General features: G+C 48.8%; 2 protein-coding genes and 1 long non-coding RNA gene across 13 annotated transcripts in view; 2 read left to right on the top strand and 1 right to left on the bottom strand.

Annotated features, from left to right (window-relative positions):
• The window catches only part of TFRC (transferrin receptor), a 23,869-nt gene extending 22,628 nt beyond the window's left edge, over positions 1 to 1,241 (top strand). For all 3 annotated transcript variants that reach the window (XM_061193208.1, XM_061193205.1, XM_061193207.1), the window contains one exon: positions 61 to 1,241. In XM_061193208.1, coding sequence (XP_061049191.1) covers positions 61 to 303 — 243 coding nt within the window. In that variant the 3' untranslated portion in view covers positions 304 to 1,241. The remainder of the gene's footprint in view (positions 1 to 60) is intronic.
• Positions 1,242 to 22,652: 21,411 nt separating this feature from the next.
• On the bottom strand, positions 22,653 to 27,107 carry LOC133093392 (uncharacterized). Its single transcript, XR_009701268.1, has 3 exons — positions 27,024 to 27,107; positions 23,745 to 23,853; positions 22,653 to 22,814 (listed from the first exon to the last, which is right to left on the bottom strand). It is a non-coding gene; the product is annotated as an uncharacterized LOC133093392 (long non-coding RNA).
• Positions 27,108 to 28,424: 1,317 nt separating this feature from the next.
• Positions 28,425 to 69,884, top strand: TNK2 (tyrosine kinase non receptor 2). Of its 9 annotated transcripts, XM_061194304.1 has the most exons (16): positions 46,688 to 47,092; positions 50,292 to 50,472; positions 51,510 to 51,580; positions 53,489 to 53,710; positions 54,861 to 55,013; positions 55,516 to 55,793; positions 57,260 to 57,386; positions 57,791 to 57,937; positions 58,021 to 58,115; positions 63,143 to 63,337; positions 64,733 to 64,824; positions 66,200 to 66,615; positions 66,730 to 67,545; positions 67,646 to 67,741; positions 67,911 to 68,038; positions 69,078 to 69,884. In XM_061194304.1, the coding sequence occupies exons 1-16, from the start codon at positions 47,015 to 47,017 to the stop codon at positions 69,082 to 69,084; spliced, it is 3,102 nt and encodes a 1,033-aa protein (XP_061050287.1). In that variant the 5' UTR covers positions 46,688 to 47,014; the 3' UTR covers positions 69,085 to 69,884. The 9 variants fall into 9 exon arrangements, with proteins under 9 accessions (XP_061050285.1, XP_061050286.1, XP_061050292.1 ...); XM_061194302.1 differs by lacking the exon at positions 46,688 to 47,092 and adding an exon at positions 28,425 to 28,563 and having other exon boundaries at positions 66,200 to 67,545; XM_061194303.1 differs by lacking the exon at positions 46,688 to 47,092 and adding an exon at positions 43,847 to 43,881 and having other exon boundaries at positions 66,200 to 67,545.
• The last annotated feature ends 216 nt before the right edge of the window (positions 69,885 to 70,100 follow it).

Raw genomic sequence — 70,100 nt, 5'->3', positions numbered from 1 at the left:
TTTCCTCACAACAAAAGTCACAGCACTGTGTAAGCTCCCTTGTATGTTTTGTTTTCGTAGGTGGAATATCACTTCCTGTCACCCTACGTATCTCCAAGAGAGTCTCCTTTCCGACATATCTTCTGGGGCTCTGGCTCTCACACTCTGTCAGCTTTACTAGAGCACTTGAAGCTGCGGCAGAAAAATAACGGTGCTTTTAATCAAACACTGTTGAAAAACCAGTTGGCTCTAGCAACTTGGACTATTCAGGGAGCTGCAAATGCCCTCTCTGGTGACATCTGGGACATTGACAATGAATTTTAAATGTGATACCTATAACTTATATAAGAACATCAGGGTAGTGTGGTTCCTAGACTTGTGTTGGTTGTGCTAAATTTTCAGTAGGGCTACAAAACCTAATATTGTTAAAATTCTACCCAATCTTGGTACTACTAGATGTCTTTAGGCAGCAGCTTTTAATACAAGGTAGGTACCTGCACTTCAAGTTAAAGTGACTAACCACTTAAAAAAATGTTCACGATAGAATATTTTCTCTGATTCTCTCTAGAGTTTTAAGTGCTTTGTAATGGTAACTGCCTCTTTCCTGTTACAGTTATGAAAAAGTCAGAACCAGTTACGTGAACTATTGCTCTAAATCCTAAGTACGTGAACTGGTACCTTTTGAATTGGAGGCGGAAGGTGATACCTGCTGAAGGTGGAAAGTGGCAGCTTAGCGTGATCCTCCACCTTCACTGGATGCCAGATGGGAGATCCCAGGCTGTAAGGCTTTACTCTCCATGTGAGATCTCTGCCTTCTTTAAGGATTTAGCTGGTTTCCACATCTGAAAGTGAAACAGTTCACTTTCAGAAGAGATGGGACTTGTTTTCTTGCCAGTGAGGTCTGAAATAGAGGTCCTTCAGCTGCATAAAAGGAGGTTCAACTGTTTATCACAGGAGTAAGGCCTTAATGTGTTAACCTCAAGATTATGTATGAAAAGAGGAGACCAGAAGCCAAAGACCTAGTCTATTTCCTCTTCCTCTGTCCCTTGTCTCATAAACCTTTGTTAGTTTTTTGTTTTCGTTTTTTCCAAGGTATTTTGAAAGAGAACCAAGTTTTAGGTGTTTAATTTCAAACTCAGTTCGTCAGACTTTAAAGAACACACTGCCAAATTTTGGCCAAAGTGTTAATTTTTTGGAAAAGCTTCCTGTCATTTTGGCACTGAGATATTTATTGTTTATTTATCAGTGACAGAGTTCACTATAAATGGTGTTTTTTTTATAGAAGATAATTATCGGAAGCAGTGCCTTCCATAATTATGACAGTTATACTGTCGTTTTTTTTTTAAATAATAGCAGCATCTGCTAATAAAACCCAACAGATACTGGAAGTTTTGCATTTGTGGTCGACACTTACGGGTGTTAGAAAACAACCGCAAGCCAAATAAAATTATAAAGCTAAGTCTTGGAGAAGAATTAAATTTAATTAGTGGTTGCTAATCAAGTTAAATTTCTATTTAGCTAACCAGATAAAAACAGCAGTTCCCCTAAATGCAGTGAATTGTGACCAAGTTATAAATTAATGTCACTTAAAAGCTGTGATCGTACTCATACATGCAAAATTTTACAGCTCAATTTATCCAAGGTGTAACTTTAATTCGAATTTTGCAAAATTTCCAGTACCTTTTTCACAAACCTAACTCACATTATCGGGAGCAGTGTCTTCCATAATGTATAAAGAACAAGGTAGTTTTTGCCTACCACAGTGTCTATATCGGAGACAGTGATCTCCATATGTTACACTAAGGGTGTACGTAATTATCGGGAACAGTGTTTCCCATAATTTTCTTCATGCAATGACGTCTTCAAAGCTTGAAGATCGTTAGTATCTAACATGTATTCCCAGCTCCCTCTAATTCTCTTTTAGTTTTAGTTGCAGAAACATGGAGGTCATTAAGCATTTGGTGGATAACTTCAACCACTGTAAAATAAAATTACTTCCTTCAAGAGTCTTTGTTTTTAAACCTAACGTTGTGTTTTGTTATATTTGTGGTTTCCCCAGGTCTTCTGTTTAGCGGGATAGTAGCATACATTTATAATGTTTGCTGTTGTCAAACGAATTTAACTTTATCCCCTTATTTGCATGTTATCTCCTATAAACTTAGTTCATACAAGTTTGAATCCAGAATTGACCTTTTAGCTTAGAGCAGGGGAAACTTATATAGGAGTTTGGGGGGAGGGGGGAGTGGAGGGTGTGGGGAGATGAAGCTTGCAGAGAGGTATTTGATCATGTCTCCCCAACCATTAGGATTTGGTGGTTATAAGTTAAACATAGATGTGAACAAATAAGTTTGAGGCTACATCAGTTAGGACTTTATTTTCTACTCAGCCATCATTATAAACCTGATAATCAGCTGTTTGTTCTGAGGCAGTTCAATACTGTCGCCTAAGAAAAAGTCCATAGGGTCTCTTCAGATTCTTAAACTTAGTGTCATTTATGTAAGTTAAAATAGATGTAGATTAATACAGTCTCACTGATTTGACCATTCGCAGTCTATTTTAGTCTTTACAGTGTTTTATCTTGAACTGATATTTAGTGAAATATCACTAAAGTGAAAAGGTCATAGCTGGGATTCCTGGTTTGAGTATCATGCTTTATTGTATTTTAATGAAAGTTCAGTGACTTCAAGGCATATTATGAACAATGGGCATACATTATACAACAGTCAATCTCTTCAAAAAATCTTTTCTGTAGTTAGGACTAAGTTATTTACAATCAAACAAGTCAGTAAGTGGTAAGGGGCTTAATATTCCTGAATGAAATGTGTATCTGACTAGTGACAACCAACTGGTCTTCAGATTTTTTCTGGTTTTAGATGTCATGTGCATTTTGAAGGTAAAGCATAAAATGAGTGAGCTTTGTCATGATTCACTATTCTAGAACTTGCATGACCTTTATTGTGTTTCCTTTTGAATGTTCTTGAAATTTTAGTTGGCTACACATGGTTTATTAGACTTGTCAACTTACTGCTCAGCTGTGTCTTCACAGCTTGTAAAGCTTGTAAACAAGTGATATGCCCTTATAATTGTATACAATCTGGTATGTGCAACAATGTGGAGATTCCTCATCTGATTTAATAAAATGCTTGAACACTGTTGTCATTTTTAATAGACTTTTTAGATCAGTTTTAGGTTCCCAGGAAAACTGAGCAGAAAGTACAGAGAGGTCCCATATACTCCCTGTCTGCACACTGCTCCCACCCCAGTTTCCCCCACTATCGACATCCTGAGAGCCCCACCCCCAAGAAGTACCTTTGTCACAATCAATGAATCTAACTTGACACATCATTATCGTCCATAGTTGACATTATGATTCACTCTTGGTGGTGTACATCCTATGGGTTTGGACAAATGTATAATGACATTTTTACCATTATGGTACAATACAGAATAATTTTACTGCCCTGAAAATCCTCTGTGTTCTGCCTCTTCATCTTCCCTTCCCAGGAACCCCTGGCAACCCTTGATATTTTTACTGTCTCCATAGTTTTGCCTTTTCCAGAATGTCATATAGTTAGAATCATACAATTCATTCAATCTAGCTTTTTCAGATTGGCTTTTTTCACTTAGTAATATGCATTTAAGATTCCTCTGTGTCTTTTCATGGCTTGATAGCTCATTTCTTTTTAGTGCTGAATAATATTCCATTGTCTGGATATAACAGTTTATTTCTCCATTCACCTACCAAAGAACATCTTTGTTGCTTCCAAATTTTGGCAATTACAAGTAAAGCTACTATAAACGTGTACAGGTTTTTTGTGGACATAAGTTTTAGTTCATTTGGGTAAATACCAAGGAGTGCAATTGCTGGATTATATGGTAAGAGTATCTTTAGTTTTGTAAGAAACTTCCAAACTGTCTTCCAAGGTAACTATACCATTTCGCATTCCCACTAGCAGTGAATGAGAGTTCCTGTTGCTCCACGTCCTTGTCAGCATTTGGTGGAGTCGGTGTTTTGGATTTTGGCCATTCTAGTAGGTGTGTAGTGGTATCTCATTTTAATTTGCATTTCCCTAATGACAAGATGTTTCATATTCTTATTTACCAAGTGTATATCTTTGGTGAAGTGTCTGTTCAGATCTTTTGCTCCTATTTTAGGCAGGTTGTTTGTTTTCTTATTGTTGAGTTTTAAGAATTTTTTTTGTATATTTTAGATAACAGTCCTTTATTAGATATGTGTTTTACAAGTATTTTTTCCCAGTTTGTGGTTTGTCTTCTCATTCTCTTGAAAGTGTCTTTTGCAGAGCAGAATTTTTTAATTTTAAAGAAGTCCAGCTTATCAATTATTTCTTTCATGTATCACCAAACCCATCTAGATTTTCCCCTGTGTCATCTTCTAGGAGTTTTATTTTTCCATTTAACATTTAGGTCTGAGCTATTTTCAGGTAATTTTTGTAAAGGGTATATGGTTCATTTTTTTTGCATGTGGATGTCCAATTGGTCATTGGTTTTCAGTAAGAATACTCTAGCAGGTCACATCATTTGCAAATATTTTCTCCCATTCTGTAGGTTGTCTTTTTGTTTTGGATTAATTTCCAAAATAGACAAACAGCTCATACAGCTCAGTATCAAAAAAACAACCCAATAAAGAAATGGGCAGAAGATCTAAATAGATGTTTCTCCAAAGAAGACATTCAGATGGCCAAAAGGCACATGAAAAGATGCTCAACATTGCTAATTATTAGAGAAATGCCAATCAAAATGACAATGAGGTACCACCTCACACCAGTCAGAATGGCCATCATCAAAAAATCTACAAACAATAAATGCTGGAGAGGGTGTGTAGAAATGGGAATCCTCCTACACTGTTGGTGGGAATGTAAATTGGTGCAGCTACTATGGAAAACAGTATGGAGGTTCATTAAAAAACTAAAAATAGAGCTATCACATGACCTAGCAATCCCACTCCTGGGCATATATCCAGAGAAAACCATAATTTGAAAAGATACATGTACCCCAATGTTCATAGCCAGCACTATCTACAATAGCTGAGACAGAAGCAACCTAAATGCCCATGGACAGATGAATGGATAAAGAAGATGTGGTATATATATACAATGGAATACTACTCAGTCATACAAAAGAATGAAATAATGCCATTTGCAGCAACATGGATGGACCTAGAGATTATCACGGTAAGTGAAGTAAGCCAGACAGAGAAAGACAAATATATATCACTTATATGTGGAATCTAAAAAAAAACCCAAAAACAAAAGATACAAATGAGCCTATGTACAAAACATAAACAGACCCACAGACATGGAAGACAAACGTATGGTTAACAAAGGGGAAAGGGGGGAGGGAAAAGGATAAATTAGGAGTTTGGGATTAACATAAACACAATAGTATATATAAAATAGATAACCAACAAGGACCTACTGTATAGCACAGGGAACTATACTCAATATTTTATAATAACTTATAAGGAAAGAGAATCTGAAAAAATATATATATAAAACTGAATCACTCTGCTGTACACCTGAAACTAACAACATTGTAAATCAACTATACTTCAATTAAAAAAAAAGAAAATTCTAACAGGACCTATTTTGTCTCCCCTCCCCCTCCAAAATAGGTGAGTTACCTATCTAATTTTAATTTTTAGTCACATTAAAAACCTAAAAAGAAACATGAAATTTTAGTATATTTGAAATCAATATATTCAAAATGCTATTATTTTAACATGTACACATTAAAAATTATTGCCAAGATATTTTACATTCCTTTTTCCATAATAAGTCTTCAAAATCCATTGTGCTTATCACATCACAATTTGGGCTACCCCTATTCCGAGTGCTCAATAGCTAATGGTTAGTGGACACTGCTGCTCTATAGTAAAATGCATAACTGGTAAGGGTTTTATTTTACAGGCTTTCTACTAAGCAATTACCAAAAAAACCATTACACAACTGAATCTCGTAGCTACAAGTGCCAGCCAGAATTCTTCAGTACGCTTGCAGGAATTGCAGCCACTAGAATTGGGAAGCCTTTTAATTGCCTCACCTATGTCCAAGCTTTCCCCTGTCAGAATTAGTAGCCACGTGCACAGCCTGGAAAAAAATCAAGACAATAGATGACTGTATTCTAAGGAAAATGTGCCTTGTGAAAGGTGATGGGCCAGGAGGCAGCCCTAAATAAATATTTGAAGAGACATATGGTTGGTTATCTGCAACATATACCTTCGCTTGGAATTTAACACATCAGATACCGTTATCTTCCTTGTAGCTGTCAATGGGCTTACCTTCTTAGATGCTTGAGTTAAAGCCTTTGTAGTTTGCTACATCTGTCCTTTAAACTACCTAATGTTTAATCCATCCCAAATTGATTATTTTGACTAGTTGTTAATGCCTTTTTTGAAAAATGTTTACATACTAATGGTCAAAGTGCAGAAGGATCTGTATTGAAAAGTAAGTTTTTCCTCTTGGTCCCCACAATTTCTCCCTCTAAATATCCACAATCACCAATTTCTTGCATATGCTTTCAAAGTAGTCTATGCGTAAGTGAGAATAGCTGTGAAACCTTCATGAAAGGAGTTTTGGTTCCAGTATCACAATGTAAGCCCCTACAACCCATCCCTCCACTGCTTACGATGATAAACTCTGAGTAAAATAGAAAAAAAAGAAAGGAAAAGAAAACCACCTGAGGACTTAAAAAGTAAACACAGGCAAACAGACTGTGGATGGGAGTAAAGCTTGGAGAAGTGACCTTAAAAAAAAAAAGCGTGAGAGTTGGTAAGGACAAAAAGAGAGGACAAACAAAAAACTAATAAAATATGCCAAGGTCCAACTATATCAATAATTATATTAGTGACACGTTAACATTCTAATCAAAAAGTTCATTTAAGTGCTGCCTACAGGGCTTCCCTGGTGTCGCAGTGGTTGAGAATCTGCCTGCCAATGCAGGGGACACGGGTTCGAGCCCTGGTCTGGGAAGATCCCACATGCCGCGGAGCAACTGGGCCCGTGAGCCACAATTACTGAGCCTGCGCATCTGGAGCCTGTGCTCCACAACAAGAGAGGCCGCGATAGTGAGAGGCCCGCGCACCGCGATGAAGAGCGGCCCCCGCTTGCCACAACTAGAGAAAGCCCTCGCACAGAAACGAAGACCCAACACAGCCATAAATAAAAATAAATAAATTTTTAAAAATAAATAAATAAATAAATAAATAAATAAATGCTGCCTACAAGAAACACTTTAAAAACACAGATAAGTTGGAAGTTAAAGGATGGAAAACAAAGAACATGCAAATTAGCATAATAAGACTAGAGTGGCTATATAAACACCAGATAAAAATAGACTTTAAGACAAAGATTATCATAGATAAAAATAGGAACATTTCATGATAAACAGGACAACTCATTGGGAAGATAGTACAATTATAAATATGTATGTAGGATGCCTGATAGCCTTAAATACATGAATTAAAAGTTTATAGCATTGTGGGGAGAAACATAATTCTGCCATAGTAGATTTTAACAACCACTTCTTAGCAGTCATTAGAACAATTAGACAAATCAGGACAAAAGATCTGAACCACTTTATCAGCCACCTCAATCTAATTGATGTTTATAGGACACTACATCCAACAAGTGCAAAATACTATTTTTTTTGAGGTATGCATGGTAAATTCAAGATAGACCATATGTTGGGCTCTACAAGGCTCAGATTAAAAAGTATTGAAATTATACATGGTGTGTTCTCTGATCACAAAGGAATTAAATTAAAAATTTAAAATCAGTAACAACATATCCAGAAACCCCCAAAACCTCAGGAAATTAAACAGCACATTTGTAAATAATTTATTCATCAAAAAGATGAAATCACAAGGGAACTTAGAAAATATTTTAAATTTAATGATAATTACAACATAAAATTTGTGGATGCAGGTAAAGCAGTGCTTGGAGATGCACTGCTCATTACAGAAGCCACTGGATACATGTGACTAAATTTAAATTAATACAAAAGTTCAATTCCTCAGACACACTGGCCACATATCAAGTGCTCAATAGTTACATATGGCTAGTGGCTACTGTACTTGGACAGCAGAAAACAGAATACTTCCATCACTGCAGAAAGTGCTATTGAATAGTCATGGCTTAGAGGAAAACTTATCGTTTTAAATAATTATATTAGAAAAACATCTAAAATCTATGACTTAAGTTTCCATCTTAATAAGTTAGAGAAAGAAAAGCAAAGTAAGCTCACGTGAAATAGAAGAAAGGAAATACAATAAAGAACAAAAATCAATGACATGAAAATCATACAATAGATAAAATTAACAAAGCCAAAATCTGATTCTTTGGAATGAAAAATGAAATAGAAAAACCCCTAGCTAGAGCAATCAAGAAAAAAAAAATGATGGAAAACAATTACCAATATCAAGAATGAAAAAGGTTATCACTACAGATCCTATGACATTAAAGGATAATAAAGGTATATCACGAACAATTTTATGCCAACAAATTAGACCACTTACATAAAGTAGACAAAAGTATTGATAAATTTAATTATCAAAATTAATACAAGAAAAAATCAGGAAATCTGAATGGCCCTGTATCAAATAAACAGAATTTATCATAACTTTCCATAAAGAAAACTCTAGACTCAGTTTCACTGGTGAAGTCTATCAAACATTCAAGGAAGGACTATCACTAACCTCACACAAACTTTTTCAGAAAATAGAGGCAGAGGAAACTATTGATGTCAGTATAACATACCAAAACCTGACAAAGACATTACAAAAACAAAATTTACAGACCAATATTATCATGAACATAGATGCAAACACTCTTAACAAAAGACTAGCAAATTGAATCCAACAATATATAAAAGGATAATATATTATGACCATGTAGGGTTTATTCTAGGAATGCAAGGTTAATAATAGTAATCATTGTTAATAATGGCAATCATTACACCCAGATATTTCATGCCTATGTATACACCCAAGAGAAATAAAAACACAAGTCCACACAAAAATTTATAAGCGATTGTTCATAGAAGCATTATTCATAATAGTTAAAAATTGAAAACAACCCAAATGTCCATTACCTGATGAATGAATAAACAAAATGTGGTATAAGCCTACAATGTGATATTATTTGGCAATAAAAAGAAATGGAATGATGTCAGGGAAGGAAGCCATTTCTCCACCTAAACAACTACTGAGCTGGCAAGAACTGTCTAAAGCAACTATTCTGGAATTCTGGAGTCTAGTTAAATACTTGCAATGTTCAGGGTAGAGCTTGATGAAGAGACTGGTAAATCAGTAAATTCTTGGGAATGTTGGTCTTTCACATGGTGGCTACCATTCCTCCACTACCATCCTCTGAAGCAGGGAGCAGAAAGGAGAGATGGTGGCCCATATTCCTGGTGCAGCTTCCTGGACAATAAGAAACTTGTCCTCCAAATATTACGATTGTGTGTTTTGATTGATAATTGCTGCTTTTGATCACTGAGGGGCCAGCACAAAGGTTGGCCATTGTTTCAACCCCCATGAACTAAAGTGGTTTACAGGGGATTAGAGACAGTATTTCCCTTTGGGAGCCAGACATTTGAGGAAATATTTGTCAGCTTACTGGCTGACTGTAGAGATATCAGATAGAAACTTCAGTGACCACACAAAACAAGGAATACACACTTTGCAAAAATAGTTTGGAGAAGTCACAAACAATGGCTCCGGCCCTCAACTAGCAAGATTTACCAATTCCTGAGGAGAGGGAGAACTAGATTTCTGAGTTAAGACAACATAATGCTCAATGTATCTGGTTCTCAATAAAAGAGTTACAGGAAACAGAAACAGGAAAGTATAGCCCAATCACGGGGGAAAAAAGATTTCAACAGAAACCATCCCTGAGGAAGCCCAGACACTGGAATTATTAAAGATATTTAAGACAGTTGACTTAACGTGCTCAATGAGCTAAAGGAAGCCATGGGCAAAGAAGTAAAGGAAATCAGGAAAACTATGTAGAACAAATGAGAATATCAGTAAAAAAATAGAAAATATAAAAAGGACCAAATAAATGTTGGAGCTTAAAAGTGAAATAACAGAAATGAGAAACTCACTAGAGTTATTCAACAGCAAATTTGAGCAGACAGAAGAAAGTATTAGTGAACTTAAAGGTAAAGCAATTGAAATTTCCAGTCTGAGGAGCAGAAAGAAAAAAGAATGAAGAGGAGAGCAGCCAAGATGGGAGAGTAGAAAGAGCTGAGCTTACCTCCTCTCACAAGCACACCAAAATCACAACAATCTGCAGAACAACCATCAGTGAAAAAGACTGGAACCTACAAGAAAAGACTTTCTACAACTAAAGACATAAAGAAGGAACCACAATGAGACAGGTAGAAAGAGCAGACTTGCAATATAATCAAATTTCATATGCCCTAGGTGGGTGGCCAACAAATTATAAAATAAATATACTGCAGAGGTTCTCCCACAGGAGTGAGAGTTCTGACCTCCACATCAGGCTCCCCAGCCCAGGGGTCCAGCACAGAGAAGACAAGCCCCCAGAGCACTTGGCTTTAAGGCCAGCAGGGTTAATTACAGGAGCCCCATCAGATTGGGGAAAATAGAGACTTCACTCTTAAAGGGCACACATAAAATCTCATGTGCACCAGGACACATGGCAAAAAGAGGAATTTGCTAGGAGCCTGGGCCAGACTTACCTGCTGGTCTTAGAGAGCCTCCTGGAGAGGCAGCAGGGGTTGGGGGGAGATGGCTGCAACTCACTCTGGGGACATGGACACTGGCTGCAGACATTTTGGGGGGCATTCAGCTGCATGAGCACTGCTACTGGTGGCTGCTGGACCCACCCAACAGTCTGTAGGTGCCAGTGCTGGGACACCTCAGGCCAAACAACTAACTGTGCAGGGAGACAGCCCCACCCATCAGCAAACAGAATGCCTAAAGACTTCCTGAGCCCACAGCCACCTCTAGATATGCCTCTAGACATGGCCCTGCCCACCAGAGGGCCAAGACCCAGCTCCACCCACCAGTGGGCAGGTGCCAGAAGCAAGAAAACTATGATCCCGTACCCTGCAGACCACCAACAGCAGGTCAGACCCTATCCTGGGACCAGATGGGCCCTGGCCCTGCCCACTAGCAGGCCAACGTAACCTGTGGGACACCCTGGCCCCCATGCCCAACAGTGTCAAGAACCCATCTGCCCCAAATGATCTGAAACAAGCTCTGGGATCCCTGGGCCCTGCAGCCAGACTCCAGGAACCAGCTCTGCCTGCCACTAGTACAACATTAACCCCAGGATCTGGCTTCACCTGCCAGTGGGTGGGCAACAGACCCAGAGTCTTCAGGACCCTGACACTGCCCACCAGTGAGCTAGCACTAGCTCTGGGGTCCCCTAGGCTTCTACAAATAGCCACCTTGTGACCAAGCCCTGCTAAACAGCAGCAAGCAGCATCCACACATGGAAGGGTCAGGCAACCAACAAGACTAGGGGCCAAAAAGCCTACCACACTGCCCACAGAGTCAGCCCACCACAACAGAAGAACCCATGCAGCCCTCTTAGGGGGGATTCCCTAAAGCATATAGCTTAGGTGATGAGAGGGGAGTGCACTGCTGGGATGCATACGACGTCTTCTACAGAAGGTCACTTTTCCAAGGTCGAGAAACTTAACTAACATACCACATACATAAAAATACAAATAGAAGCTTAGACAAAATGAGGCAGCAGAGGAATATGTTCCAGATGAAGGAACAAAATAAAACCCAAGAAGAACTAAGTGAAGTAGAGATAGGCAATCTCCCTGAGAAACAGTTCAGAGCAATGTTGTAAAGATGATCAAAGCATTCAGGAGAAGAATGGATGCACAGAGCAAGAAGTTATAAGTTTTTAACAAAGAGTTAGAAAATATAAAGAAAAACCAAACAAAGATGAAGAATACAAAAATTGAAATGAAAAATACACAAGAAGGAATCAATAGTAGACTAAATGATACAGAGGAACAGATCAGTGAGCTGGAAGACAGAGTAGTGGAAATCACTGCTGCTGAATAGAAAAAAGAAAAAAGAATGAAAAAAAATGAGGACAGTTTGAGACTTCTGGGACAACATCAAATGCACTAGTATTCGTATTATAGGAATCCCAAGAGAAGAGAGCCTGAGGGCTGAGAAAATATAATATTTGAAGAGATAATAGATGAAAACGTCCTTAACATGGTAAAGGAAGCAGTCACCCAAGTCCAGGAAGTGCAGGGAGTCCCATACAGCATTAACCCAAAGACACGTTGTAATAAAAATGACAAAAATTAAAGATAGAGAATATTAAAAGCAGCAAGGGAAAAGCAACAAATAACATACAAGGGAACTCCCATAAGGCTATCAGCTGATTTTTCTGCAGAAATTCTGCAGACCAGAAAGAAGTGGCACAATATGTTTAAAGTGATGAAAGGGAAGAACCTACAACCAAGAATCCTCTACCCAGGGAGGCTCTCATTCAGATTTGATGGAGAAATCAAAAGCTTTACAGACAAGCAAAAGCTAAAAGAATTCCAAACCAGTTTTACAATAAATGCTAAAGGAACTTCTCTAGGTGAAAAAGAAAAGGCCACAACTAGAAACAAGAAAATTATGAAATGAAAGAGCTCATCAGTAAGAGAAAACATACAGTAAAGACAGGAATTAATCTGTACACAAAGCTAGTAGGGAGGTTAAAAACAAAAGTAGCAAAATCATCTGTATCCGCACTAAGTAGTTAAGGGATAAACAAAACAACTAGATGTAAAACATGATATCAAAAACAGTAATTGTGAGGGGAGAGAGTACAAATGGAAGGTATCTAAAATGTATTTGAAATTAAGGGATCGGCAACTTAAAACAAGTATGTGTATATGTGTGTGTGTGTATGTGTGTATATATATATATATATACACACACACATATATAAAATATATTGCTATACAAAAATCTCAAGGTAACCACAAATCAAAAATCTATAACAGATATACACAAAAAAAAGAAAAAGGAATCTAAACACAAAACTAAAGATAGTCATCAAATCACAAGAGGAGAGAACAAAAGAAGAAAGGGGAAAAAAGACCTACAAAAACAAATCCAAAACAATTAACAAAATGTCAATAGGAACACACATATCAATAATTACCTTAAACGTAAATGGACTAAATGCTCCAGCCAAAAGACATAGACTGGCTGAATGGATACAAAAACAAGACCCATGTATATGCTGCCTACAAGAGACTCACTTCAGAACTAGAGACACATACAGACTGAAAGTGAGGGGATGAAAAAAAGGTATTCCATGTAAATGGAAATCAAAAGAAAGCTGGAGTAGCAATACTTATACCAGACAAAGTAGACTTTAAAATAAAGACTGTTACAAGAGACAAAGAAGGACACTACATAATGATCAAGAGATCAATCCAAGAAGATATAACAATTGTAAACATATATGCCCCCAACATAGGAGCACCTCAATATATAAGGCAAATGTTAACTCAATAATAGTAGGGGACTTTAACAGCCCACTTACATCAATGAATAGATCATCCAGACAGAAAAATCAGTAAAGAAACACAGGCTTAAATAAGACATTAGACCAAAGGGGACTTCATTGATATTTATAGAACATTCCATCTGAAAGCAGCAGAATACACATTCTTTTCAAGTGCACATGGAACATTCTCCAGGATAGATCACATGCTGGGCCATAAAGCAAGCCTCAGTAAATTTAAGAAAATTGAAATCATATCAAGCACCTTTTCTGACCATACTATGAGATTAGAAATCAACTACAAGAAAAAAACTGTAAAGGCTAAACAATATGTTATTAAACAACCAATAGATCACTGAAGAAATCAAAGAGGAAAGCAAAATATACCTAGAGACAAATGAAAACAAAAACACGACAATCCAAAGCCTTTGGGACACAGCAAAAGCAGTTCTAAGAGGTATGTTTATAGTGATACAAGCTTACCTCAGGAAACAAGAAAAATCTCAAATAAACAACCTAACCTTACACCTAAAGCAACTAAAAAAGAAGAACAAACAAAACACAAAGTTAGTAGAAGGAAAGAAATCAAAGATCAGAGCAGAAATAAGTGAAATAGAGATGAAGAAAACAATAGAAAAGATCAATGAAACTAAAAGTTGGGTCTTTGAAAAAATAAACAAAATTGGGAATTCCCTGCTGGTCCAGTGGTCAGGACTGGGCGCTTTCACTGCCGAGGCCTGGGTTCAGTCCCTGGTCAGGGAGCTAAGATCCCACAAGCTATGCAGTGCTGCCAAAAAAAAAGAAAGAAAAGATAAAATTGATAAACCTTTAGCCAGACTCATCAAGAAAAATAGGGAGAGGGCCCAAATCAATAAAATTAGAAATGAGAAAGAAATTACAACTGATGCCACAGAAATACAAAGCACCATAAGAGCCTACTACAGGCAACTACATGCCAATAAAATGGACAACCTAAAAGAAATGGACAATTTCTTAGGAAGGTGTAATCTTCCAAGATTGAACCAGGAAGAAATACAAAAAATGAACAGACCAATCACAAGTCCTGGAATTGAATTTGTGATTAAAAAACTTCCCAACATACAAAAGTCCAGGACCAGACAGCGTCACAGGTGAAATCTATCAAACATTTAGAGAAGAGTTAACACCTATCCTTCTGAAATTATTCCCAAAAATTGCAGAAGAAGGAACACTCCCAAACTCATTCTGAGGCCACCATCACCCTGATACCAAAACCCAACAAGGATACCACAAAAAAAGAAAGTTACAGGCCAATAACACGGATGAACATAGATGCAAAAATCCTTGACAAAATACTAGCAAACTGAATCAAACAATACATTAAAAGGATCATACACCATGATCAAGTGGGATTTATCCCAGGTTTGTAAGGATTCTTCAATACCCACAAATCAATCAGTGTGATACACCACACAGCAAATTGAAGAATAAAAACCAAATGATCATTTTAATAAATGCAGAAAAACTTTTGATAAAATTCAACTTCCATTTATGATAAAAACTCTCCAGAAAGTGGGCATAGAGGAAACATACCTCAACATAATAAAAGCCATATATGACAAACCCACAGCTAACATCATACTCAACGGTGAACAATTCTTCTAAGATCAGGAACAAGACAAGGATGTCCACTCTTGCCACTTTTATTCAACATAGTCTTGGAAGTTCTAGCCACAGCAATTTGAGAAGAAAAAGAAATAAAAGGGATCCAAATTGGAAAAGAAGTAAAACTGCCACCGTTTGCAGATGACATGATGCTCTACATAGAAAATCCTAAAGATGCTACCAGAAAACAACCAGAGCTCAATGAATTCAGTAAAGTTGCAGGATACAAAATTAATATACAGAAACCTGTTGCATTTCTATACACTTATAACAAGAGATCAGAAAGGGAAATTATAGGAAACAATCCCATTTACCACCACATCAGAAAGAATAAAATACCTAGGAATAAACCTACCTAAGGAGACAAAAGACCTGTTCTCTGAAAAACTATAAGATGCTGATGAAAGAAATCAAAGATGACACAAACAAATGGAAAGATATACCATGTTTTTGGATTGGAAGAATCAATACTGTCAGATGACTATACTACCAAAGTAATTTACAGACTCAATGCAATCCCTATCAAATTACCAATAGCATTTTTCACAGAATTAGAACAAAAAAAGTTACAATTTGTATGGAAACACAAAAGACCCCAAATAACCAAAGCAATCTTGAGAAAGAAAAATGGAGCTGGAGGAATCAGGTTCCCAGACTTCAGACTATACTACAAAGCTACAGTAATCAAAACAGTATGGTACTGACACAAAAACAGAAATATAGATCAACGGAACAGGATGGGAATTCCAGAGATAAACCCACGCACCTATGGTCACCTAAGCTATGACAAAGGAGGCAAGAATATACAATGGAGAAAAGACAGTCTCTTCAATAAGTGGTGCTGGGAAAACTGGACAGCTACATGTAAAAGAATAAAACTAGAACATTCTCTAACACCATACACACAAGTAAACTCAAAATGGACTAACACCCTAAATGTAAGACCGGATACTATAAAACTCTTAGAGGACAGCATAGGCAGAACACTCTCTGACATACTGCAGCAATATCTTTTTGGATCCACCTCCTAGAGTAATGAAAATAAAAACAAAAATAAATGGGACCTAATTAAACTTAAAAGCTTTTGCACTGCAAAGGAAACCATAAACAAAATGAAAAGACAACCCACAGAATGGGAGAAAATATTTGCAAATGAAGCAACCAACGAGGGATTAATCTCCAAAATACACAAACAGCTCATGCAGTTCAATATCAAAAAATACAAACAACCCAACCAAAAAATGGGAAGATCTAAATAGACATTTCTCCAAAGAAGACATACAGATGGCCAAGAGGCACATGAAAAGATGCTCAACGTCACTAATTATTAGAGAAACGCAAATGAAAAGTACAATGAGGGGACTTCCCTGGTGGCACAGAGGTTAAGAATCCACCTGCCAAAGCAGGGGACACGGGTTCGATCCCTGGTCCGGGAAGATCCCACATGCCACGGAGCAACTAAGGCCATGCGCCACAACTACTGAAGCCCATGCACCTAGAGCCTGTGCTCCGCAACAGGAGAAGCCACTGCAGTGAGAAACCCGCGCACCACAACGAAGAGTAGCCTCCGCAACTAGAGAAAGCCCGTGTGCAGCAACAAAGACCCAACGTTCCCAAAAATAAATAAATAAATAAATAAAATAAATTAAAAAAAAAAAGTACAATGAGGTACCACCTCACACTGGTCAGAACAGCCATCATCAAAATGTCTACAAACAGTAAATGCTGGAGAGAGTGTGAAGAAAAGAGAACCCTCCTACACTGTTCATGGGAATGTAAACTGGTACAACCATTACGGAGAACAGTATGGAGGTTCCTGAAAAAACTAAAAATAGAAGTACCATATGATCCAGCAATTCCTCTCCTGGGCATATATCCAGAGAAAACCATAATTCGAAAAGATACATGCACCCCAATGTTCATAGCAGCACTACTTACAATTGCCAAGACATGGAAGCAACCTAAATGTCCATTGACAGAGGAATGGATAAGGAAGATGTGGTACATATATATGTTGGACTATTACTCAGCCATTAAAAAAGAATGAAATAATGTCATTTGCAGCGACATGTATGGACCTGGAGATCATCATACCAAGTGAAGTAAGTCAGACAGAGAAAGACAAATATCATGTGATATCACTTATATGTGGAATCTAAAAAAATATGATACAAATGAACTTATTTACAAAACAGAAACGGACTCACAGACTTCAAAAACAAACTTACGGTTACCAAAGGGGAAAAGTGAGGGAAAGAGATAAATCAGGAGTTTGGGATTAACATATACACACTACTATATATAAAATAATCAACAAGGACCTACTGCATAGCACAGGAAACTCTACTCAATAGTCTGTAATAACCTATATGGGAAAAGAATCTGAAAAAGAATGGATATATGTATATGTATAACTGAATCACTTTGCTGTACACCTGAAACTAGCACAACATTGTAAATCAACTATACTCTAATATAAAATAAAAATTAAATTAAAAGAAACCCAAGTGCCATGTGGGAAAAGATTGATAAACTGATTTCATACAAATTGTTGCACTGCAAAAAAAAAAAAAAATAGCATAAACCAAATCATAAGATAATTGACAAACTAATAAAAAATGTCTTCTCCATACATAAAAGCCTTCCTTAATACCTAAAGAGATCCTATAACACCTTTTTGATGTAGCATCATTCCTGCGGCCCCTTCTCTTTTCTGTATTTTTTGCCGTTTCCTGCTCCTCTCCCTGCTGAAAGTCTATCCTATGTAAGTGCTCACACCAAGGACCAGGAACTTCGTCAGCTCAAAGTGTGTTTGACTACTATCCATGCAGGCTACCAGTGTTTAGGAAAAAACTATGTGTGGGTGCATTCATGCATGTATGAACTGGAAGGTAAGGAGGCCTGATGGTCTAACCTGTTCCCATGCTAGAACTCAGCCCCAGCCTTCCTTGATATCCAGCTATTCCCCTCAACTAATTCCATAAGGTGTTTTCTCATCACCCCCAACCAAGCATATAGAGACTGGCCCATATATAATTTCTATATGTAAATCATCAGAACTCACTAAGATATTCTTACTCCCTTCTGTTTTTGCAGCTCAGCTTTGGCATGGTATATATGTATTTGTTAGAGGGGTTAGGAAGTTGGGAAAAAGAATTAGTAGAGTAGGAGCCCTGAATTTGTAACTGGGTCATGGAGATTCTAATCTAATTCAATCACCACCCTTAAATTGCTGGACGTCCTTGGGTAATCTGCTATACATCTCAAGACCTCAGTTTCCTCACTTCTAAATGAGGGGGTTAGGCCTGATGTTCTCTAAGATAATTTCTAGCTCAAACAAAAAATCCCTCTCCCACTGAGAATGTATGTTTCCTCCCTCAAACCCAGATTTGATTCTATCCTCTTAGGGTACCTTTACAATCCTTTCTTACCTATCCCAATAGCTCAGATGTGCTACCGATGAGATTGTCAATCTGTCCTTATCTTGTAGACATTCTTCAGGCACTTATGCAGGTGCCCTGGATCTCCCCAACTAGTGTTTCCCATTGGTTTAACCACCTGATCACCTCCTTTGGGGCTGTTGATATTGAGGTGTCTTGGACCCACGTTCTCCCTAACGGCACTAAGGTGGTAGCTGAGAGGAAGTGAGTCTGGGGAGGAGGAGGCAGGCTGGAGCCCTGCAGTGTCTGGGGTCTGCACACAGTGCTGAAGGATGGGATGTGGAAAGAGGCAGCCAAGGACCTGAGTCTGGTTCCTGGGCAAATGAGAGAGCCAGGGGAGTCGAGGAGAGAGGGCTGGATTTGAGAGTTTGGGTTCTGTTGCCACTTCCTCAGATTGGCGCGACCAAAAGGAAGTGTCTGGTAGTCAATGAACATCATGGCTCAAGAGGGTAGCCACAGATGCAGGGAGCTCTATCCTGTGGGCCTAATTAGCTCAGATGTGTGTGTGTGTGTGTGTGTGTGTGTGCAGGTGGGGGTGGCAATGAGTGGAAATTAGCTGACCAAGCTGCAGAGGTGGCCAAAAAAGCAGCAGGTATGAGCTTCCCTGGGATGGTCATCACTGAAGCAGAAAGAGGAAGAACAGTCAGCTAAGGATTGTGCTGTATCTACACTACGAATGGGGAGATTTAAACAAAGATAGAGAGAGGAAGAGCAGGGAGGTCCAAAAGTGAAAAAATACCTCAGTAGCCCTGAGTGCTCCTCATTTCTAAACTTAGCACAGTGAGTTCCAAGGAAAGCCAGATCTGGGGGATGTAAAGAAGGAGTAGGTGAAGAATAAAAGGAGCCAGTCCTTTATTTGTTTAGTCTTGCTTCCCCCAACTAGCAGTTTCTTGATTATGCATATGGGTCATGTCTTCTTTGATTGTGCCTGACATTGGCTTGGGTACGTGATAGATCAAGACTACATTCCATCAAAAAGGGAGATAAAGAATTAATATTGTTAAAATGGCCATACTACCCAAAGCAGTCTACAGATTTAATGTGATCCCTATCAAATTACCTATGACATTTTTCACAGAACTAGAACAAATAATCCTAAAATTTATATGAAACCATGAAAGATCTAGAATTGCCAAAGCAATAAAGCAGAAGGCATGATCCTCCCAGACTTCAGACAATACTACAAAGCTTCAGTAATGAAAATGGCATGGTTTTGACACAAAAACAGACATATGGACCAATGGAACAGAATAGAGAGCCCAGAAATAAACACACCTATGGTCAACTAATCTTCAACAAAGGAGGAAAGAATATACAATGGAGAAAAGATGGTCTTCAAGTGTTGCTGGGAATGCTGGACAGCCATATATAAATCAGTGAAGTTAGAACACTCCCTCACACCATACACAAAAATAAACTCAAAATGGCTTAAAGACTTAAGTATAAGACATGATACCATAAAACTCCTAGAAGAGAACATAGGCAATACATTCTCTGACATAAATCGTAGCAATGTTTTCTTAGGTCAATCTCCCAAAGCAATAGAAATAAAAGCAAAAATAAACAAATGGGACCTAACCAAACTTATAAGCTTTTGCACAGCAAAGGAAACCATGAACAAAATGAAAAGACAACCTACAGAATGTGAGAAAATACTTACCAATGATGCAACCAACAAGGGCTTAATTTCCAAAATATACAAACAGCTCATACAACTCAATAACAAAAAACCGAATAACCCAATGAAAAAATGCGCAGAAGACCTAAACAGACATTTCTCCAAAGAAGACATACAGATGGCCAAAAGGCACATGAAAAGCTATTTGACATTGCTAATTATCAGAGAAATGCAAATCAAAACTACAATGAGGTATCACTTTACACCAGTCAGAATGGCCATCATCAAAAAGTCTACAAACGATAAATAAATGCTGGAGAGGGTGTGGAGAAAAGGGAACCCTCCTACACTCTTGGTGGGAATGTAAATTGGTGCAGCCACTATGGAGAACAGTATCGAGTTTAGTTTTCCTTAAAAAAGGAAACTAAACAGTTTTAGTTTTCCTTAAAAAACTAAAAATAGAACTACCTTATTATCCAGCAATCCCACTCCTGGGCATATATCCAGAAAAGACAGAAACTCTAATTCGATAAGATACTTGCACCCCAATGTTCATAGCAGCACTATTTACTATAGCCAAAACATGGAAGCAACCTAAATGTCCATTGACAGGTGAATGGATAAAGAAGATGTGGTGTATATATACAATGGAATATTACTCAACCATTAAAAAGAATGAAATAATGCCATTTGCAACAACATGGATGGACCTGGAGATCATCATACTAAGTAGGGTAAGTCAGACAGAGAAAGACAAATACCATATGATATCACTTATATGTGGAATCTAAAAAAAATGATACAAATGAACTTATTTACCAAACAGAAACAGACTCATAGATGTAGAAAACCAACTTATGGTTACCAAAGGGGAAAGGGGAAAGGGGAAAGGGGAAAGGGGAAAGGGGAAAGGGGAGGGGGAGGGATAAATTAGGAGTTTGGAACTAGCAGATACAAACTACTATATGTAAAATAGATAAACAACAAGGACCTACTGTATAGCCAAGGGAACTATATTCAATATCTTGTAATAAACTATAATGGAAAAGAATATATATATGTATAGCTGAATCACTTTGTTGTACACCAGAAACTAACACAGCATTGTAAATCAACTATACTTCAATCTAAAGAAATAAATTATAAATTTTCTGAGGCAAAAACCACCAAAAAAACCCAGATGAATGGATAAAGAAGCTGTAATACACATACACACACACACACACACACACACACACACACACACACAATGGAATACTACTCACCCATAAAAGAGAACAAAATTTTGCCATGTGCAGCAACATGGATGGACTTGGAGGGCATTATGCTAAGTGACATAAATCAGACAGAGAAAGACAAATACTGTATGATATCACTTATATGTGGAATCTAAAAAATACAAAAATCTAATGAATAAAACAAAAAAGCAGACTTTCAGATATAGAGAACAAACTAATTACCAGTGGGGGGTGGTGTAGGGGTGGGGGAATGGGAGGTACAAACTATTGGGTGAAAGATAGGTTCAAGGGTGTATGGTACAACACAGGGAATACAACCAATATTTTGTAATAACTGTAAATGGAAAGTAACCTTTAAAAATTGTATTAAAAGTTTAAAAAATAAATAAATAAAAGAGTACCTGGACGCGGTAGTCTCGTTTGTTGGTTACCAACTTCAACTCTAGGTGTCCACCAGAGGGCGTCAGAACCCAGGACTATGGCGCTTCATCCTGAATAGTCCATGTTGATCCAGGGCTTGTAATCTCTGGACTCATCTGGCTCTTCCTCTAGCAGGGCAGAGGGGGCAGGGTGTGGGAGCAGCTGGCAGCACCTCCTCCCACTGCCCTAGTAAGGTTCTGAAAATGTCTGAACTGCTTGGGGGCATGTGAGCCCAGCCCCCGGAGCAGCTCTGGGGAGCTCTGACTTGCTTGATAAGGTGAAGGCACGGGTCTGTTCTTGGTCCTGGGAGGACGTGACCTGGGTTAGCAGATAGCCCCACGCCAAAGAATTCCTTCAGAAATCCCTCCCTCCACCTACACTAAGGAGCAAATGGTCCATTCCTGACTAAGAAATCTCTTGCCCTTTGTGATACTGGATCATTTGCTCAGACACCAGACCTGACCCCACACCTCACTTCCCTCCCACCTCAGCTCAGGCACTGGGGGTACTCCAGGGAACCAGCACCCACTGTTTCTGGTTGCACACTGGAATCACCAGGGGAGTTTTTAAAACCTATGGATGCTGAGCCCCACCCCAGAGATTCCAACTGAATTGTTCTGGGGTGGGACCTGGGCAGCAGTGTTTTTAAAAGCTTCCCATGTGATTCTTATGTACAGCATTATTGAGAATCTCTGGGTTCAAGGCCTTGCTAACCAAGTGTAGGAGACTGACAGAAATGTAGAATCGCAGCATCCCCTTCCCAGCTTGCTGAATCAGAACCTGCCTTTCAACCAGACGCCTGGGTCATTCAGTGGCACACTGCAGTTTGAGAAGCACTGGTCTAGTCAGCATACTATTCTACTTCATCCACGCTCATTCCCCCGGCCTGAACCACAGCCTCCACAGCTTTCTCAAGTTGGAGCACTGGGATTCAGAAGTCTTTGCCTCTGATCTGCAGAAAGAAACACATTTTATATCAAGATGTAGAGCACACCTGTGTATATATAATGAAACCATACCTTTACTATTGTTACCAAACCAAACTTCAGTCCATTCACTCGGGCACAGTAAAGCCAATCTGCTGACACCGGATTGTGGTGAAGGAAAGCGCAGCATTTATTGCAGGGCACCAAGCAAGGAGTCCAGACTGCTAGTGCTCCAAAGACCCAACTCCCTGATGGCTTTCAGGGAAAGGTTTTTAAAGACAGGGTGAGAGAGAGGGGTGGATGATCAGCTCGTGGACATTCTTCTGATTGGTTGTTGGTGAGTAATTGGGAATCAACATCATCAACCTCCTGATTCCAACTGGTCTGGGGTCTACGTGCTTGTGGGCAGCATGCAGTTAACTTCTTCCACCTCGTGGGGGTTTTAGTAGCTGTCAAACAGCTCAAAGGATATGGCCCAGTATATTATCTATAGCCCTTGAGGAGGAACTAACAGTCCTTGACTTTGTTTAACGACTAAACTATTATTATTCTGTCTTGCTTGGCTGTTTTCCTTTCTTTCTGCATTTTCTTACTTCTCTGATTAAATTTATTCTTTGAAAGTTGGGGAAGGCCTAGGAGGCTAAAGTTTTTCTACAGACAAGAGGGAGGCAGAGGACATGGTGGGGGGTAGGGTCTGTCCTGGGAAGGCCCCATAGGGTCCTGCTTGGTTACACTATCTGTGATGCACTCTCATCCATTCAATAGATATTGCTGGCACCTACTGTATACTCGGCATTGTTCTAGGTGCCTGTGCCAGTCTTGTCCCCAGACAAAACTTCCTGTCATTGTGGAGTTTATGTTGGTGGGCGGAGGCCAGGGAGGGTTGTCAGAAAGTTAAAAGTAAATCATAAATATGAAGGACATGCTTGAAGATTACAGTTTCTTTTAAAACTTACATTTGGGGGGACTTCCGGATCCTGATTATGGTGTTTCTTGATCTCGGTGCTGGGGATATTCACTTTGTAAAATGCCCAAGTCTTTGCACTTCTCTGGATGCATGTTATACTTCAATGAAAAGTTCAGAAAATTATATTCTGATATTTTCTATTACTGTCCTCTTTCATTAAAAAAAAAAAGCCAGTTAAGGGACTTCCCTGGTGGTGCAGTGATAAAGAATCCGCCTGCTAATGCAGGGGACATGGGTTCGAGCCCAGTCTGGAAAGATCCCACATGCCGCGGAGCAACTAAGCCCATGCACCACAACTACTGAGCCTGTGCTCTAGAGCCCACAAGCCACAACTACTGAGCCCATGTGCCACAACTACTGAAGCCCATGTGCCTAGAGCCCATGCTCCGCAACAAGAGAAGCCACCGCAATGAGAAGCCCGTTCACTGCAACTAGAGAAAGCCCACATGCAGCAACGAAGACCCAACGCAGCCAAAAAAAAAAAAAAAAAAAGCCAGTTAAAACTCACTAAATTCAGTTCACCTCCAGCTAATAGTTTGCAAGAGTAGTTTAAAAAACATTGCTCTATTTTTAAAAACAAAACAGAACCCAAAAAACCTTCAGCCCAGTCACTCTGCAGCATCAACACTCTTGGCCAAGCACCTGCTTACAGGTATGAGCCAGGCTGCCTTCACCACCCGCCGCTGCCTTCCTTGCCCTCCTGCTTACCCCACACATGCAACCATCTCACAGTGGAGATTCTTCAAGGCACTGCCACAAGCCTCCCTCAAGCAGCTTGGGCTGCCTCTGCTTAGAACTAGACCTGACAAGCCCTTCTCCCTTCAGAATCACTCTGCTGTGGACAGCTCTTTTCAAGTTTCAGATCTGGGAAGAGACTGGCACAGGCACGTTAGAGGGTTGGGGTTATCCCCACAGCCTCCTGAATCTCCTAAGCCTTGTGTTTCTAGCCTGTGTCTCATTTCCTCCATTGTGCTGTCAGTCCCCTTGGGAGAGAGCAGTCTCCCCAGCTACCAGTACCAGAGTCAAACACAATGCAGAGAAGGAGACAACTTCCATCACAGCCCCAGTGCTCAATGTGGTGGTGGGGACAGTCCAGGAGTTGAGATGGAAGGATGGGGGAAGGGAGCAGGAGACCTCTTTTCTGTGAGCCTAAAGCTCCAGATAACCCTGCACTAGGGATGTCGGAGGCATGGGTTTGGCTCTTGAGAGCAACTGGAAGGGAGATGGGAGAATGGGGAGCTGGGCTCCCCTAAGAGAATCACCCAGCAGAACAATCCAGCATGTAGGTGCTTTGACCCCTTGCCTTGTTTGATTTAGAGCTTGATTTACCAGCAGAGAAACTTGCTCCAAATCAGTTGTTTGCATCTGTTGATCCCCAAAATCTGGTCAGACTGATGCCAAAAATCTTGGCTCTCTGTGCACCAATGCCAAACAGAAATACAGAGTTTTGGAGGAACAAGAAAAATGGCTTTAATCTTTGCCTGGCAAAGGGGAAAACACAGCAGGCTAGCACCTCAAGAACTGTGCCCCACCTTCCCGGGGAATCAGACAAGATCTTATAGGTGGGGCTCACAGTCCAGGGTATATGATAAGGATCAAAATTGTGAAGGTCTTGCATTCTTCTTGCATTATTTCAAAACAGTCACAGCTGGTGTCAGGCAGCCGGGTAACTGGGTCCAGCAGCCCGGTAGTTGAGCCTGTTTGTCTCTGGTTTATCTTTCTTTCTGAAATGCAAAAGGCTACAAGGGGTGATTTGTTACAAGGGAGTGCAGGGTATGTAGGTGCATGATGTAATTTACATAGAGTTAGGGGGTATTACCATGCAGGATGTAATTCACATAGTGTCAGGGAGTAATAGGTTAGCTTTGTGAAGGACAAATCCAGTTACAGACACTACAGATTAGCAACAGTTAAAATAAAGCTAGGAGTGATTAACTCTTTCCGTCCCATTTGTTTCTTCTCTAGCCTGTTCACTGTTCCCTTTACTTTCCTTGTTCTCAGGAGAGGAAAAACTTCATTTCTATTTTTGTTGCAACAAATTCCCCACTGCTAGTTCATTCCGTCCATATTAATGGAGGAAGGGAAACGGGCGTCATTCTTGTCTGGCTGAGGACAAAACTTCAGTTTTGCTCCACTTGACAATCACCAGCTGTCCAGCCCAGGGGCCCATCTATCTTCTACTTTAAGACCTGATGCTTCCCAAAGCTCCTGGGTATGGTGTTGCTTTGTTGTGCCTTATTGGTTCAGAGCAGACTTGGGAGTCAGAAAAGGGGATTTGAATTCTGGCTTCACTACTACCAGCTGTTACTTAATCGTGTAGCGCCTCAGTTCTATCACCTGTGGAGTACTGCCTGCCCTAGACCCTGTCTCGGCCCAGGTGGGGTGCATTCAACTTCCTGCTCAGTGGCCCTGGTTGCATGGTGAAGGGCAACCCCCTTACACACACTGTTACCGAATGATTTAGTAGAAAGTTGCCCTCCTCACCTCACAGGGCAAGACGCCATGATCCAAATCCACCCAGTCCAGCCCCCCCATAGCTGTCTAGAACCCGCTCCCTTCTCATTGTCCTACTGTCCTCAGGCCAGAGCCCTTGGGCCCAATGCTGGAAAATAGGAGCGCAGAAGGAGTCACCCTTACACAGTTCTCGGATGTCTGATCCTTAGGACAGTTCTGTCTGGAGTTGTCTTATTATTAAACGCATCTTATAGATGAGGTACAGTCAGAAACAGGGCCAACTTGCCCTAGCTTTTGGGTTCTAAGCTGGGCAGCCCAAGGCCGCCTCCAGCTGTGCTAGGATCTGGGTCTGCAGGTTGCACTACTACTGGCAGAAGGAGCTCTGAATTTTCTCCTCCTTTCAGGGTACAGACCCAAGAGCGAGCAGTGCAAGAGGTAGGAAGGCCCCCTTTGCCCGGGGCTCTTTCTGCCTGTATTCCCAACAGGAAGTGTCATAGGCCTGAGCCCAGCTCTCCCTTGGCCCCAGGGAAAGGGTGGAGGCAGCCCAGGTTCATAGGTCTCTGGGCTGCTGCTGAAAGATTAGGACTAGAGTCCCTCTCTGCAGTCAAACACTCACTGGATTGGGACCTTGGAAACTTTCCGGTCCAACCTCCTCTTCATTTTAGAAACGAAGCAACTGAGGCCAGAGGGAAATGGGTTTTTTTACACTCACAAGTCAGGAGCAGCTGAACTGCTACTTAGAATTCGAGACTCCTATTTCAGCGCTCCTCCATTGGGTCCTGTTGACTACACCGTCTCAGTGTGAACTCCCTACCTTCTGCTTCACCTCTTCTCCCTTTGGCTCCACAGGAAGGCGCAAGCAGGGCTTCTGGCGGGACGAAGAAGGTGGAGCAGTAGGTGCTCTGAAGGAGGAAGAAGTAAGTGGTACATGGCCCCTTAAGGCGGCGGGCCAATCCGGCCAGGCTCCGCCCCCCTGGGGCGGCGCAGGCGCAGGCTGGCTCCAGGAACCCCCGACGGGAGGGCAGGAGCTGTTGGTTCTCGGGCCGGGGTGTGGGGCCGCAGCACCTGCGGGGGCCAGCGCAGGGCGCGGCGCCCGGCGGGCGGACGTCGACGCCCAGGAGCTAGGGCTGGGAGCCGGGACCGGGACGTGGGGGCGGAGCGGGAGGGGACGCGACCCCGCAGCCCCCTCCCCCGGGGGACGGGGCGGAAGGAGCCGGGTAGGGGGCGGTGTGAGCGGGCGGCGAGGGCAGCACCATCTGGAGGGGCGGGACCGCGCGGCCTCTGGGGGGCAGGAGAGTGCGTTGGGCAGTGCCGGCTGGGGGCCCTAGGCCGGGAGCGCAGGAGGAGCGCGGCGGGCTCTGCCTAGCGCTGCAGGAGCAGCAGCCGCAGCAGATCGGGGTTCTCAGCTGGGGCCCGCAGCAGCTCCGCGGGCTGAAGCTCGGCGTGGAGGAGCAGGGGGGCGTGGGTCCGGCCGTGCAGGAGGAGGGCGGGGTGGGCCCGGGGGTGCAGGAGCGGGGCGGCCGGGGCCGCGAGCCCAGCCTGGGGGTGGTGTGGGGGTCTGCGAACGGCGCGGACTGGAGGCGCCCGCCGCCGTGGACGGGCTCCGCGGGCTGGCCTGTGGTGCAGGAGGAGGAGGGGCTGGGGCCCCGCAAGCAGCACCAGGAGAAAGGGGGAGGCAGCCCCGCAGTGCAGGAGCGGGGGGAGGCTCGCACCGGGGTGCAGGAGCAGGGGGAGGGGAGCCCACGCAGGCTGCTACAGCAGCCCGAGCAGCTGTCCGAGCTCGGGGACGGCCTCTGGGAGAGAAGAGACGAGCTCGAAAGTTCCGAGGAGCGGGGGGAGCAGTACTGGGAGAGCTGCGGGCACCTCAGAGGGGAGGCAGAGGTCCTGGGAGCGGCCCCGGCACGCCGCAAGAGACTCGAACTGGTGGGGAGGGCCCGGCCAGTGGGGCCCCAGGGGCCTGAGGGAGAGGGGCGCCTGGGGGTGCAGGAAGCAAATTGGCTACCCGGGGTGCAGGAAGGGCAGGTGGTGCGGGCTGTCCAGGAAACATACCTGGACGGGAAAGGGTCCCAGGAGGGAGAGGGGCCCCTGGAGAGACGCAGGATCCGGAGGCGCAGGCGGAGGAGGAGGTGGTAACTCACAAGCCGGCTGCTCAGCACCAGCATCGGGCCGGGCCAGGGCCGTGGTGAGCGCGGGATGTAGGGGTTTGGGGAGTGGGGGGCAGAAGAGCGCCGTGAACCTGGGAGCGTTGGAAACCACTGCCCAATAGCAGGCAGTGTCCTGCTGGGTCCTTTTCTGCCACCTCAGCCAGGACATCATAGAAGCTTTGTCTGCAGAGAGCCAGTGGAAGGCAGCAGGTAAGGAAGCCCAATTCTGTTCTCAGCTGGAATTGGTGTGTTTGGAAGGAGGGGGCTGTAGTTATCTCAGGAGAGCGTGGTCTCCAAACTGCCTTTTTTCATTCCCCTGTGTTTAAACCTGGAGAGGAATGAAGCAGTGCAGTGTTCAACAGCGAGACAGGACCCCTCCCCCAGTACTGTATATGCCAACTGGAGTGATGGGACATTTTCTTAGAGTCTAGACTGGCGGTTAGACTGTCTGGGTGGCTGCCAAGCCTGGGCAGAAGGGAGAGAGGGGTAGTCCCAGGCTGAGGTTGCAGAGGAAGTAGTCACCTCTCCACCCCTCCACCCCCCCTCCACCCATTTACCGGTGGAGATAGGGGTACCTCCATGCCATAGCTGGGTTGGTGCAATCAGCACAGGCTGCCTCACGTCCTCAAAACACGTTCCAAAAAAGGGAAGGGGCAGCATTGCATTGACAGGACCTTATCTTGTAACCCTCTTGGCCACGTGAGCTGAGATGTGAGTGTGGCAGCCGGTAACTTGGGCACGAGCCTGGCCTGCTCCCGCCACACCTTCTTGTCACATTTGATTAATACTGAGGGCCCAGAGCCAAGGATAAATAGTGGGCAGAAGGGTGGAGAGCTGGTGAGGACTTCTGTCTCCGTGTGGGCTCTCAGGACCCCAACCTGAAAGTGGGGGATAGGAGAGGGTATCTGCACTGCTGGACTCTGGGCATCCTCTGTGGCCCAGACCTCAGCCCCACCCCATGGAGGTGGACAGATGGGCAGCTGTGGCATCATGGGTTCTGTACCAGCCAAGGCCAGCTCTCAGCCCAGCTTAGAGGTGGGGCTTGCAGAGGTGGGGGCTAAATTTGGCTTCCTGTTGACTTCCTCATGGCCTGGGTGCCAGGCCTATTCATTCCTGCCCCATAGGGGCTTGGTTGGCCACTTGCGGGCCTCATCTGCCTAGGGATGTTCACCTCTTACCTGGCGCTGTCTGGGTGCTTGCTTCTCTAGTCCTCGGGTGGGAGTGGGTACAGAGTTGCTGCCTGTCTCGGGGCCTTAGCCAAGACCCATCTCTGCCCCACCCCAAGGAGTGGCTCTGAGTCAGATGGCCCCCAGACCCCTGTCCCAACCGGACTGGGTGGAGATAGTCCTTTTCTGTTGGGGCAGGGGGAGCGGTGGTCGCGTCCTAAGCAGGCAGCTGCTGGGACTCTGCTGGAGGAGCCAGTTAGCCTGCTCCCCATGCAAACCCAGACTTGACTGTCAACTTCGTCCCATGCCTGCCTGTCATCCTGCCACCCCAAACACTCATGCACCGGAAGTTCAGCTGCTGTGTCCAAGGTGTCTGGCTCTTCTGGGATGGCCAGACTGGTTCTTGCGCTCTGGCTTCAATGGAGAGAACTGTTCTAAACACATGCACATAAGCATACACCTTCACCCTATTTCAGGTTGATTCTTGAATTTGTGGTAGATGAAGAGAAAGAGGACTTTGGCAGATCTGGGTTTACTAGCTGTGTAACTAGTGTTACTAGCTGTGTAACTAGTGTGTAACTAGGATAACATTTCGGGGCTTCAGTTCCTCGTCTGTGAGGCGGGCCCTGGTTTTCCCTACAGTGTCCTGAGTGCAGAGGGCTCAGACCCTTCTTTGCCAGCCTAGCGTCCACCTTCCCAGGAGCCATGGCCAGTGGACATTAGGCAGGAGGGGTCAGCGCTCCCAGACCTTTTCCTCTAGCCCCTGAGCCCACAATTATCCCCCTGCCCTGTGCTTTATCCTGGAAGATGAAGTGTTTGTTTTTAATAATAGCTTTATTGAGGTATGATGACGTATGGTAAATGTAACATATTTAAAACATAATTTAATAAGTTTTAACATATGTGTATACCTGTGAAACCACCACCACAATCAAGATAATGAACATACCCATTATTCCCAAACCCCCCAAAGTTTTTTGTGCCCCTTTGTAATCCCTCCATCCCACCCCTCCTTTGCCATCCCCCTTCCCCAGGTAACAATAGTCTGCTTTCTGTCACTCTACATTAGTTCACATTACCTAAAATTTATGTAAATGGAATCATACAGTATGTGCTCTTTTTTTTTTTTGCCTGGCTTTTTTCACTCAGCATAATTATTTTGAGATTCATCCATGTTTTTGTGGGTATTAATTGCTTATTCCTTTTTATTGCTGAGTAGTATACCACAGTCTGTTTATCCATTTACCTCCTGATGGGTTGTTTTCAGTTTTTGGTTATTAAAAGTAAAACTGCTATGAACATATGTGTAAGTCTTTGTATGGACATATGCTTTTATTTTTCTTGGGTAAATCCTTAGGACTAGAATAGTTGGATCATATGGTAGGCGTACATTTAATTTTTAACAAACCGCCAGACTGTTTTCCAAAGTGGTTGTACCATTTTATGTACCCACCAGCTGTGTATGAAAGTTCTAGTTTGTTCACTACTTTGTCAGCACTTGGTATGATCAGTCTCTTTAAATTTAGACATACTAATAGGTCTGTAATGGTATCGCATTCTGGTTTTAATTTGCATTACTCTAATGACTAATGTTGAGCATCTTTTCATCTTATTTGCCATCTGTATATCTTTGGGGATGTGTCTGTTCAAATTGTTTACCCATTTTTAAATTGTGTGGGGTCTTTTTTTCGTACTAAGTTTTGGGAGTTCTTTTATATTCTGGATTCAAGCCTTTTATGGGATATGTGATTTGCAAATATTTTCTTCCAGGCTCTGGCTTGCACTTTAATTCTCCTAACAGTGTCTTTTGAAGAGCAGAAGTTTTAACTTTTAATGAACTCCAGTTTACCAGCTTGTTCTTTTATGGACTGTGCTTTTGGTGTTTAAGAACTCTCTGCCTAACCCAGAGCATGATGGTTTTCTCCTATAACTTTTATAGTTACGGGTTTTACATTTAGGTCTACAATCAATTTGGGGTTAATTCTTAGGTTAGTATATGGTGCAAGGTATGAATGGAAGTTCAGTTTTTTGCATATGGGGATCCAATTGTTCAGCAAAATTTTTTGAATAGACTTGCTTCTCTGTGGAGTTGCCTTTGCACCTTTATCAAAAATCGGTTGTTTGTGTGTAGATCCAATTGTGGACTTTGTTTTGTTCCGTTGATCTAACTTGTCTGTCTTTATCCCAGGACCACATTATCTTGATCACTGTAGATTTTATAGTAAGCCTTGAAACCAAGGAAAGATCTTAAACTTTGTTCTTCCTTTTCAAAATTGCTTTAGTTATTCTAGGTTTGTTGCACTTCCATACGCATTTTAGAACAATTTGTAAATTTCTACAAAATAGCCTGCTGGGATTGCATTGAATCTACAGATCAATTTGGGGAGAATTGCTATCTTAGCAATATTGAACCTGACTCATGAACAATGTGTATCTCTTTATTTATTTAGATTTTTAAGAATTTCACCAATGTTTTGTAGTTTACAACGTACAGATCTTTTAAATCTTTTTTCAGATATATCCTTAAGTATTGCATATTTTTGATGCTATTGTAAAATGGTATTTTTAATGGAATTCAGTTTTTTGTTAAAAAATTTACCTGCCTTAATTGTGGTAAAATATACACAACATAAAATTTACCATTTTAACCATTTTTAAGTGTATAGTTCAGTAGAGTTAGGTACTTTCACCTTGTTGCACAACCATCACTATCATCCGTCTCCAGAACTTTTTCTTATCTTGCAAAACTGAAACTCTGTACCTATTAAACAATCTCTGTATTCCCCTGTCTCCTCCCACCTCTGGCAATCACATTCTACTTTCTGTCTCTACGAATTTGACTACTCTAAATACCTCATGGGAGTAGAATCATACAGTATTTGTACAGCTTTTTTCACTTACCGTAATATATTCAAGGTTCATCCATGTTCTAGCATGTGTCAGAATTCCCTTCTTTTTTTTTTTTAAGGCTGAATAGTAATCCATTGTATGAATATACCAGATTTTGTTTATTCATCTATCAATGGTTGCTACTACCTTTTTGTTATTGCCAATAACGTTGCTATAAGATGGTGATGTTTTTTAAATTTCAATTTCCAATTGTTTGTTGTTAGTATATATAAATAAAATTGACTTTTGTATATTATACCCTCCCACCTTGCTAAACAGGTTGTTCTAGTAGCTTTTTTGTAGCTTCCATTGGATTTTATATATAGACTGTCATGTCATCTGCTAATATAGACAGTTTTACTTCTTCCTTTCTGGTCTTTATGTCTATTATTTCTTTTTCTTGCCTGATTGAGCTGGCTAATCCTCTGATATAATGTTAGAAGATTAGGTATATTGCTCCTTATCTTCAGGGGAAAACATTCAGTATTTCACCACTATGCATGATTTAGCTGTAAGTTTTTCATATATGATCTTTATCAGGTTGAAGAAGCTCCCTTCTGTTCCTATTTTACAGAGATTTTTAGTAGAAATGGATGTTGGATTTTGTCAGATGTTTTTTCTGTGTTTATCAAAATGATGATAGGATTTTCTTTTTTAGTTAATGTGATGAATTACATTGATTTCGTCTTCAAATGCTAAATCAACCTCGCATTCCTGAAACAAGCTCCATTGGGTCATGGTTATAATTCTTTATGTATATTGCTGGATTCCATTTGCTAAAGAATTTGTTAAGAATTTTTGCATCTATGTTTATGAGGATATTTTTCTTGTAATGTCTATAGGATTCATAATATACATCTTTAATTTATCATATGTTTATGAGGATATTTTTCTTGTAATGTCTACAGGATTCATAATATACATCTTTAATTTATCATAGTCTGCCTTCAAGTGATGTAAGAACCTTAAAATATTTTCATTTTTCCCTTCCTTTATGCAATTATTATCAAAATTATACATGTTATAAACCCCGCACTGCATTGGTATAATTTTTGTTTAAACAGTCAGTTTATCTTTTAAAGTAATTTAAATATAGTAAAAAAATTTTGTTAACTATTTACCCATGTAGTTGCCATTCTAGTGCTGTTCATTTCTGTGCATAGATCCATATTTCTATATGTATTATTTTTCTTCTGTCTGAAGGACTTCCTTTAACATTTATTATAGTGCAGGTCTGCTGGTGTTGAATTCTTTCAGCTTTTGTATATTTAGAAAGTTTATTTAGCCTTCATTTTAAAAAGGTATTTCCATTGGAATAGAATTCTAAGTCATTAGTTTTAATGATGTTGTGCCACTGTCCTCTCATTTCCATTGTTTCTGCAAGAAATCTGTTGTCATCTTTGTTCCCTGTATGTAGCATGTCTCCCTTGCTCTCCCCAGCTACTTTTTGAGATGTTATCCCTGATTTTGAGCAATTTGATTATGATGTGCGATGGTGTAGTTTTCTTCATGTGTCTTGTGTTTGAAGTCATTGAGCTTCTTGAATCTGTGGGCTCTTAGTTTTTGTCAAATTTGGGAAAATTTCAGTCATTGTTTCTTCATATGTTTTTTTTCTGTTCCCAACTCTTCTTGGGAACTCTAATTACACATACATTAGGCCACTTGAAATTGTCCCACTGCACACTGATGCTTTGTTCATTTAAAAAAGAATCTTTTTTCCTTTGTGTTTCATTTTGGGTAGTCTAGTATTACTATAGTAATGGTACTATTACTGTGTCTTCAGTTTCACCCACTTTTTCTTCTGCACTGTCTAATCTGACTTAAATTCCATTCACTTTATTTTTTTTCATTTCATATAGTGTAGTCTTTATTCTAAAAGTTCAATGATAGTCTTTTAAAAACATAGTTATAATTGTTTTAGTGTCTTTGTCTACTAATTCTAACACCTGTGTCAGTTCTGGGTTGGTTTTGATTGATTGCTTTTTCTCCTCGTTATGGATCATAGTTTCTTGCTTTTTTTTTTCTGGTAATTTTTTTTTTTTTTTTTTTTTTTTTTGGCTGTGTTGGGTCTTCGTTGCTGTGCGCTGGCTTCTCTCTAGTTGCAGCGAGCGGGGGCTACTCTTCGTTGCGGTGCACAGGCTTCTCGTTGCAGTGGCTTCTCTTGTTGCGGAGCACAGGCTCTAGGTAAGCGGGCTTCAGTAGTTGTGGCACGCGGGCTCTAGAGCGCAGGCTCAGTAGTTGTGGTGCACGGGCTTAGTTGTTCCGCGGCATGTGGGATCTTCCGGGGCCAGGGCTCGAACCCGTGCCCCCGGCATTGGCAGGCAGGTTCTCAACCACTGCACCAGAAGCCCTCTGGTAATTTTTTACTGGATGCCAGACAATCCATTTTACTTTGTTGGTTGCTGGGTATTTTCGTATTCCTATAAATATTCTTGAGCTTTGTTCTGAAATCCAGTTAAATGACTGGGAAATAGTTTGATCCTTTTGGATTTCATTTTTAAGATTTGTTAGGTGAGACCAGAGCCATGCTCAGTCTGGGGCTAATAATTCCACACTGCTGAGGCAAGACCCACCTGTGTATTCTACCCAGTGCCTAGCTTTTCCAGTCTGGCTAGTGGGAACAGGCACTTTTCCCAGCCCTGTGAGCACCAGGCACTGCTATATCTAATCCTTTGGGGTGGTTCTTTTCCCCAGCCTTGGGTAGTTTCCATACATTCATGTGACGATCAGTACTCAGCTTATTACTCAAGGGGGATCTTTTACAGACTTCTGTGGTGTTCTCTCTTCTCTGATGCTCTGTTCTGTGAATTCTGGCCACCTGAGTTTCCCCAGAGTCTCAGCTCCATCTCTTCAACTCAGAGAGTCCTTTGGGGTCCAACTGGTTCCCTTCCCTCTTCTGTAGCCTGGAAACTCAACCACAGGGCTGACCTCCTTTGTTTCCTATCTCCTAGGTATCACTGACCTTTGCATCTTGATGTCTGGTGTCTTCAAAACCATTTTGTATATTTTGTCCATTTTTCTGTTGTTTCAGTCAGGAGGGTAAGTCTGATCTGTGTTATTCCATCTTGGCCAAAGATGAGGATTTTACTTTAATTCCCTCATTCCCACCCTGCTACTCATCCCATCTTCCAGCCCATCCACTCTGGGCGTATCTCATTTTTTCTTCAATCTACTGTTCATTGTTTATATTGTTATGGTGTAGTAAACTGTGACTTTTCCTTTCCTGGGCACCTTTTTGTTCTTCCTGGAGTTGCTTTTTTTGTTTGCTTAGTTTTCTATGTACTTTTCAATTAATTAAACTCTCCAGTAGCTGTATAAATTTCTCAGGGTGTCAATTCCATTAGGTATTCTATCAAATTCACCTCTCTGAAGAAGTCTCTTTCAGAGCCTTGTGCCCTAAAGCGGCATGGACTAATTGCTCTCTATGACTGATGCTTAGCTGTCCTCCTGGGATCTCCCTTTCAGCATCTTGGGCATTTCCTTCACTGCCTTTCTGTGCCTTTTTCTCCTGTTTCCTATCTTCCCCTTTGTTGGTTTATTCTCTAGTTTGGTAGAGTACATCCTTTAGTAGCTTCCTGAGAGAGGAGGGTGAAAGAGTGGTAGATTATTTTGAGACCTTGCCAGTCTGATACTCAGTCACTTAATTAGCTGAATATAGAGATCTAGGCTGGAAATTGCCTTCCTTTGGAATCTTAAGGGCATTGCTGTTAAGTTCCAGAGTTAACATTAATGTCTAAAATCATTCCCAGTCCTTTTTGTGGAACTTGTGTTATACCATTGCCCAGGAGTTTGTAGCATCTTTTCTTTATCTCCAGTATTCTTTAATTATGTAGCTTGGTGTGGGCTTTTGCTCTCCATTGTGGAAGATACTTTATCCTCCAACCCTTCTATTGTGATTTTAGCAATTTTTTTTTTTTTAATTAATTAATTTATTTATTTTTGGCTGTTGGGTCTTTGTTGCTGCGTGCGGGCTTTCTCTAGTTGCAGTGAGCGGGGGGTTACTCTTCATTGCGGTGCACGGGCTTCTCATTGCAGTGGCTTCTCTTGTTGCGGACCATGGGCTCTAGGCATGCGAGCTTCAGTAGTTGTGGCACGTGGGCTCAGTGGTTGTGGCTTGCAGGCTCCAGAGCACAGGCTCAGCAGTTGTGGCACATGGGCTTAGTTGCTCCACGGCATGTGGGATCTTCCCGGACCAGGGCTCAAACCCGTGTCCCCTGCATTGGCAGGCGGATTCCCAACCACTGTGCCACCAGGGAAGCCCGATTTTAGCAATTTTAACAGCAGTAAATGTCTGTTGATATTATTTTATCCCATGGCATGGATGAGGTAGACACAAAACTACTAAATTCAACTTAAGTTTTAACAGAAACATTGGAATAATGGATTAGGATTTTTGGCTAGGGAGATATCCACATTTCACTTTAAAAAATCCTTTATTTTTTTTTAAAGGACTTGCTAAAGTTTTAAGGTCCAGATTTTATTTTAATTAGAAAAATTAAGATAAGTGTGTGAATCTAATAAGGAAAAAATTCTCAGAATGAATTTTTGGAAATTTAGTAGAATGATTTCTCCATCCACTGACATTAGTGGGACTTAGCATTAAGAATTACCATCTGTATAGTAAATAGTCCTATAAACTGATGCTCATGGCCATGATGAGAAGGGCCTTCTGAAAGAGTGGTCAGTGTCAACAATGGGAAAGAATATTTGAAAACAGGACTGTTCTGGCCAGGACCAATGATTGGCGCAGTTACAGGCTTTCTCCAGAGCAGCAGTTCTCGACCCCAGTATGGATTCATCTGCAGAGATTTCAAGATATGATGCCTGAGTCTCACCTAGACCAAGCTGATTAGAATCTCAGTGGGCGGGGCCCACACACCGACACTTTCCTACCTCCCAGGTGATTTTAATGCACAGCCAGTGCAAAGAACCACTGCTCCAGGGTTTAGCAGAGACCCTTGCTTCCTAGAGTGTGGTCTAAGGACCAGAACATTATCACTGGGAGCTTGTTAGAAATGTAAAACTTAGGCCCTACCCCATATCTTGGAATGGAATCCGAATCTGCATTTTAACAAGATTCCCCCAGGTGATCTGTATGTGCATTAAAGTTCATGAAATACTGCCTCATTTATCCATTCAGCAAATATTTATGAGCACCTGCTGTGGGCCAGACTTTGTTGGTTGGGGTGAGGATGGGTCTGTTGAATTTTTTATGTTTCCTGTCATATTTGTAACTTCTTATTCCCCCTATTAAAAAATAATAATACTCTCTTCTTGTTTTGTAGATACAACATCTTGTCTCTCTGAGGATTTTTTTTTTTTAATTTTATTTATTTATTTATTTATTTATGGCTGTGTTGGGTCTTCGTTTCTGTGCGAGGGCTTTCTCTAGTTGTGGCAAGTGGGGGCCTCTCACTATCGCGGCCTCTCTGGCTGCGGAGCAGAGGCTCCAGACGCGCAAGCTCAGCAATTGTGGCTCACGGGCCTAGTCGCTCCGCGGCATGTGGGATCTTCCCCGACCAGGGCTCGAACCCGTGTCCCCTGCATTGGCAGGCAGATTCTCAACCAGTGCGCCACCAGGGAAGCCCTCTGAGGATATTAATGAGCATTTTCTGTCAGAAAGTTTCTTCTCCTGCATAGTCTGCATTTCTTCTCAGTTGCTTTTTTCTGTGTGTTTTGCTCGCTCTTCCATGTTAGAGGCTTTCCTTGAGTGTCCAATATTTTTTTGTCATCTGCTCTTGACTACAAGCACCGGGTGGCCTTGTTGACCGAGCTTCTTTGTATGGTGGCCTGGCTGCTCGGTTTGTGGAGAACTCCCAATGTTGGTTTCTTTATATCCTTCTTGGCCTGATCAGAGTCCCCAGAAAGGACGCTCCTGTCTTCTGCCAGGAGGTGGAGGCCTGGCTCCATGTTCCTGGAGGGAGTTGAGAAGGGGACTGAGATCTCCACATCTATGTGTGCTTTCCTTGTTAGGTCCATGGCACCCCGCTCTCAGCCAAGCCTGCTGCGCCAGTGCAGAGGCCTGCGCTTTACCCCTGAAGGGAAATCCCGATTTTGCCGGGTGGTACCGGGACAGCAACCCAGTGGCTTTGTACTGGGGAGGGAGTCCAGGGGGGTCTTACGGCTTCTTAAACAGCTTTTGACTAATCCTCTGTATTTTTAGCACCTGTTCTTCTTCTAGAGGTTTCTGGGGCTTCTAGTTCCCAGGCCTTTTGAGGATTCTGTGGGGTCAATCAGGTCCTTTTCACCTTGGGATTGGGGATTTTCTCAGGTCTGCTCTCCATAGTCACTGGCCATCTGCTTTCCAGCTTCCAAAGCTATGTTGTGGTTTTCTCTTCTACTATTCTTCCCGTCCTTAGGGACTTTTGCCCTTCAGAAAATTTCTCTTTCGATAATTTTGGCTTTGGTGGGGTTTTGAGAAGGAGTGAAATTATGTGCATCTGTGCAATCTGTCTTTTCCTGGAGCCTCTATTCCCTCTTTAAACTTCCTCGCATAATCCATGAATTCATTCAGTATCTAGTATATATTTAACAAATAAGACTCCAGCTCTGCCCTCCATGAGCCCAAATCCTTGAACCGAGCAGTTTCGTGTCCAATTGTATATGGACTGAACTCTGGTTCACCTGTTAACTCTCCAGTAACGGGTGACCCTGGTCACCTCTCCAGAGCCTCAGTTTCCTCATCTGTAAAATGTGGATAATGTAGGGTAGTGGGGGGGGGAGGTTAATCAGGCAATGAAAGATAAAACTTTTAGTAAAGAACTTGCACACAGTGTCTTTTTGAGGACCTGAATCGTGACTTCTCCTTCATAGTCCCCCAAACCTAGCACAGGGTGAGCACACAGTCAGTATGTGGTGAGTGACTAAAGAGGCGGGTGGGGTGAGAGGTTTGGCCTGGGCCCTCCTTCAGCAGCTCTAGGTCCTGGGAGCCAAGGGCTTCTGCTGGATGTGAGAACTCTAGGTTCTTCCTGTCTCTGCCTCTCCCCTGGATGTTGTATCTCCTCCTGAGGCAGGTTCTGCCCTCAGGCCCCTGACCTTTATTAGTCCCTGACCTTGGCAGGGCTGCCCCTCCATGGCCAGAGAGGAATCACCATTGCTCTGAACTGTTCCCCAGCTCCTAGGGATCCATTCCCTATGACAGCTTCTTAGGTGCCTCAGACCAGGCATGTCCCTTCCCTTTCAGGGTCTCAGTTTCTTTATCTCTAAAATGGGTTGGATTTAAGGTATCTTAAATATTTTGCAGTCCCTGACATCTCTCTCGCTTCCAGGTTCGGACCCTTTCTCTCCCTGGCCCAGCAGCCCACCCTGCGCTGGATGTTCCTAGCTCCTGGGGTTCTGGTGTGGGCGCTGTCCCAAGGGAATGAGCAGTCCCTCTCACAGAGTAAATGCTCTCCAATTCACAGCTCTGGGCCCACCCCACCTCCAGGGCCCAACAATAGGCCCCTTCAGCTCTAGGCTCTTGCTGAGGGGGTGGGGGGAGTGGGGTGAGGCCTGAGCTGGTAGGCAGGGTGACCAGCTGGGCGGCCTCTGCCCAGCCTTGGAAGAGCCCTGGGAGTGGCTGGCTGCTGGGAGCCAGACTACATCCTTCCTCTCTTCCCTGGAGCCTCGGCTGCCGGGCCTTGGTGCCGGAAGGATGCTTGGGCTAGAGGATGGTGAGAGGCAGCTCTCTGCAGTACCCTGCATCCCAGCCCTGTCACTCAGGCGTGAGTGGTGCGTGTGTGCAAGAGACCCAGACAACTGCAGGAATTTACCCACTGTCACACTCGAGTGGTGTTTATGTGTGGGGGAGGGATGCTCCAGGAATGTGTTAGGGCTCTCAGTGTCCTGTCTCTGGGTGTCAGGGCTGGCACACCGGTCTTTCGCTGGTGGAGTGTGAAACAGCTAAAAAATACTTTCAAGACCAAGTTGGTAGATGTGGGGAGGTACTGGGTTCAGTGAGGGTCTGTGTTGTGGTGTTCAGTCAGGTTCTTTCCTTTCCTCTCTGAAAGTTACACCTCCTTCTCTGCTGGAGTCAAAGGAGATGAGGCATAGGAGGGTCCCTGTATCTGGTGTGTCTGCCCCTGCTTCTGTGCCCTGCCTTTCCACCCTCTGACCCCCCTGTCTCCCTCCTCTCTCTCTGCGAGGCTGGGATGCCTGACAAACCAGACCTCCTGCCCATCAATCAACCCTGTGGTATCCCCAGCTCTCCCTCCGCAGTCTGATGAGAAGGCAGCCTTCAGTCAAAGCTCTCCCTCTGCCTTGAGGGACTGCTGTGTTGTCCCCGGGGCTGAAATAGCTTTGTGGGAGCAAAGTAGCTTAGTGGTTCTGGGACAGGAGTAGCTGTAATGAGATTGGCTGCCCTTCTTCCCATGAAGGTGCTTGCTTTTCTGGATTCGAAATAATGGGGGGAAGCAAAGCCAGGGCCGACAAGGGCAACCAGACTTATTCCTGGTATTCACTGAACATAAGGTGGTACCAGCTCACTGGAAAAGAGACAGGCCTCCTTTCCCCAGTGTCTGTCACAAAGGCTTGAAGTCCCTTTCAGCAAACTCTCTTGACCAGGTGCCTTGCCAGATTCTTCTTTCAAGGTGACAGATATAAACAGATGGTTACAATGTACAAACTACAAGAGGTGCGTACATAGGGCTCCTTCAATAGAATTGTGTATTAATACAGAGTGCTACAGAAATAGTACCCTTTAAGGATTAGAGCATGATGGATAATTAAAATTTTTTTCATTCTTTTGGCTATTTTCCACGTGTAGTATTATGTGTTTATACCGCTCTTGTTTTCAAACATACTTTAACAAGATAACATGGGAAGCAATGGCAAAAAGAACCGTTTGGGGATAGGAAATGGGAATTTACAAAGGAGATGACGTTTTATTTGGGTCTTGAGGGATGTGTAGGAGTTCATCATGAAGAGAAAAGAGTATCACAAAGAATAGCTCAAAGACATTAAAATTAAAGAAGATGGTGTGTCTAGGGAAGGGCAAGTATTTGACTTGGTTGGACTATGGAGACGTTTGAAGGAAATGATAAGAGGTGGAGGTGGACAAATAGGCAAGGGATGGATCCTGAAGGGCCTTGTATTTGGCTCAGTGAGGAATTACAGAAGGATGTAAGCAGGAGAGGAACTTCGGATCTGTGTTCAGATGACAGTATAACAATAGGGAACTATGTGCTAGATGCTGTGCTAAGTGTGCCATTCATGATCTCATTGAGTTTGCACTTTATGAAGGACGTACTGTTTATTCCCATTTGCAGATAAGGAAATTGAGGCTTAGAGGTTAAGGCATTTGCCCAGAAGTCGTCTGACTAGAGAGTGATACAGCCAAGATTTCAGCCCAGGTCTGTCTGACTCTTGTCCCAAAGGTATTGATGGGAGGAGTAATGAGGAGGCAGAAACAACAAGATTTTGTGGCCTGCCCAGTGGGGAAAGAAGGGAGTTATGGTTGGGGAGCCAGGGGTGAGGTGTCTAGCCTAGGTGGCTGGTGTTGGCTTGTGATGTTTTCAGTCAGGATATAAGAGCACACATAAGCTAGGTTTAAGGCGGGGGTTGATGAGCTCAATTTGGGCATGTAGAATTTATGGTACCATTGTATCCTCCTGGTGGAGCTGGCTGTAAATGTCTATAAGCATGGGTGTAGAGCTTCTAGAGCTCAGGAATGGAGACAGACAGCACATGGTGCTAATTGGAGCCCTGGGAGGAGAGGAGGTGACCCCCAGGGAGGAAAGAGAAGGAAGGGCGAGTTCCAAAGTGTTAGGAAATATCCACAGTTAAGGAGAAGGGTGAAAAGCACTCAGGGTTAGACTCAGGGCCTGTGGGCTCAGCACTGCTGGCAAATATGCCTCAGCCTTGACTGTCCTCAGGGCCTCAGCTGCCAAGCTCCCCTGGAAGGGAGTGGGCCACTGTGGCCTGGAGATGGAGAGGGTGTGGACAGCCATGGTATGTGTCTGAATCACCCCCTTCTCTCCCTTGGCCCGTGGCCAGCCTCCTCCCCAGACCAGTGTGATTTCAGACCTGGGATGACCTGAAGGTGTGGGGTTACCTGGTACAGTTCCCTCTGGGATGAAGTCCCAAGGGGAACCAGCCTGGCCTTGGTCCAGAAGCTTGGGCGCTGCACACAGAGGGGTGAGTTGAGGTTGACTGGGCTTGGTGGGGCTGGCATGTGTAGGCAAGATAATCCTCTGGTTGGGAGAGGAGCCATAAGCCCCCCTCCCTCTCCTCCCCAATATGTTGTTTTCCCTCCAGGGCCTGGAGAAGAGGGAGGGCAGAGATGGGAGAGAGCTGGCCTGGCATATATTCCTGAGAATACGGTAGATTGTTTTGGAAAAATCTTCTTGGCCGGAAATTACATGTCACGTCTGCTCCTCAGTGTGGATTTGTAACTTGACTGATGCCGTTGGAGAGCCTGGGGGAGGGGAGTGGACAGCAGAGGCAGGCTGGTTCCTGGGCCACTACTGGCTCCCTTTAGAGATAAGGGGGCAAGTTGTAGACCAGAGGGTGTACATGTGGGGTGGATTCCCCAAATCCTAGAGGCAGTTTGGATCTTGTGGGTATCTTGTAATAGGATGGCATTCGGAGGCAGGGGCCTTGTGGAGGGAGGAGGTAGGGAGAAAGCAGGAAGGGGGAATGGTTTAGATCAGACCCTTTATCCAACCAGGAGAAGAAGGGATCTGTGGGCCTGGCATTTTCAGCCTCTCTTTCTCGACAGCCTCCTGAGTGTTCGTGCAGCTGCTCCCAAAACCAGTTTCTGCCATAGCTGCAGTAAGGTGCAGAGGAGCTTCTGCCTAGAATAAACACCCTGCCTGGCAGGGTCATCCCCTATGCCAACGCGCTTCAGCTGGAGAAGGAGCTTTTGAAGAGAGTGAGCCTTATGGGAACTCACCTAGTGCCCACCCGGGGTCTCCTTCCTCAGTCTTGAGGTGGAGTGTGTGTGGGGGGAGGAGTGGGGAGTAGAGGTGTCTCAGAATTTCCCTCCTCCTCTGCCCCAAACCCCCAAGGGGTGAGCGTGCCCTGAGCTCAGCCCTAAATACCTGGTACTGAGGAGTCAGTGGAAGCTTCAGATGCCATTGGAATGAGAGGGTGTGCGTGTGGCACCTTGGGGCCTCTGCAGTGGGACTTCCTCCACTAGCAATGTCCTCATCCTGGCACTGGGTGACAGCCCTGCGTGGACACGTGTTGGAGCAGCTCCTGCGGGAGGGAGTGTGGGTACTCGCACTCTTCTGAGCCCAGAGAGGTCAGCCACGGTGCTCTGCCCAGCCCCGAGCTCCCGGCCCGCCCCCGCGCAGTCTTGGGGGCGGGGCGGGTGGAAGTGCAGGCGGGGAGAAGTCCAGGCCGGTGAGAAGAGGCGTGGGCTGCGGAGGGCTGAGGTCTCCCTTCCAGGGCGGATGCGGGGGGCGTGGCTTCCACTGCGGAGAGGAGTGGGCTGGGCAGGTTTCCCCGGGCCTGAGTGGAGTGCGGAACGGCAGCGCACCAGGGAGCCTGGCAGGTGGGCGCATGCTTGGAGCCAGGTGGAAGCTGGGCTGGTGGAAGGAGAGGGGTCTAGAGGGAGGGGTCTCAGGTCGAGTTAGGATGGGGGCTTCTCTTCTGTGAGCTTCTTGGATGGACCCCCCCCTTGTCATGGAGTATGGGGGCCCTTGAGTCCCCAGGACCTGATCGGTGGCTGTGGATCTCTGGGGTCCTGGAGGGACCTCACCTGGCTCTCTGGGGGGGCAGCCTGCGCTGCGGAGAGGTGGCTCCTTGGAATGGAGGCTGTGCACGGGATTGGGGGAGGGGCAGCCGCAGGCCCAGCGGGAGACACCGCTACCACCAGGCTCTGCTCCCTCGCTCTGGCTGCAGGTGGCAGATATGGGGCTGTGGGGTAAGTGCGGGCCCGAGGACTGGGCCTTCCCTTGGCTGAGGTGCTTTAGCGGCCCCTGCCCTCCTTCTGGAGGATGCTCGAGGCCTGGCCCTTCAGGACGCAGGGCAGTGACGCTGCCGGTGCGCTGGAGGGGCGGGGACTGCGGGAGGTCTCTGCTCCCCTCCCGGGCCCTAAAGCCCGGAGTTTGGGTTCCAAGGGTGAGAGATTTGCATATCTGCGCCTAACTGAGGCCGAGGAGGGACAGCAGGTAATAGGGGAAACATGGGGGATAGCCAGGTAGCCGGGCCCTAGACCGCATCGTCTGCTGGTGAGCTGAGGGGAGCTTCTCAGGAGTGAGGGGTATCTGTGAGCCTGGCCCCAGGACAGATCCTGGGGGCTGGGATGCTGGGTAAAGAAGGGTGATGTGTTTGTGTGTGGGGTGAGGCGGGGCGAGTCAGTGGTGGTGAATTCCTGTTGCTGACATCTGCTTCAGTATCTCTGAGTCCTTGGGACCCAATTAAGCTGCCCTTTGGGCTTGCTTCAGCGCTGCAGGGGAGCCCCGAAAGCACTGCCAGGATGTGGGTTTAGTGCTTTATGGACACTGAGTCCCTGTGCCCTGGACATTCCCTCTTACTGGCTTTATGAATCTGCGTATTAAGCCAAATGTCCCTGTTTGCTTTGGAAAACATGATCATGGTATTTATGGGTCGTCTTCCCTTCCCCTTGGAGATCAAGCACTTTCTCTCTTGACCAGTAGAGGGCAGTCACTGACAGGACGAAGCGGGGTGGGGGTGGCGGTGTAGAAAGGTGGCTGTTTTCGGGGCTGGGAGAAGAGGTCCAGGAGCTGGCCTGACCTCTGACCCCTGACCATGCTTTGCTTTTCTCCACAGCCTCCCACAGCTGGATTGCTGAGCAAGCTACTGAGGCTTGTTCTTACCTGATGTGCAAGGGAACAGGCAGGCATGGGGTTCTGGTGGATTTGGGGCACATCTTTCAGGGGTGGCTATAATTTTCAGTCTGGCCATTCCAATCCAGCAGTCCCCCAACTTGCGGTAGAGGGAATAATCCTGCTTAAATTGTCCCCTGAAGTCAAGTCCCTGGATCTCCTTCAGAATGGTGCTTTGTGGGAAATAAGCAATAGGCTTCTCTGTGCTGTGGGCGTTGTGAGGCAGCGTTTGCAGGAAGGTCAGCTCCAGTGTGACCTTGACCCGACCTCATCTTGTCCATTAGCTCTGATTCCATTCTCAGACTGGTGATTCATTGGCACCAAAGGGGGGCTGCACCTGGCTGGCCTCACAAGCTTTGGGTGGTGGTGGATCACAGGGGGATGGGAAAGAGGGACTGATTGCTGGGGGTGTCCCGTTTCCCCCCTCCCTGAGTCAGATCTGGAAACGGCTGTCCCTGCAGGCACCTCCCTGCCAGGGAGGTCAAGCACTGAGAGAGAGGCCCTGGAAAGAGCCTGGGATGCTGACTCCCCAAAACTCAACCCCAGCTGCCTACTCCACCAGCCAGCTGGGACTCCCAGAGCTGGTGGCCAGCTGGATAGGGACAAGAGAGCAGTGTGCAAGAAACAGGGGCTCCCTGGGCATGGCTGGGAGGGGGGTGCTGAGGGAGCCTGAGAGGACTTCCTGCAGCTGTCAGGTGTTTCTGGGGGCTGTAGCGAGGGGGGTGTAAGAGCAGCTGGCGCCCTTGAGGAGGGCCAGAGGGATCACTTGTCAGCTCTAGGAATGTGTGGGTTCCACGGGGGCTTCATGGGGTGACTGCAGTTCCCTCTAGCTGGGGCTGTTGTCTGTGTGTGTAGGTGCTATTCAGGAGACATCCTATAGCCCGGAATCCTCTAGCTTTGGCTGGGGGCATCGCAGGGTTTAGGGGCATATTTGTGTGTTTTGAGGGGGCTTTGGATCTTGGCCAGCTGGACTGGGAGATTCTTCCCCCCACCCCGGCTCTTGGCTGGACTGCCCCGCTCTGGCAGGCTGCCGGACTCCTATTTCCGTCGGGCACCAGGGTAACAGGCCACATTAGGGCCTGAGCCAGGAGACGCCCAGCCAAGGCTGGGACTGGGAGATGGGGGAGGGTCTCTGAAGGGTCTGCCTGCAAGGTCCAGGAACGACTCTCTGGTGTCCAAGCCCCCAACTCAGGCTGTGCACTAAGCCCTCACAGCCCCAGACAAGCGCGTACGGGGCCTCTTTGTATATTGCTGCCTGATTGACCTAGCCCCCACCCTAAAATCCCAGGGGTTGTCTGCAACTCTGGGGGCTGGGGTGGAAGCCAGAGACAGGGGCCTTGTGTGCGGGGAGGAGGTGGGGGCAGCGCGGGTGGCTGGGAGGAAGAGTCCCCCCATTCCCGCCGCCCTCTTGGCAGTGATTCAGAAAGGTCCTTTTTCAGCCAGTGTCAGAGCTGCTCAGCTGCGGAGGGAGGGGGGAGGGAGGCGGGCTGGCGGGGGAGCCAGGGAGTAGGGCTGGAGCTGTGACCACTGCGCTGGAGAGAAGACAGAGAAACAGGACCGAGGACCCAGGCTGCAGTCAACCGAGAGAAGAACTAACTCTCTCCTGCCAGGGTAGCCAGCTGTGGAAACAGCTGTAGAGCAGAGAAAAGGGGACCACCCTATTCTTCTGCTCCATTTCCCACCCCTGGTGTGGGATTTGGGGGGCCTCTGGGGCAGACCTCTGGCCAACTTCCCTTCTGGGCAGAACCTGAAATTCAGGAGGTGAGACCACTGCCCACCCCCACCTCCTCGGGCCAGAGCCCCGGTGACCTGGTCAGGGGGTCCAGCTCCGTGGAGATGCCAGCAGCTCGTCGGTTCCCTGGCCTAGAGCTCTCCTTCCCTCTTCTGGCCAGACTCCGGCGGAGACTCTACACAGTGAGTGGGGGGTTGCGGGCGGGAGCTGGACAGACTGGGATTGAATCGGCTCCTCAGAGGCAGCCCTGCGCTGAGGGCCAGAGAGCAGGACCGGGCGGCTTGACGGGGTTCAGGGCCTCCCTGCTCCAGTGGCTGCATTCTTGGTGGCGAGTGTGTCAGGAGAGCGTGTGTGGGAAGTGTGCATGCCGGCCATGAGAGCCACACGTGTCAGACACAGGTGTGTGGACGGGGCTGTGCTGGGGGCAGCCGCAGCAGTGCTCTGTGCTTCACCAACACAGACACGGGCTAGAGAGGGAGGGAGGGGAGGGAGGGGACATGTCCAGGGTCACCCTGGGCGGGGTGGTGGAGACCGGACAGGGACCCTGGCTGCTTTCTTCTCACCCAGATCCCAGTGTTCTCTTTAGTCTTCCCACACACACCCCCGCCCCACGCAGAGCAGCCCTGTTGCTGGGGTTGGGGAGCAGGGAGAGGAGGACCCAGCCGAGCAGGGAGATTTGTTAGCTGGTGTTTCAGGGATAAAGGAACAGGGCAGACTGTGCTTTCTAAGCAGCTTCTTCAGGGGAGTGGCCTCTGGGTCTCTCCCAGCCCGGACCACACAGGGCAGGGCTTGGAGCTGTTCTCAGGAGTGGCTGCCTCCTACCCCCAGGAGGGTAGGAATGAGCGGCCTGGAGCCCTGGGATTTGGCGACTGGGGAGGAAGCAGTGGGGGTCTTCAGACCACTTGCCCTGGTGGCCAGCCTCTTCTTGGGCTGAGCCGTGTAGGGGGTGGGATCATTTTGCTCCAGGGATGGAATAGTGATAGCAGAAGTGCTGGCTGGCCTCTCCTGGTCACTGGCACAGAGAGACGCTGCCTAGGTTGGTGATTTTCACAGGGTACCTTTGGGCCTTTCTTCTGGAAAGCAGTGGTGCCCTGCCCTCTTAAGTCTACACCCCCTTGTTTGTAACAGATGGCTTTGTTGTGGATAAGTGAATTAATACAGCTAAGTGCTCAGAACTGTGCCCAGCATGTAGTTAACTGTAGTTGAAGTGTTAGAGTTATTTTTATCTTTCTTAACTAAAATTAAGAGAAATGCAACCTGTTTACTCTGTGTGTGTGTGGTCAGTCAACTTAATGCCTCCTGTAATATAAAGGAGAACCAAAAGGAAATCAATTGTAGCACTTCATGTATTCTAATATGTCAGTACAATCTGACATTACCAAGCAGTCAGATGCTAAGACCTCAGGTAGAACCAGCACGGCAACGTCTACAAGTGCTGACTGAGAGGAGAGTTTTGAAATAGTAGGGTGGGCTGCCTTCAGTGATATTTTTCTGAATGGTGGACAACTTCTGCTAAGTTCCAAACAAAGCAAAAGGCCAGTTTTCCCTCAGTTTACACAGTAGCTCCATTCCAGGAAAATTCAGTCTGTATTAACACTGTAAAAATACTTTCTTGTTCATATGTAAAATGGGATTTGATTTATAATCAGATGATTATAAACAAATTTCTCACCTTCATGAATTAAGTTGTATGGGATTTGGGACAGTGTGTGAGTCCCCCAGCCACCCACTCAGTGCCACTAATGGTCCCCCAACACTGTGACAACCAAAAATGCCCCCTAGGGAGCTGTATGGCCCTCATGAGAACCATCTGGGTGAAGGGTTAGGGCTTAAAGTTTGGAAACCCCCTTCTGGCCCAGCCGCTTTGGTAGAGGAGCCAGGGTTTGAACTGAGGGCTTCTCTTTCCCATTGGTGGCTCTTTGTACTGCCCTGAGCTGCCTGGGAGAGTCTGAGCTCCTGGCACTGGGTTGGCAGCACCGCTGGGAACTGTGGGAGCAGGAGGCTCACGCTGGGCCCAGGCTGTGAGCACCTGCTCTCTCAGCGCGACCTGTGATGAGAGCTGGGGGACAAGGCCACCTCCAAGTCGGGAGGAGGGGGTCTTGGGGCAGCTGGCCTTTTCCCTCATCCCTGTCTTCTCCAGTGGGGATTGAACACAGGTCAGGGGCTGGCCAAGCCATCAGCTCTGACGGGTCTTACTTGGACAAGGATGGGTTTAGTGTCGGGCTGCCTAGCTTTGAGGGTGCCACTGGCTTCTTTCTCTGGGCCCCAGAGGGTGTAACAGGTCTGGTGGCCCCTTGGCTGATTGAGGCCTGCATGTAGTTTTGTTTGGCCAGGACAGCATACACATGTGCTTGCGTGTGTGTATTTCAAACTTGAATTAGTTGACATAGTTCAAAAGTCAGGAGAAAGATCTAATGTCAAGTGTAAACAAGGAACAGAATGGTGTGGATAATGGGTGAGTATTTGTGTGGGGAAAAAACAAGTCTGGAAGAATGCGTAAAAGTCATTAATGGCAGCCGACTTTGGGGATGGGGGTGAGGTGGCTGTGCGTTAAGAGAGGGATGAGACTTTATGGCTCTCATGTGCCTTTTGAATATCTTACATGTGCATATATTACCTTTTCAAAAAAATTTTAATAGCGAGATTTTACACGTAGATTCAGATTTCTGGTATTTCTTGAAAAAGTTGAAAGCTTTGACCACACTGGGCCAGAGTCTGTTGTGACAGCCGTTGACAGCAGTCTGAAAGCCCGCCCCAGCTTCCGCCCCTCCTTCCCTCTGACCCTCCTGTGATCCTGGAGGTGTTTGTGTGGTGGCCTGTGGAGGGGTCTTTGGACTTGGTGGGGGGGCTCCTGTGATGTCAGGCATTGAGAGGAAAGTAGCTAGAGCTCACATCTAGTCCCTGTGGGGTCCATCAGGTCTGGGGAGCTCATGGATGGGTCTCAAGGGACACTGCACCCCCAAAAGTTTTGTAATTAAAACATTATGAATAAGGATGCATATATTTTCCTGGAGACACAATCGATAGTTTCCATCAGATTCTCAAAGGCCTTGTGACAACAGGAGAGTTTAAGAGCCAGTAGGGAACCGGAGAACAGAGTTTGATCTCCGGTCACTCGGCCATGGATGGCAGATTTGGGGAGTAAGACCCTAACTCCAGGGCCTGGGCTGTGTCCCAACTGCCCTGATTCTACCCTTGTTGCCATAGGAGGAGGACAGGTGGCTACAGGCTCTTCTGTACAGCTGTTTTGGGGAGCAAGAAGGTGGTTTGAGTCCTTCCCCACAGCACATAGTAGGATGTGGGTGAGCCCAAGGCAGAGGCAGGGTCGCCTGTTACCCCCCTGCATCCCGTGGTCCCTGAGCCATTCTTCTCTCCCCGCAGAGGCTGGGGAGCAGCAGCATGCAGCCGGAGGAGGGCACAGGCTGGCTGCTGGAGCTGCTGTCCGAGGTGCAGCTGCAGCAATATTTCCTGCGGCTCCGCGACGACCTCAACGTTACCCGCCTGTCCCACTTTGAGTATGTCAAGAATGAGGACCTGGAGAAGATTGGCATGGGCCGGCCTGGTAGGTGGGGGCATTGGCCTCGCCTGTCGTCGTCCCACTGACCATTTACCTCCTCTGTCCTCAGGATCGCCAACCGCATGGAAGAGCCCTCCCCCCTTTATTCCGTGGGGTGGCAGAGCTGAGAACTCTCACTGCCTGTCCAAGAGCCCCCGCAGTGGGGCAGAGGGGCATCAGTAGATGCTGCACACAGTGAGTGCATGAGAACAGTTTGCAGTTGTGAAGGTGAATTGGAGTTTGAGGAATCTTACTTAAATTTCTGGCTACTCACGATTAACTACACACTCTGTTTTGTTTGTGCAGACATTTCTAGGGTGTATTTCTTCCATCTTCTCCTCTTTTATAAATGTAGAATTGAGTCTGTTCTGAACACCAGGGGGGTTAGTGTCCAGAGGTCTGTGAAGAAGGGAAGATAAAATCCTTCAGATGATGGTTTGCTGCTTTTCTCCCCATCTCTCCCTTTCTCTGTCTCTCCTACAAAGATCTGTTCTATAAGTTGAACTCATTTTTTTTTTTTCTATGTGTTTATCCTGAAAGTAGTGGCTATAGCTTCTAGAAGTCACGGTGTTCCCTGTAGAACATTAGAAACTTTTGAGTGCATTCAGCCTAAAATAGCTAAATAAGTAATAATGTGCTAATTTAGACACTGACTTAACGCTGCTTTTAGCTTAGAGAGTTGATATCTATGCCAGTAACATAATAAAATTTTATGGGAGAAAAACTCAAAATTGGGGAAATTCTGTCCGTTACCTTGATTTATTTATTTTTTCTTGAGAGTTGGCATAAGAGCACTACTGTTCAATTTTGGTGGTTAAATACCTCCATCCAGTTCGAGAAGAATTGCCTAGAAGCGGAATGCAGTGACCATCTGGTTAATGACAGCCCCTGGTTGGTGGGGATGGCTTGTTTCCTTGGTGTCATCGTGCTGGGCAGTGTCTAGTGGTGGACTCCCCGCAGGGTGACCGAGGAAGCCTGCGATGGGCAGCAGCCTCTTGGGGTGTGAGCGCCTTAACAGCACGGGTTCCCCTTCCTCCCCGCAGGCCAGCGGCGGCTGTGGGAGGCTGTGAAGAGGAGGAAGGCCGTGTGCAAACGCAAGTCCTGGATGAGCAAGGTGGGTGGACAGGGAGGGACGTGGGAGGGGTGGCTCACTGGGGCCTCCTCTGGTGTCGTCCTGAGAGCCTTCCCCCACTCCCCGCAGTATGATCTCGCACTTTGTACAGACCTCCCTCCTCCGGGGTCTTATCGGGCAGGGTGCTTGTAGAGCTGCCTGGCTAAGCGTCTGTCTCCACTGGAGACGGCACTGAGCAGCCTGTGTGCAGCCTTGGCTTCACGTCCCCTCCCGCTGGGCAGTGGTGCCGGGCATGGAACAGGCGCTTGTTGACAAGTGCGCTGTAACTTGAGCCCTCGCTTTGTCTGAGTGTTGGGGCCGGTGTCCAGTGTGGGGCGGTGGGACCGTCTGGATCCAGGACGTCTTTGCTTCCCTCGTCCCGCACCTCCCTAGTCTGTGGAGGGTTTCTCTGGTCACCGGGCCCCACTGACAGCTTCCTTCCCCAAGGCCCGCCCCCACCCCCATTGCCCTAATTTGGGTCTCTGGAGTGGTGAGTCCCAGGTCTGACTCAGTGGAACTTTGCCCATTGTCTGGAAGACAATGTGAGAGGAAGTGAACCAGCCAGGCCTTCCCCCCGACTTCTGGCCTCAGGGCTGGGGAGAGGGGCGGGCAGTGCAGAACAGCTGGACCTGGGATTGGGCCGCAGAGATTTCCTGGCTGTGATCTGGCAAGGGGCTGTCTCTTGGGATCCTGTGGCCTTTTCTGGGGACACTGTCCTGGTCCCTTGCCCAGGTTTTAGGGGAGGATGGGTGTGTTGGGGCGGGCGAAGGCAGGAGGGAAGAGCTACGCGGTGTGCAGGATTCAGGGGGTCTTGGATCTATCATCAACTCACAGGAGGTCCCCGGGCCAGTCGGTTGACCACTCCAGACTTGAGGCATGTGGCCAGTAAGACAGTGCCAGCCACACTTGCCCAGCTCACCTCACGGGGCCTTGGGGAGGGTCCCTTGAGAAAAAGGCTGTGAAGGACCTTGTCAGCTGAACACTGCTTGCAAATGGAAGGGATTCCAGTTGCTGGGAGGAAGGACGGAGCAGCGGCCAGAAGAGGCCCTCAGACTGGAGACCCCTTCACCCCATACAGACAAGGCTCTGCCAACCTTGGGGGCAGGGACCAGCTGGGCAGAGGGTGCTGCCTGAAGCCGAGGCTTTGCATGCCCTGGTCGGGTGGTCAAGTCAAACTGACAGGGCCGCTCTGACCCTCAGGGCTTCCCTCCTGTCCCCTGACCTTTGGCCCCTTGCCTCTCCAGCCCAGGCGGCAGAGTCCTCTCCAACCTTCCTTCTTTCTGAGCCCTCAGCTCTAGGCCTCCCTCCAGAAGCCCAGCTGTCTTCCCAGGCCCTTCCCCAGCAAGGCCTTGCTTCATCTGCACCCCCATACACACTCACGGTCCAACCTCAGGCTCAAATTATCCTCTCCCCGGGCAGGATGAAGAGCAGCCGACGCCCTGGGGAGGGTGGAGACAGACAGCGCCAAATGGGCAACCCAGAGACGGGGCCAGGGCTAAAAATGGACAGGAGGTGTTTGTGAGGGCCCCTCGGGCTCCTGCCCATCTGCTTGGGTGAGGGGCTGGAGTCTGTGCTGGGTAGGGGTACAGAGCAGGAAGGGGGGCAGAGGTGGTGCCGGGAGTGGCTTTGGGCTACCCCTGACCCCACAGCTGGGTGTGGGACTGCAGCCGCCGCAGGCTACATGCCTGGCAGCCCATTTCTGGCACGTAGCCCGAGGCCACACCGAGGCCGTGGGTTCCCGTTTGGAGGTGTGGTCAGGAGGGGGCGTGGGCCTCCAGCCAGGCCGCCCCCCAGAAGTTTGGCAAAGCCACGACCTGTCTGGCAGCCTCACCAAAGACCCAGTGGGGCAGGACTGAATGACTGGCTCTGGGGCCTCAGGGTTCCATCTGGCCCCTGGCTGCCTTCAAACAGGTGTTCAGTGGAAAGCGGCTGGAGGCTGAGTTCCCCCCTCATCACTCTCAGAGCACCTTCCGGAAGACCTCACCCACCCCCGGAGGCCCAGCAGTGGAGGGGTCCCTGCAGAGCCTCACCTGCCTCATTGGGGAGAAGGACCTGCATCTCTTTGAGAAGCTGGGAGATGGCTCCTTTGGCGTGGTGCGCAGGGGCGAGTGGGACGCCCCCTCAGGGAAGACGGTGAGCTCTCTGGGTCCTGCGGGGCGTGGCAGGCCCTGCTCTGCCCTCTAAGGCGGATCTGTCCCCTCTGCTGGGATGTGAAGGGGGCTGGGGACAGGTCCAAAGTGGCTCACCCTGGAGTCCATGCTCAGGGTTAACTAGACACATGTTCCTTTTTTCAATTATAAAACTAATTATCATAAAAGTTTGGAGACTTAAAAATAAGAAAAAAAATAAAAGCCTGTAATCCCACCACTCAGAGGAAGCAGAGTTAGCATTTACACCTTTTTTCCCCTTCAGATATTTTGTTGAATTTCTTTAAGATACAAATTTTAGATACAACTTTTTAACGCTTGCCCTTTCATCTTAGTATTGTATTTTAAAAATTTTCCCCAGAGGGAAAGATAGCGTGTGTGCAGTAAAGCATACAGTTCTTGAGTGTACGGCTCAGTGAATTTTCACATATGCATGGGCCCGTGTGACCACTGCCCAGATTGTGTTGTAGAACAGGGGTCCCCAACCCCCGGGCTGTGGACCGGGACCGGTCCGAGGCCTGTTAGGAACCGGGCCGCACAGCAGGAGGTGAGTGGCAGGCCAGCGAGCGAAGCTTCCTCTGCCGCTCCCCATTGCTCCCCATCGCTCGCATTACCGCCTGAACCCTCGTATCCAGCACCCCCCCCATCCCGGTTTGTGGAAAAACCGTCTTCCACGAACCCGTCCCTGGGTCCAAAAAGGTTGGGGACCACTGATGTAGAACATCTCTGTCACCCCAGAAGTCTCCCTCATGCCTCTTCCACTGCGTATCACCTCCCTTCAAGGGAAGCCATTCTTCTGATTTCTGTCACCATAGATTAGTTTTATGGCATTATATTTAAAGCATTTTCCTTCTACACCAAAAACATTTTTTATCATAACATTTTAATATTCCATCATTGTACCGGTCATCTCTTACCTTGCGGTTGCCACTTAACCTGGGCACTCCCGCGGGAAGGGGAGGCCCGGCTCATGGCTGTTGGGGTCAGCCAGCTGCCCTCCCCCTGCCAGGCCACAGGCACCTGGGACATGCTCACCCGCCCAATGAGCAGGTCTGAGGCTGGAGGGGGGAGCAGGCTGGCCCGGAGTGTGGAGGCTGGGGCCTGTCCTGACTCTCTGCAGTCCCCACTCTGGCCAGGTGAGTGTGGCTGTGAAGTGCCTGAAGCCTGATGTGCTGAGCCAGCCAGAGGCCATGGACGACTTCATCCGGGAGGTCAATGCCATGCACTCGCTTGACCACCGAAACCTCATTCGCCTCTACGGTGTGGTGCTCACGCCGCCCATGAAGATGGTGAGTACTGTGGGCACAAGGGGGATGGCGGCAGGGAGGGCCCTGTGCCGCTCACCTCCTGCCTGTGCTGTGGTTACTCCCTCCATCCTGACAAAGGTCAGAGGTCCTCCAGATCCTGCTTTGGTCCCCCACCTGATGTGGCAGAGGGGCTCACAGGCCTACCACGGTACTGACTGACCCCGGTGTCCGCTGGAGCTCACTTCCATCTCTCTGGATTTGGCTTGTGTTCACCGGCAGAGGGTTGCACCCACGAGAGGGGCCGGTCCCAGAGTTTAGTTTTTGGCATTGCTAACCTGAGCCTCTTTGGGTTGCTCTTCTGGGCCTTGGTTTCCCATGTTCCCTAGAGGGGAGAGGCTTGGGAAGCTGTAGGAGTCCTAGAGGTCCCTGGAGGACAGGCCAGGAAGGAGCATGGAGCATGGCTCTGGCAGGCCTTGAGGGGAGGAGCTGAGGGAGGGGCAGGGCTCAGCCATGCTTATTCCTCCCTCCTCCTCCGTGGCCTCAGGTGACAGAGCTGGCACCTCTGGGATCGTTGTTGGACAGGCTGCGCAAGCACCAGGGCCACTTCCTCCTGGGTACCCTGAGCCGCTACGCTGTGCAGGTGGCTGAGGGCATGGGCTACCTGGAGTCCAAGCGCTTTATTCACCGTGACCTGGCTGCCCGCAATCTGCTGTTGGCCACCCGTGACCTGGTCAAGATCGGAGACTTCGGGCTGATGCGAGCACTACCCCAGAATGACGACCACTACGTCATGCAGGAGCATCGCAAGGTGCCCTTTGCCTGGTGAGGGGCAGGCGCTGCCGGCTCTCGGGGCCTGGACCCCACCCTGCCCTGCCCCGCCCTGGTCCCTACACACCCAGGCCTCAGAGCTTCCAGGGCCTTCCATACACCCACCAGCCCTTGTCTCTTCTGGGCCTGGGGTGCCCTTGTTGTGTGCCAATCCATTCACTTATCCATCCAGGAATTCTCAGGGGCCCACGTGCCAGGTACTAGGATGCACAGGGATAAGTGCTGTGGGACACATTAAGGTTTCCTGGAAGACCCGGTATTAAGCTCCTGAAATATCAGGAGAAGTTAGCCAGGCAGAGACTGGCTGGTAAGCGTGTCCCAGGTAGAGCTGGGGGCAGGCAGGGCCTTGTAGACTGTTGAGGGATGTTCACCTGCACACTGGGGTGGTACCTGGCCCTGCCCTGGCCTCTGTGTGAGCTTATCGTGTGCTGAGACCATCATGATCCTCTGCTGTCAGAGGCTCCTGAAGGAGTGTCGTCTCCTTGCTTTGGGGTGGGAGGAGTTGGTCCAGTTCTGGTTGCCAGAAAACCCTTCTAATCCAGGATGTACAGTCACCCCTAATTAATTACTGACTTTATGTCTAGGATGATCACACATCCTGGATTATGCCTGATGTCCTGGAGTAATTAATAGCACCTCCTTTCATACTCAAGTGTCCTGGTTTGAATGGTAAATTATAAGGTCACCTTTTTTTATGCAGCCCTCTTAAAACAATCCTGTGAAGTGAGCAAATTATTGTTATTCCCATTTCACAGATGAGGAATGTGGGGCTTAGAGCTCTTGGGTGACTCTCCCTGGGTCCCACCCCCTTTGAGTGGCAGGGCCAGCTCTCCAGTCCCATGAGATATCTCTGATTCTCCATCGAGGGCGGCTTCCTCCTCAGTCCCCGTGCCTCAGTCCACCCTGGAATGAATACCCTTTGTTAGCTTCCCTGCAGTGCCATTTTTCTTCCTTACCCAAGAGGGAGCCCCAGAGAGCATGTGGGATGAGGAAAGCCACTGTGACTGTTCCCACCCATTTTGGTTCTTCCCCAGGCCCTATCCAGATTTCCCACCCACACCTTCCTGCTGAAATGACCTAAATCCTAGGATCCTGCCCCAAATCTGGAAATTGTCATCCTCCCACCACAATTAGAAAACAGCCTGAGATCTTATCCCACCCCACTTTTTGCCCCTCCTGGAGCTGCTGACCTTCTTCCTTTCCCTGACATGGGAACGTCCTCCTCTCCCCACCCCAGGCCGTGCGTGGTTCAAAGACCTGAGCAGAGACAATTTTGTCCAAATCTGTGCACCCCGTAGTTAAGAAGTCCTTAACTTCACACTGCGCCCCCAGTACCTACTGTGAACCCGGGCACGCGGGGCAACGGCACACTTGTGCATGAGCATTCGGGGTCCACTGGCGCTGATGCAGGGGGCGGGGCTGCTCTGAGAGGCCTTCTGCTTGACCCCTGCCTCTGCCAGGTGTGCCCCTGAGAGCCTGAAGACTCGCACCTTCTCCCATGCCAGCGACACCTGGATGTTTGGGGTCACTCTGTGGGAGATGTTCACCTATGGCCAGGAGCCCTGGATTGGCCTCAATGGCAGTCAGGTGAGGGGGCTGGGGCTATGCTCCCCACAGCGTGGCTGGGGGTTGATTTGATCCTTGTCTCCCAACCTGGCCCTGTTGGAACTGGCTCCTACCTGTTGGAATCCCTGTCTCCTGTGCCGTGTGTCTGCCTCACCCCCTTAGGTAGCTGAGCAAAGAGCCCGGCCCCCAGTGGTCAGGAACAGGCCGGCCTGGGCTTTTTCGCAGTCCTCCTTTGCCACGGCCCCCTGTTCGGAGGCCCCAGACCTAGGGGTAAGGGTCAGAGGCCCAGGGCGCAGGCAGAGCTCTTCTTTGGGGTACAGGCATGGCGGCCAGCAGTTCCAGCTGTTCCGTGGGCTGGGGGGGAAGACGAGCGGTGAAGAGCCGGGTGCTCTGCTTGTCCTCACACTGCACCTCCCCACCACCAGATCCTGCATAAGATTGACAAGGAGGGGGAGCGTCTGCCCCGGCCCGAGGACTGCCCCCAGGACATCTACAATGTCATGGTTCAGTGCTGGGCTCACAAGCCAGAGGACAGACCCACCTTTGTGGCCCTGAGGGACTTCCTGCTGGAGGTGAGGGCAGATCTGCCCCTGGGGGCAGGGATATCTGAGCAGGTGTCAGCCTGAGGTGGTTAGTGACCTGTCTCTGCCCCCAGGCCCAGCCCACTGACATGCGGGCCCTTCAGGACTTTGAGGAACCAGACAAGCTGCACATCCAGATGAACGATGTCATCACCGTCATTGAGGGGAGGTAGGGAGCGCGGGGGCTGTGCCTGCACCACCTTGAAGGGTGCAGAGTGGTTGGGCCTGGGACCCAGAGCCGTTCTGCCTCTCAGGTCCCCTGCAGCAAGAGGGGAGGGCAGGCCTGGGTCCTCCTGAGTGCTTGGGGTTAAGTATGCAGTTGCGGTGGCTTGCAGCGGGGTTTCCCTGCCTAGCGTCTCCTCTGTCACCCTTTTCCCACCAGGCTCCAGCCCTGGCTCTGTGGGTCGGGGCCGCACTGCCGTTATGGTGGGGTGTAGGAAATGGAGCAGCCTGGCCTTGGGGCCCAACTGGGGCTCCTGGACATTCCTCCTCTTATCCTCCCCTGCCCCTCCTCTTCCCCCTCCTCCCAGGATAAGGACTCTGGACTCCCACCTGGGTGCCCTTCAGTAGCCCCAAGCAGCCCTGCCTCTTCCTGGCAGCCTCTGCCCTCCCACTGAGCCCACTTCCCCCTCCCAGGGCTCTCCTCCATCCTCTGCTGGGCCTCCCACCTGGCCTTTTTGTCCCCAGGCTGCCCTCACAGGGTCTCTATTCCTGCCCCCTCCCTCCCCCTCACACCTGGCAACACGTGTCTGCCTGCAGGCAGCCTCTCCTGAGTCAGGTCTCCCACCTGGAGCCCCCAAAGTTCAAGCCTGCCTGCTGTGGAGGCCCCCCTACCGCTCAGCCCACCCTCTGTTATCTCATCCCCAGGGTGTCTGAGGAACTGGTTGCGGTGGGACGGGCTAGAGGTGCCTTTGGGGTAGGGGGTGAGCATGGAGGACCAGGAAGAGGAGCGAGGCAGAGGAAATTCCCTGCACTCCCAGCTCCTCTGACTCAGAGCCAGGCAGGGACTTCCCACAGAGCCCTTTCGACCTGGACTTCAGGTGTGGGGGTCTGGGACCTTTGGATAAACCTTGTGCCTCATGGGGGGTTGTTGAGAGGGAGTGTTTCTGGGTCTGAGTCAGACTGATGGAGTAGGCCCTGGAGCCTGGGCTGGCTGCGGAGGAGCATGACCTGCACGCGCTGTGGCCCCAGCATCTCCTCCTCAGGCCAGGGCTCCCCTCACGTTCGGGCCCAGTATCTGTGAATAAGTGTGACATCCCAGCAAGTTGGGTGGGGGGAGGTATGGTTGGGGAGTTCATGGTGGTGGACAGAAGTAGAAAGCTGCTAGGAGAGAAGCCTGGAGGACAGGAAGGAATATGTAGTCTGTGGTTTGGAGCTAAGGGGCCAGGGAAGGGAATGCAGGCATGGCAGTCTGGGGAGCATTCTGGAAATAGGAAGATTAGGGTGGGGGCCCTTCTGGAGGTGCATGGCAGGACCTTCAGCTAGAATCTGAGCCTACAGCCATTCCCACCTCCAGGAGCCAGAGGGCCTTGGACCTGAGCCCTCTTGTACCCTGTAGTCCCCAGGTCTCTACTTCCCTCATCCCTTGCTCTCAGTGGGGGCCCGTGTACCAGGGCCCAGTGTTTCCTAGGGGGTGACTCAGGGGTTTTGTGTGTTTCTGGGGCGTTTGTCTGTGGAGCTGGCACCCTGGGTCACCACTGGAGTGAGGCGGGGAACAGGAGGGGAAAGGGGAGCCACTCCTCCTGGGAGGCCACCGTGGGCGGGCCCTGCCCCGCCCTTTCGTCACAGGCTTGGGTTGGCCCAGCTGCTGGCTCCATTGCCACTGCCTGCCAGTGTGGGCTTGCTGGGTTCTTCCTCCAGGGCCACCGGCCGACTTGGACCACAGTGCCTGCCGCAGGTTCCTGGAGCTACTCAGGAGGTGGGAGGTGAGGGACAGGAGGCATGACAGCCGGTGAGGCTTTGGGAGTGGGCCTGTGTGTCGGTGGTACCAGAGCTTTAAATGCCCCCTTGTTTCCTTGGTGCCCCAAGTGTGTTTGTTTGTCTGGCTCTGTCTCCGTGTCTCCGGGTGGGTGGGCTCTGTTCGTGGGTGTCCCTTTGGGTCTGGGTTTGTATGTGTGGGTCTCGGTCTGTTTCTCCATCTTCCTTTAGCAGCCTGGCTCTCAGCTGTCTCGTATCTGTGCTCTTCTGTTAGACTGGGATTTCTTCTTGCAGAAGCTGTCTCTTAGCCAGAGTCTGGAGCACCCTTGCCCCTGGCTCTGACTGATTCTTTAGACTCAGGGCTTCTCGGGGTACCAGGCAGGGGACAGACAAAGGACACCAGATGTCCTGTGAGCCAAGCTTGCAAGGCTCTGTCTAGACTGTGAGGGACAGACAATGACCACTCTTTTCCAGGGGGTCTTCTTTGGAGGCTGGGATGGCTGACAGAACTTTGATGTTCTGTTTTCACAAACCAGAGAAGGGGGACAGAGATTTTGAAATCCATGTGTAGGTCCTTGGCCTGGCCTGGTCCCTGGAGCCTTTGCTTCCTGTGGTGGGTGGGAGAGGGGGAAGCAAAGGGGGTGTGTTGTCCCTCAAGGCCAGGGGCTGCCGGGGACACCTGGAGAGAAGTGCGTGGGGTGGTGTTTTGAGCAGAATGTTTAAGCCACATTTGTCAGCCATTTCTGGGCTACGTAAGCCAGGACTGGGATAAGGGGCTGAGGTTTCCAGAGGCTGGTCCCCAAGAGAGCTGGGGCAGCCTTCGGTTGTTCTTAACCCAGGCCCTGGTGTTTCTCAGGTGCTGCTTCACATCTTGCCTGTCCCAGGATGCTGTCAGGCATCCTGCTGGAGGTGCCTGTCTTTGCTACGGGGACTGTGCCCTCCAATTGCCATGGAGACTCTGGGCTGTTCTTGGAAGGGGAAGGGAGGTGTGGCCAGAGCAGGCTGGGTGGGAAGGGCTGGTCTGGTCCTCTCTGGGCTGCTGGTATCTCCGCCCCACTGAGCCTTGGAGGGGTACCAGTGGGCAGCGTGACATAATGTTGGCCATCTCGGGAGTTATAATTGACCCTCGTTGGGAGGATGCTGCTTCCGTGCTTGGGATGTCATTCCCAAGGCGGTCTTTCTTATACATACTCTGCGCTCCCAACTCCCCTCCCCCAGTAGCAAGGGCTGTCGTGCCTCCTGCCCCTCACCTCCCATCTCCTTTTTTGAGACTTGATGTGAGGACTCCCAGCAGTGATAAAGGGAGCCCTTTCTTCCGGGCCTGGCTCTAGCCTTGGCCATACCTGTAACAAAGAGAGGTAGGCTTGGCTCTGCTCTTGCTCTCAGAAGTGGGTCCAGAGGAGGCTTCCGAGTGAGGGTCTGTTAGCAAAGGGAAAGGAGCAGAGGGAGTGACCTCCTGCCCATCTGGTCTTGCTCAGGGTCCACTGGGCGGCCGTGATCACGGTGTCAACCTGGCCTTGGACGCGAGTCTGTTCCACTCTGCACTGCTTCTCCACCTCAGTTAACGAGCATCTCTGAAGAGGCGTGGAGAGCAGAGTCCAGCGTCCAGCCATGGGCTTGGTGTCTGAGCCTGTTCCGTGGAGGGGCACGTGGGACCCAGGGGGCCCACGGGTGTTGGGTGAGAGCAGCATCGGGGTCTGGGGGCCAGGGGCTCGCCACCCTGCCTCCTTGGCCTCAGCCGGCCTGGGGGTGGGTGTGGGGAGGGGAGGCGTTTCTCTCTTTGGAATGGCCCTGCTATTTTTGGATGGGCTTTGTCCCTTCCCGGGTGTTGTCCTCTCTTCTTCCTTCCTTTCCTGCCCTTCCCACCCAGGGGGGCTGGGTGGTAATCACAGGATTGCTGTGTCTGTGGTGGCCGGTCAGCAGCCTTGCTGACAAGGAGGCTGGGCGCTCGTCCCTCGCCCTCCACGCCTCTTGGCTCCCCAAGGATTGCTGTGTTTGTGGGGTTCGACATTTGGTCTCTGGGACAGGTTCTTTGGGGGTCACACTGGCCCAGTGGCCATATCACCTCACGGAGGGGGCTCCAGGTGTTCGGGCCTCACTGCCTCCCTCCAGCCTCCACCACCCCCAACCCCTCTGGTCTGGCTGCAGCTTGGTGGAAACCTTTCTTTATGCTCCTGCTGTGGACAGGTGATGTACCGGTTGGGGGCTGACCGTGAGCGGATGCAGCTTGGTGCCACACACGTCCGCTGCAGCAGCAGCATGAGGCTGTCACCACCTCTGCCTTAGCCCAGATTCTGTGCCTGTCCTCAGGTGTGCGTGATCCCAGCAGATGCAGGAGCCTCGTGGCCTGTTGGATTTTGGGCATTGGAAGCGTCCAGGAGGGCGCTCTGTTCTTTCTTGCCCACCTGGCCCAGCTCCCACCCCCACCCCAGGCCTGGACTTAGGCTGTGCCAACAGATTCTGTGTCTGAGGTCAGAGCGAGGGGCTGGTGGTCCCATAGTCCAGCCACACTGGGAGGCTGGGTTCCCTTCTGGACCCCTTGTTTAAGACAAGAGTGGAGCTCTCCTCCCAAGGAGGTGGATGGGGGCCAGAGTGGGGGTCCCACGGTCCTGGCAGGAGGTGGTGGAAGGCACTGGAGATGTGTAAACTGGTGATGTGATAGCGTGGGTTGCCCCAGGTGCTTCCAAAACTTGGAGGGCTGCCTGCAGGAGATGGGATTGTGGTAGGAGGGCTTGGCCCCAAGCCCAGTCCTAAGGCCGTGGTGCTCCCTTGGGCTGTTGTAGCTCAGAACTCCTGGAACTGGGTTGAAGAGTGAGATTGGGTGGCTAGGAGAGGACTGGGGCTTAGGCCTTGCCGGGGGAGGAGGGAGGCGAGGTGGTATTGTGAGAAGGGCGCTGGCTTCATGGATTAACAACTGGGTTTGAATTCTGGATCTGCTGTACTCTTTCTGGTAACTGTAGGCAAGTCATGTCACTTGTTTGAACCTGTTTCCGTATTTGTAAACTGTAGGAAAAGCTGTCTGACCCACCTAGGGCACTTAGGGTAAGGCTGCGTGCAAATACCAGGCCCTGTACTGGGTGAGTGGCAGGTTCTGGGGGGCTGCTGGGAGGAGGTGGGCTGGTGGCAGGCTACTCTGATCCTGGGGCCTTAGCCCTTGTGCTCCCTTCTGCCAAGGTGGTCAGATACCATGGCTAAAGAGAGCTTGGCGTGAAAAGGGTCCCAGTCCTTGGGACCGTCCCACCACGCCCTGGTGTTCACCATGTCACCTCTGTTGCGCAGGGCTGAGAATTACTGGTGGCGCGGGCAGAACACTCGGACGCTGTGCGTGGGGCCCTTCCCTCGCAACGTGGTGACCTCTGTGGCCGGCCTGTCGGCCCAGGACATCAGCCAGCCCCTGCAGAACAGCTTCATTCACACAGGGCATGGTGACAGCGACCCCCGGCACTGCTGGGGCTTCCCTGACAGGATCGATGAGTGAGTACCGGCAGGGTCCCGCCTGGGGGCTCCAGGGCCAGCAGCCCCTCTCTGGGCATGCAGGCTCTCCAGGCCTCCAAGGTCCCAGTTACAGCCGTGGGCCAAGGGCCTCTTGTTCAGCAGGTTTTCCTTGTCGGCAGAACTGGGGTTGGAGCTTCAAAGGATAAAAGGCCTCCAGGGTCCACACCTTAAGCCCCCCTGGCAAACTGGCTTTAGGAGAATGGACTTGGGAACAGCCTTTGGAAGCAGTTCAGTAGGAAAGCTTCTCATGATCCCCAGCACTTGGGTGGCAGTTTCCCTTCTCCTGCTGGTAGTACCTGAGTCCTGGAGATGGGAGCTGCTGGCTCAGGCCCAGGGGTGCAAGGTGCAGAAAAAGCTCCCTGCGGGGAAACTTCAGAGCGCCCACCTGCCTGCTCACTCTGTACCTGGGAGGGGGGTTCAGTCTCCTTTAAGTGAAAGGATGAGGTCATCGGGGGGGCATCTGGGGAGGACACACAGGAGAATTAGTCACTTCCTGGGGGCCCCGCCCGAGGGAGCCACTTGGAGCTCCTCCTGCTGGGCCTCCGAGCCTCTGTGCTGGCACCACGGGGCTTCCGGGCAGCGCTCTCTCCTCTGACTTCTGACAGGCTTCTGCCCCCGGGGGTGTGGCGCAGCAGGCCCTTCACCCCCTGCCCCGCACACCAGAACACTGAGCCCTGGGAGGGTGCCCGTCTCTTGCCTCACAGGAGCCAGGCGAGGGCCTGGGAGAGCTGGGGCCGGAGAAGGCAGACACCTTCCAGAAGGCGGCCCGGCACCCTCTGCCCTGCTCCTGGCGTGCCATGGCCAGCCCAGCCCCATTCCTCTGGGCTTTAATCAGCCCCAGTGACTACGTCCCAGATCCTGAGAGTAGGCACAGGGGTTGCAGGTGAATTGGGAGCGTGGCGGTAGCCCGGCCCATACCCTACCTCCTGGCAGTGGGGCAGAAGGATGCTTCCTGTCCACGCTGGCTGGGGCAGTGTGGCCCAGACGCCTCAGGGCCTGGCAGGAGAGAAGAGAGTGTGCCAGCAGGTGGCTGCCGGGCATGGGTTGGGGTGCCTTGGGGTTACAGAGGGCCAGCTCTGCCCTTTTGGGGTGTCCTTAGAGCTCCTACAGTACTAGGTTTTTCAGCCTACGGTCAGGAGTTCTTTCTCTGCCCCCTCTCCACGGTACCCTCCCCTGGTTCCTGCTAGATCTACAGAAGGGAGCTACTGGGGGTCAGAAGTCCTGGGCTCCAGGCCTACGTCTGCAAGGGGCTTGGATGAGATGGTTCTGTCCTCTGCCTGACCCCAGGGGACAGGCCCAGCATCTCCTCCAAGGTGCCCTCACTGCCACCGCCCCACACCCTTACCCATCTCTGACCTGCTTCTCTCCCCACAGACTGTATCTGGGAAACCCCATGGACCCTCCCGACCTGCTGAGTGTGGAACTGAGCACCTCCAGACCCACCCAGCATCTGGGCAGGGTGAAAAGTAAGGGCACCCAAGCCCTGGTCCCCTAGTTCATCAGCTGCCCAGGAAGGGATGCTGTCTCCTCAGGCCACCCCGAGCTGACTGTTCCTGCTCTGGGGCGGTTGGGTCAGGGCAGCAGGGGGACAGCTGTGTCCCTGGCTCCGGCTGGGCGTGGGGCGGACGGTGAGAGGCAGCTGTATCCGCCGAGGTGGGCACCCTCGGTCTGGCCCACACTGGCCTGCCCGCTCAGCTTCCCTCCTCCCTCCTCCTCCCCGCTGTGCTCAGATCCTGGCTCTCCTCACTCCCCCTAATCCTGCTCTCCTCTCCTGCCAAAACCACCCCACGGGCTCCATCTTGGCCAGGAGCCTCATCCATCTCCCGGATCCAGGGCCTGTCGCTCTGGAACATAGTTTTCCCATCCTGCCGCCCCATTGCTTCCCATTGCTGCTGGGTTTGTACATTCACTTGCCCCTATTCACATCTCTCTCTCTCTCTCTCTCTCTCTCTCCACCCCCTCCCCCCTCCACACTCTGCCCTCTTGTCTGACTCTGTCTCCCCTCCCTTGTCCTGTCTCCCTTGCTCTGCCCCTTCTACTCTCCGCGTGACCTTTCTCGCAGGGGAGCCTCCACCTCGCCCTCCTCAGCCTGCCATCTTCACTCAGAGTAAGTGGGGCTGCTCTTGGTGCCTTGGCCCCCGCCCCCGCCCCCTCTCTCCTCTCATTTCTCTCCTCCTGGAAGGTACAGAGCCCTGGCCTGCCGGCTGGTGGGAGGGGAAGTGGGTGTGTGCTGTGAGCTTTTGCTGCTGACCTGGCCCGGCATGCCTGCCTCTCCCCCCACCCCCAAAAGCCTGGGCTTCTGGAACAAGAGTGTGGTCCTGGCGCCCACTCTGCCACTGTCCGCCATTGCCTAGCCCTGCCTCACTTCCTTTGGGACCTGCAGAGGCCGTGTCTGGGCTTTATGCCAGTTGATCAGGAGCTCTGTCCTCTCTAAGGATAGCTCCTATTGCCCTTGATGGTGGGAGATTGCCCATAGCCCCCTGCCTGCACTAATGGTGTGCCGTAATGGGGTAGGGATTACTAACCAGGGCTCAGGAGCCAGGGTATATGGGGTCTTGTGTTGATGGAGGGGTGTCAGAGGCAGGCAGGTGTGAGGTGTTGCTTGCTCTAGCTGAAATGGAGGGAGGGGCTCGCCAGGCCCCATAGAGGGCTGCCAACCACCGGCGCAGGTTCTGCCCTCCTGTTGAATGGGGTCTGGGTGTGCAGAGAATTCTGGCGGCTGAGGGCCGACCTCTGCGGGAATTGGGAGTGGGGAGTTGGTGGGCTGTCTTCCCCACACCCCACCTTTCCCATCGGCCTGCCTGACGCCGCCTCCCTGTTGGGGTCTACCTTCCATCGCAGAACCAACCTACGACCCTGTGAGTGAGGACCAAGACCCCCTGTCCAGCGACTTCAAGAGGCTGGGCCTGCGGAAGCCAGGACTGCCCCGTGGGCTGTGGCTCGCGAAGCCCTCGGCCCGGGTGCCGGGCACCAAAGCGGGCCGCGGGAGCAGTGAGATCACGCTCATCGACTTCGGTGAGGAGCCCGTGGTCCCGGCCCCGCGGCCCTGTGCACCCTCACTGGCGCAGCTGGCCATGGATGCCTGCTCCTTGCTGGACAAGACCCCGCCGCAGAGCCCCTCGCGGGCGCTGCCCCGGCCCCTGCATCCCACGCCGGTGGTGGACTGGGATGCGCGCCCGCTGCCCCCGCCTCCTGCCTACGATGACGTGGCCCAGGATGAGGATGACTTTGAGGTCTGCTCCATCAACAGCACCCTAGTGAGTGCAGAGGTCTCTGCTGGGCCCAGCCAGGGCGAGACCAATTACGCCTTTGTGCCTGAGCCGGCGCGGCTCTTCCCTCCCCTGGAGGACAACCTGTTCCTCCCGCCTCAGGGTGGGGGCAAGCCGCCCAACTCAGCGCAGACCGCAGAGATCTTCCAGGCGCTGCAGCAGGAGTGCATGCGGCAGCTACAGGTCCCGGCTGGCTCTCTGGTCCCCTCGCCCAGCCCGGTGGGCGACGACAAGCCCCAGGTGCCCCCCCGTGTGCCCATCCCCCCGAGGCCCACGCGCCCACGTGGGGAGCTGTCTCCAGCCCCCTCGGGCGAGGAGGAGATGGGGCGGTGGCCTGGACCTGCCTCCCCTCCCCGGGTACCACCCCGGGAGCCCCTGTCCCCACAAGGCTCCAGGACCCCCAGCCCCTTGGTGCCACGCGGCAGCTCCCCGCTGCCACCCCGGCTCTCCAGCTCACCTGGGAAGACCATGCCCACCACCCAGAGCTTCGCCTCAGACCCCAAGTATGCCACACCCCAGGTGATCCAGGCACCTGGCCCCCGGGCTGGTCCCTGCATCTTACCCATTGTCCGCGATGGCAAGAAGGTCAGCAACACCCACTACTACCTGCTGCCTGAGCGCCCACCCTACCTGGAGCGCTACCAGCGCTTCCTGCGTGAGACCCGGAGCCCCGAAGAGCCGGCCCCCATGCCTGTGCCCCTGCTGCTGCCCCCTCCCGGCATCCCAGCTCCTGCTGCCCCCACTGCCACCGTTCGACCAATGCCTCAGGCTGCCCCAGACCCCAAGGCTGACTTCTCCACCAACACCAGTAACTCAGGGGCCCAGCCGCCAGCCCTGAGGGCCACTGCTCGGGTGCCACAGAGGGGCTGCCCCGGGGACGGGCCAGAGGCTGGACGGCCAGCAGACAAGATCCAGATGGTGAGTAGTGGGCCTGGCTACAGGGTGAGGAGGGGCAGGGGCCCGAGGGACCCAGAGGAAGGGGCCCGAGTGGTGCTGATGGGTGGGTGGGTGTGCCCAGCTGCAGGCCATGGTGCATGGGGTGACCACAGAGGAGTGCCAGGCGGCCCTGCAGAGCCACAGCTGGAGCGTGCAGAGGGCTGCCCAGTATCTGAAGGTACCACCACCTCCTGCCCACTCTGGCTTTCAGGGACCCTGAAGACTGGTTCTGCGGCTCTCCTCCAACCCTCCTGCTCCCTGCCCCCACCCTCACTCTCCTCTGTCCCGCCCTGGTCCGGCACCCCTTGGCCCCAGTGTGTCCCACGGCACCACCCTCTGCTCCTCAGGTGGAGCAGCTCTTTGGTTTGGGTCTGCGGCCGCGAGGCGAGTGCCACAAAGTGCTGGAGATGTTCGACTGGAACTTGGAGCAGGCTGGCTGCCACCTGCTGGGCTCCTGCGGCCCAGCCCACCACAAGTGAGCAGACCTTGCCCCTGCCACCTTCCTGTGTCCGGGGTGTCCTGGAGCAGTCACTCTGGGAAAAGCCAACAGCTCACAGCCACACACGGCCAGACAGGGCTCCAGGCGGGAGGAGGGAAAGGGGTCCCGATCCCAGGACACAGACAGTTCTCGGAGAAAAAACTTCTCCTAAGCACGTTTATCTAGACTTCATAGCCACTTTGTTCAAATGAGCTAATGAGTAAAAGGAATTGGAGCCTCTCTGGTTGCAGGGGGCTTGCTTCCTGACCGGGCTCCAGTGAGAAGCAGTTTAGGATCCAGTGGTTTAAACAAATCTCTCTCACCTCTTCATTTCCTATTGCAGTTTAAAGTAACAAAGATTTAATGCCTTTTTAAAGGACTGTCTAATCAAAAAAAAAAAAAAATCCATTACTTTCCTATAAAAAATGTATGTACGTGTTTATATAACAAAATATATAGATATATAAATAACATACTTGATATAGAGTATAAATACATACAAATGAAAGTTTTATCAAGTCAGAAAGTGAAATCCTTCGCTAGGGGGCGCTGGCGGGGTGGGTGTCGGATTCCTCTGGCGGCAGACAGCTTGAGCTGGAGCCCAGCCTTCTGCTCACACGGGCGTCAGCTTATGCTCCTTTCCTGACCTCTCAGGGTCCTCGTCTGTAAAACGGGTGTAAATGATAGTGCCTACCTCGTAGAACTGGTTAGGAGAATTAATGAGGGATGCACCGCACAGCAAGTGTCTGGCCCATGGGACGCCATCACTGAATGTTGGCCATTACCTCGTGGTTATTCTTACTGATTTGCCTCAGTTACTCTAATACACGATACTGCTGGTCTCTTATTCGTAGTTTATTAAAGAAGTCATCCCAGGATGCTAAATTCCAAAATTAGTGCCTAGAACCACCAGTTTTCAACCGATTTGGCTGACCCTGAGAGGCCCCTCTCACACCCACCCACACTGGACATTCCATACTCTGTTGCACCGACCCCTGTTGATGGAAGGGCTTTCTGGTTGTTTCCCATCCTTTAGGCGCTGAGATGTCTGGAGACCCAGAGGATCTGCCCTGAAGGAATCATTTGAGCCTGTCCATCTGACGAGGGTGGGGAGATGCCCTGCCAGGCCTGGAGGACCTGCTGCACCTGCTGCTCCCAGTGGCAGAGCGAGGCCAAGGCAGCAGGAGGCTGGGAGCCCCGCCTTGCCTGTCCCTCCCTCACCCAGCGCTGTCCCTGCAACTTCGGAGCTCTCAGTACACCCAGCCGAGGTGCAGGAGGGAGCCTCTTGAAGGCAGGCCTGGGGGCGGCCTCAGCAGGCCCTGTGGCTGACCTGCCTCTGGCTTCAGTCCCTGGTGGGGCCTGTAGCTGAAATGTGTTGCCAGGCCCTGCCGGTGGGGAAGCCAGGCTTGACCCCGGGCAGGGAGGATGTGTTGGCCGTGCAGAAAGGTGGAACAGCACCCAGGGCGTGGGGCGGGGGCCCTCCCCAGGGAGCCCCTGGCGGCAGTTGGGGTGTCGGACAGAATGTGACTTGTGGCCTCACCATGGACATGTTAAGGGACTTGGCTGGTGTTAGGATCTTGTGCCTGGAAATAGCCTGAGGTGGCTCAGGCAGCAGAGCTAGGGTGCCAGATCGTTCTCTGGCAGGGACCAGGGCCCAAGGCCCCAGGGTTGGAAGGAGACCAAGGGGGCAGCTGCCCTGGAGGGACACCAGTGCTTCCTCTTTGACCCAGCTCTTCCCCTGTGCTGTTCTTTGTTTTCCCACCAGCCTCTTGCCAAAGTTGCTGCCCCGGCTATGAATATCTGCTTCTTCCAGAGAAATAAAGTTGGTTTCTATTTTATGTTACTTATTTGTGTCTGCCTGCTTCTTTGCCTCTTTGTCAGCGGCCTGAGGCTCCTGGGCTCCCCAAGCCACTGCCATCTGTCCCAGGCCACAGGCCCTGTAGTGCCACCTGTTGACGGAGCGGGGAAGTGCAGGCCTGGTTGACCGTAACGGGTCTCTCCCCTTTCGGGGCTGGCAGTGGGCAGAGCCCCACCTGACTCAGAGTCCTTAGGTTTTATC

This window comes from Eubalaena glacialis, chromosome 6, assembly GCF_028564815.1.
Source record: "Eubalaena glacialis isolate mEubGla1 chromosome 6, mEubGla1.1.hap2.+ XY, whole genome shotgun sequence".
Taxonomy (NCBI): Eukaryota; Metazoa; Chordata; class Mammalia; order Artiodactyla; family Balaenidae; genus Eubalaena; species Eubalaena glacialis.
Note: the sequence above shows the minus strand (reverse complement) of the source record. Positions and strands in the feature narration are given on the sequence as shown.

What these genes read in the sequence shown, in the direction of transcription:
- TNK2 (XM_061194309.1), top strand. Translation starts at nt 47,015, where the DNA reads ATGCCAGCAGCTCGTCGGTTCCCTGGCCTAGAGCTCTCCTTCCCTCTT. An exon ending in GATTGGCATGGGCCGGCCTG is followed by an intron (nt 50,473 to 51,509) that starts GTAGGTGGGGGC and finishes TCCTCCCCGCAG; the next exon opens with GCCAGCGGCGGCTGTGGGAG. An exon ending in CAGCAGACAAGATCCAGATG is followed by an intron (nt 67,546 to 67,645) that starts GTGAGTAGTGGG and finishes GGGTGTGCCCAG; the next exon opens with CTGCAGGCCATGGTGCATGG.